The 72,089-nt window shown below is 28.1% G+C and overlaps 6 protein-coding genes across 9 annotated transcripts; 4 read left to right on the forward strand and 2 right to left on the reverse strand.

Annotated features, from left to right (window-relative positions):
- The first annotated feature begins 1,388 nt into the window (after positions 1-1,388).
- LOC127239920 (20 kDa chaperonin, chloroplastic-like) lies at positions 1,389-4,755 on the forward strand. The gene is made up of 6 exons (XM_051258303.1): positions 1,389-1,556; positions 1,647-1,843; positions 2,604-2,783; positions 2,881-3,036; positions 3,445-3,522; positions 4,398-4,755. Exons 2-6 carry the CDS (start codon positions 1,670-1,672, stop codon positions 4,569-4,571), a joined length of 762 nt encoding a protein of 253 aa, XP_051114260.1. The 5' UTR covers positions 1,389-1,556; positions 1,647-1,669; the 3' UTR covers positions 4,572-4,755.
- Positions 4,756-7,561: 2,806 nt separating this feature from the next.
- Positions 7,562-13,924, forward strand: LOC127239802 (uncharacterized). 2 transcript variants are annotated; one of them, XM_051258128.1, is made up of 8 exons: positions 7,562-7,805; positions 10,495-10,780; positions 11,090-11,233; positions 12,070-12,129; positions 12,525-12,614; positions 12,716-12,774; positions 13,435-13,591; positions 13,701-13,924. In XM_051258128.1, exons 2-8 carry the CDS (start codon positions 10,502-10,504, stop codon positions 13,770-13,772), a joined length of 861 nt encoding a protein of 286 aa, XP_051114085.1. In that variant the 5' UTR covers positions 7,562-7,805; positions 10,495-10,501; the 3' UTR covers positions 13,773-13,924. The 2 variants fall into 2 exon arrangements, with proteins under 2 accessions (XP_051114085.1, XP_051114084.1); XM_051258127.1 differs by having other exon boundaries at positions 7,562-7,777.
- A 4,882-nt stretch (positions 13,925-18,806) lies between these two features.
- LOC127239801 (3-oxoacyl-[acyl-carrier-protein] synthase II, chloroplastic-like) lies at positions 18,807-32,225 on the forward strand. Of its 2 annotated transcripts, none has more exons than XM_051258126.1 (13): positions 18,807-18,924; positions 19,790-19,977; positions 20,099-20,302; positions 20,944-21,057; positions 22,510-22,605; positions 24,358-24,403; positions 25,111-25,190; positions 26,480-26,548; positions 27,951-28,035; positions 28,760-28,914; positions 29,035-29,115; positions 30,253-30,312; positions 32,027-32,225. In XM_051258126.1, exons 2-13 carry the CDS (start codon positions 19,819-19,821, stop codon positions 32,147-32,149), a joined length of 1,272 nt encoding a protein of 423 aa, XP_051114083.1. In that variant the 5' UTR covers positions 18,807-18,924; positions 19,790-19,818; the 3' UTR covers positions 32,150-32,225. The 2 variants fall into 2 exon arrangements, with proteins under 2 accessions (XP_051114083.1, XP_051114081.1); XM_051258124.1 differs by lacking the exon at positions 18,807-18,924 and adding an exon at positions 19,660-19,688.
- Positions 32,226-34,062: 1,837 nt separating this feature from the next.
- LOC127239994 (pectinesterase inhibitor 3-like) lies at positions 34,063-34,806 on the reverse strand. Its single transcript, XM_051258407.1, has one exon. The coding sequence runs from the start codon at positions 34,714-34,716 to the stop codon at positions 34,147-34,149; it is 570 nt and encodes a 189-aa protein (XP_051114364.1). The 5' UTR covers positions 34,717-34,806; the 3' UTR covers positions 34,063-34,146.
- Positions 34,807-41,909: 7,103 nt separating this feature from the next.
- LOC127239993 (probable flavin-containing monooxygenase 1) lies at positions 41,910-47,004 on the forward strand. The gene is made up of 5 exons (XM_051258406.1): positions 41,910-42,382; positions 43,291-43,531; positions 44,560-44,738; positions 45,379-45,728; positions 46,612-47,004. The coding sequence occupies exons 1-5, from the start codon at positions 41,966-41,968 to the stop codon at positions 46,961-46,963; spliced, it is 1,539 nt and encodes a 512-aa protein (XP_051114363.1). The 5' UTR covers positions 41,910-41,965; the 3' UTR covers positions 46,964-47,004.
- Positions 47,005-47,766: 762 nt separating this feature from the next.
- LOC127239992 (respiratory burst oxidase homolog protein E) lies at positions 47,767-54,013 on the reverse strand. Of its 2 annotated transcripts, XM_051258404.1 has the most exons (14): positions 53,148-54,013; positions 52,816-52,975; positions 52,184-52,232; positions 51,428-51,541; positions 50,613-51,011; positions 49,852-50,235; positions 49,680-49,775; positions 49,454-49,569; positions 49,213-49,383; positions 48,960-49,116; positions 48,699-48,887; positions 48,475-48,603; positions 48,309-48,387; positions 47,767-48,193 (listed from the first exon to the last, which is right to left on the reverse strand). In XM_051258404.1, the coding sequence occupies exons 1-14, from the start codon at positions 53,749-53,751 to the stop codon at positions 48,084-48,086; spliced, it is 2,757 nt and encodes a 918-aa protein (XP_051114361.1). In that variant the 5' UTR covers positions 53,752-54,013; the 3' UTR covers positions 47,767-48,083. The 2 variants fall into 2 exon arrangements, with proteins under 2 accessions (XP_051114361.1, XP_051114362.1); XM_051258405.1 differs by lacking the exons at positions 47,767-48,193; positions 48,309-48,387; positions 48,475-48,603 and having other exon boundaries at positions 48,812-48,904.
- Between the last annotated feature and the right edge of the window lie 18,076 nt (positions 54,014-72,089).

Below are 72,089 nucleotides of genomic sequence, written 5' to 3' on the forward strand. Positions count from 1 at the left end.
TTGTATTTACATTATGATTGCCAATGTTGCTAGTCAGCAAAAATTGTTATGACACGATAACCTAACACGAAATAATTAGGTTTTAGTAAAGGATTTTAACTCGATTATAAATACGGGTTGACACGAATCTGTTACAATAATAAACAGATCGAGTTAAAATTTAGGCTCTCAACTCAAATATGACACGACAATCCAATTATAATATATTAATTAATTAATTAATATATTTATTAGATATATATAAAATAATTATAATTTAATAACCCACGTATTAATTTAAATTAAGTTAAATTTAAAATAATTCGACCTAATTCATCAAATACATTATACTAGAACTAAAAAAAAACTAACATAGCACGACAACATGACGAAAAATAATTGAATTTAAATAAAAAAAATTTAATTTAATTATGTATACGAGTCAATACGGGTTAACACAAATCCGAAGCGATAATAAATAAGTCAGATTATAATTAAATTATTTAACATGTTTAAGTATTCAATCAAATATGAATTGACCAAATGCCAACTCTATATTATACATAAATCAACGTTACTTAAAATATTAAGGTTATCAATAAAAATATGTTATCATAATCCATATCTCCAAATACTTCGTCCTTCTAGTTAAAAAATATACATATTTATATTTTGGGACATCTAATTACGAAATAACTATTTCATTAAATATCTCATTTCAATGTCTTTACTTTATATTACATCGTTACTTTTATATTAAAAAAAATAAAAGCAAAAATATAATTATATTACTTTTACCTATCTATTATAATTAAAATATTATTATTTATTAAACTCCACCGTAAAAATAAATATATACTTTTTATTTTTATTTGACGGAGGGAGTATTATTTAAGAGTTTGTTTCTTTTGACACTAAAATCAAGTTTTTTATATTTAAATTATGTATTTTATAAAAAAAATTTATAGAAAATATTTTGTTATATATTATTTTAATACAAAAATCAAACCAATTTTTTTTTTTCAAAACATATCAAAGAAACATACCCTTAAATTCCAGAACAAAACAAAATACTCTTTTATAACAAAATATTCAATTTTTTATTTTAGTCTGTCTCATAATAATTTTTTTTTTTTAAGTAATTGTATTATATACATAACATTACAAATATTTTTACAACTTACAATATATTAAACAAATACTTTTACAATTTACAATATATTACACAAATATTATTATTTAGTCATTTATATTTTATTTTTATTACATTCTAATATAATACTAATATTTTTAAAATTTTATACAAACAGTATACATAATTATGGGACATATTTTGTATGCAAAACTTGTGAATGCCAAAATGACCTCAATTGGTGTTCTAGAAGCCTCCATCTTTTGCACAAAACCCCCCTTTCTGTTTCAGGAACCTTCTAGGGTTTCTTTATCCTCTCGTTATCCATCAGCGCACCATTCCAATCCTCCCACACTACCTACACCTCACTTACTCTTCACTGCGCTCCGCTCTACTCTGCTCGCATTCATTGCCTTGCCTATCAACACACGTTCTACGCTTTCAGGTAACGTATTTATCGCTATTCTCTTGCTCAATTCTCTGCAATCGTTGGATTTCATTGATGTGATTTGGTTTTCCGCTTTGGTTTGTACAGATTTCTGAGTTTTAGAGCGAGAAATGGCGACCATAAACCTTGCTTCAGTTTCTGCCAAAGGATTTGCTTCGTTTAATGGACTCAGGGCCACGGATGCTGTGCAGGTTTCGTTTTTCACCCCTGTGAAGCAGAGTGGGGGCTCTCAAAAGACGTTTCGTGGACTTGTTGTTAAAGCTTCCACTACCGTTGCTCCGAAGGTGCGTTTTGTTACAGTCAGTGATGTATTCGTTTCGAAATTCGATTCTGAGCTCGAAGTCGTTCGTTGTTGCATCTATTGTCTGTTTGTGAATGAATTTCGGTACAGCTGAAAATTGGTGTTTAGATTCATTGATTCGTATTCGGTTATTGAAATGCTCTGGTTTCTTTCTTTAGATACCAGTTGTGATGTTTTCGTAGTGATTATCTTAAGGAATAGATCTTTGTTTCTCATTTGAGCAGTTAAAGGATGTTTTTGATTCTTGTTTATTTCGATTTTGATGCGTCAGTGTTCTTGGAGTGAGGGTAATTTCTGATTATGTTGTAGACTTAGCATATGGTAAATTCTAAACCAAAAATCAGGAGTATTTATTATTTATTGAAGATTTGGATTTGGATTTGGATTTGGCGATTGAGAATAGTAAATATTTGAAAGTAAATTTGATTTTATGTGTAACATATTAAATGAAAAGCAGTGTTTGATTCAATAGTATTGGATGAACAAATTTGATACATAGTGCCGCAGCAGATTGAACCTTTAAGAAAAGGACCCCTAATGATTTACTGGGCTCTGAAATCTTATTTCCCACCATGTTTGGACCATTAGTTTCTTAGGCTGTGTTTGTTTGAAGGTTCGTAAAAGAATTGAGTATTTGATTTGATGTTTTTGAAGTAAAATTTTGGAAAAACAGTGAAATCCCATCCTTAATGTTCTATGGAAGTTTTAGCAATTGTTCATCTCATGTAATTTCTTATCTTCAGTACACAACTCTCAAGCCGTTAGCTGATAGAGTGTTGGTCAAGATTAAGACAGCAGAGGAAAAGACATCTGGCGGTATCTTACTACCAGTAACCGCACAATCAAAACCACAAGGGGGTGAGGTTGTTGCTGTTGGCGAGGGTCGCACGGTTGGAAAGAACAAAGTGGACATTTCTGTTAAGGTATTGTCACAATTCACGGCATTTCCATTTCCTGTTTTTATTTAAATGGCAGCAAGTTGACTTTTGTTTGGGGGGGGGGGGGTGTTTGTGTCTATAGACTGGTGCCCAAGTTGTATACTCGAAGTATGCAGGGACAGAAGTCGAATTCAATGGCGCAAATCATCTTATTCTGAAGGAGGACGATGTTATAGGTATTCTTGATACTGACGACGTGAAAGATTTGAAGCCCCTGAATGACAGAGTTCTCATTAAGGTTGGTTATGTGTTTGGGTTTTGAATAGTTGTTTGATGTGATATAAATAAGTATTGATATCATGTGATGCTTTGCATATAAAATTAAATTTTAGTATAATATAAAAAATGAAAAATAACTATCTGATTTGATTCTTTTTAAAGAAAAAAATTTATGAATAGTAAAAAGCTCCAAATTGACAATCGTATGGATTTAATGACGAATATTAAATCCCTTTAGCCTAAGTCTCTGTTACCAAGTGTGGCCTAAAAGCTAATGACGCTATGTTGTAGAATTTGAGTATTTGAAAGCAATACATTTTGTACCTGTGTGGCTTTTGAATATCTGAAATTTTCGATCATTCATAATACATCTTCTAGTCTAGTGCTGTTTGGTGTGAATATCTGGTGAACTACTATTATATCTCAGGTTGCTGAGGTTGAAGAGAAAACAGCCGGTGGTTTGTACCTGACAGACGCAAGCAAGGAGAAGCCTTCAATCGGAACTGTAAGTTACATATATGGGTGTGTTTATTTGTGAGATTTTGATTTTGGGTTTTGGTTTTGAATAGTAAAATTTTGAATTGAAATAGTTGTTTGATGTGATATAAATATGTATTGATGTGATGTTTTGAATAAAAAAATAAATTTTAGTGAAATATAATAAATGAAAAATAGGTGTTTCATTTGATTTTTTTTAGGAAAAAACATATTGGAATAGTAAAATCATAATTAAAGTTTGACAAGTAAACACACCCATAATTTTGTAAAATATATGTAATAGGTCACAATAATATTCCCTCCATCCACAAGTTAATGTCTTACTTTCCTATTTGGAACGTTAACAACTATGGTCTTATTTCATTTTTTGTACACAAAATTTACTTTTTTACTCTTCATTTATTTATCATTTTTAATATCTACTAACAAAGGGTAAATTTATCAATTTGTAACCAAAAAGCAATATATTTATCATTTTTAATATCTATCAACAAAGGGTAAATTTATCAATTCGTAACCAAAAAGCATTTACTTAAAAAAACCATGCAAAAATATTTTAGGACAAAAAAAATTGGACTAAGGGACTATTATATTCCTTCGCGGAAGAAGAGTCATTTTTTTCTTTTGCACGTAAATTTATTAATATCAGTATTATATTAGTTTGTAGTAGAAAAACAAAAATATTCTTATTAGCATTGTGTAATATAAAAGTATTTGTCTAGTTATAAGAATATTTATTATATCAGTTAATGACATCTATGTTTTGGGACGGACATAAATGAAAAATAACGTCCATTTCATGGACGGAGGGAGTATTAATTTTTAAAAAGATTGATTTAAGCACGATGTATGCTAATATTTGCTCGGGATGAATCTATACAGGTGATTGCAGTCGGGCCGGGCCAGCTAGACGAGGAGGGCAACAGAAAGCCACTATCAGTTGCGGCAGGAAACACGGTTTTGTACTCGAAATACGCAGGCAACGACTTCAAGGGCGCTGACGGTACAGAATACATAACACTACGGGCTTCGGACGTCATCGCCATCCTCTCTTAGAAAAAAAAAAAGAAGACATGGCTGGCTGTAAATGGCCGCGGCGCAATCTTGTAACGCTAGACCTTGCGTACATCTCTTCTATCGATCGCTCAACAGGTCAATCTAATTTTCATTCGCAATTATGGGTGGCTTTAGTAGATGATGTTATCGTATGGTCTATTTTAAGAGATTATTCTTGTTATTATTCTTGCTGTCCTTTATGAACATTATGGTGTTATTGTTCCTTGGAAGGGTATGGAGAAGACTTCTATTTTTTTTTTTCTTTTTTTTTTTTTTGGTGTCCCTCGGTATTACTCTTTCCGTCCTCCTCTAAGGATTAAGGGTGAGCATTGGCCGGTTCAAATCGAAAAAATTGATTTTTTTTTTGTTCAGTTTGGATTGTTCATAAATTTCGGTTTTGGTTTGATTATGATTTTTAATTTTTAATTTTGGTTAATCGAAAAAATTGAATTTTTAAAAATAATAAAAAATTATATATTAATAAATAATATATATTATATTTTTGAGTATTTGTATTTGATTGTATATTAAAATATATTAATAAATAAAAGTTCGATTTCTTCGGTTTTAAATCGAACCGAACTAGTTTTGTTCGGTTATTTGGTTTTGAAAAATTTTGGTTTGATTTCGGTTTCAATTTTTATAAACTGAAAGCCGAATAAAATTGAAAGTTCGGTTCGGTTTGAATCGACGGAATGCACACCCTTACTAAGAGTTATATTTACTTTTTGAGTCATTGTATTTAACATCAAAAATATTTTTATATTTGTATAATTTTTGGTACAAATGTTTTTCTACTGTATTATAAGATACTAATTGAAGTATTTTTATAATTTTTTTTTTAATTTATACTATATTTTGATAAATATGATTATTAGTGTCGGACGGATGTAGTATAGATCTGTCGAAACGGATTAGTGGGCGGATTGGCCCACAACTCACCGTAACTCGCAAATAAGCGGGTTGTTTGCGGGCCAACTTGCTGCGGGGCGGATCAAAATTTCATCCGTCCAACCCAACTCACCGGCTGGTGGCGGGCTAGCCCCCGGACTTTTTAAAAATATTAAAAGAATATTAATATTATAATATTTTCGTAATTAATATTTAAAAATAGCTAAAAAAAATAGTTTTATTGTAGAATTTAAATAATAAATATTTTAAAACAAATAACAAATATAAAAATTCTCAATTTTAAATATTATTAATTGGTGTATTTTAAAAAAATAATAATAAGAAATACTTTATTTTAAAAATAAATTATAATTAATTTTATAAATTTGTAAAATTAAAAAATAATAAAATAGAAGACGAACAAAACAAATGATAAAAAATCGGAACAAATAATAATGTCATGAATAGTTAAAGAAGAAAAACAATTTGTAGACAATATTGATAATTTATTTAAGCTAATGATAATATAAATTTTATTTTATTCGTCTTAACTTATTTATAATGGTATGTTTGTAATTTATAAAAAATTAAAATATATTCTTATATTAATATTTGATTAGTTTTATTATAATTTTTTAATATAACAGTAAAAAATGGTATAAAAATACATTTAGTTAGACGAGTGAGTACTAATTACTCTCTCTGTCTGTGGACTACTGGTACTAAATAAGGAAAAGACAATTGTTTTTGGACAGACTAAAATGAAAAAATAAGACAACTCAGTATTATATTTGCTTGACCCGCGGGCTAATCCACTTTCATCCCGCGGCTCATGCGGGTTGGCCCATTTAGGCCTGCATTTTAACGGATTAAAAAAATTACAACCCAACCCTCCTTAAGAGTAAGGTGGGACGGGCCAATTCGACGGGCTCAACTCATTTTGATGCCTCTAATTATATGGTCTCTGAATAATTGTTGGTTTTTGTTTTGATTCCTTTTTAGGCGATACTATAATTTTGGTCCCGTCCAAATTTGGAGGATGATTCTAACTAGTTAGCAAGAAAGCCACATATATTTGAGAAAGTACAAATGAGTAAGCTGTTGAGGACAAAAGTAGTAAGAAATATACTTAGGGTTGTTTGTTTACAAAATGTTTTACTAAAAAATATTATATCAAAATTTTTATTTATTTTTTATTTTTTATATTATATTAAAAAAATAATTTTATATTAAAAATATTATACTCGTTTCGTCATTCAGTTGTCTGCCTATTTGATCGGGTACGAATATTAAAAAAAGGAAGTAAAAATAAAAACTTACTTTTATGGATAAAGAAAAAATAGAAAATATGATATTTTGTTATTTAAAAAAAAAAGAAATAGTAATAAATTTGGGGATGACAATAAGAAATAGAAAATGAGAATAGTTTTGGATGACGGATGAAATATTAATATTTATTTATATCATATTATATAGTTATTTTAATTAAAATATTTTACTATTCAAATATTAATTCAAAATTTAAACTTTGAAACAAACACATCCTTTGGAGAGTATACAATTAAAAATTTTGTTTAAAAAAATAAGGTACAAATTAGAAAATAGTATTATTCCATCTTTAACAAATTATTTATTTTTCTGGTAGTTTCAATTCTCTTTTAGTTTCAATTTTATTTTATTTTTACTGTATATTAATATAAAATTAATAAATTTTAACCTCTATTTAAAAAAAAATAAACAAATAGCTACTTAAGAAATGAAAGGATATTATTAATTAATTGATAAGTCATAATAATTTTTAATAAATATTATTAAAAAATATATTATATACATATATTAACATAATATATATAATTTATTTATTTATAAAAAGTTATATTTATATTTTTTATATTAAATATAAAAAATATATTTATAAAAATTATAAAATAAATACACACAATATTTTTAATAAAAAACAAAGAGCATAAATTCAATAAGAGAGATTATTTAAATAGAAAGTACAAAATTAAAATCAAATACTTCACTTCAAATTAATTCAAAATAAAAATAAAAATAAAAATAAAAATAAAACAAACTACTATATTTAACCCTAAAACTATTCCGACGCCATACCGAACTCCCCTCAATTATTTCCCCCTTTCTTTCAATCTCACAACCGTCGGTCCTTTCTCCACCGCCATGCCCGCCGACGTTGCTATCTTCCTCCACCGCCTTCCTCCACCTCCTCCGTCGCCTTGCCGCATCGCTTCCGCCGCCGCTTTTCTGTGCCGCTTCGTTTCCCTCTACTGAACACCGTCACTGTTTTTTTTGTGGTACACATAATTTGCGTTTATCGTTTTGGTATGCATATTTGGCTAATAACAGAAGCTCTTTCTTCTTCACTGATTCAATTTGAGTGTATTGAAAATTTCATTATTGTCGAGCCTCGTTTTGTTTGTTTGGTTTTAGTTTCAAAGAATATGAGCTCAATATTGTTTAAACAACTAACTCAAACCAAAATCATACAAACAAACAAACCTTCTTGACCTTATGTATACCCATCCCAATCCGTAACTCATGGTGTGATTGTTTGTTTGAGATTTTGATTTGATTTGATTTTTTGTTATTGTTTCTTTAATGGAAAAAAGTTGTGATGAATCTAAGAGACAGTTGTTTGATTTGACGTTTGTGTGGTTTTTGTTTTGGTTTGGGTTTTTAATAGTAAAGTGTGAATTTAAATAGTTATTTGATATATGTAATGTTTTGACATTAAAATTAAATTTTAGTTTAATATAATAAATATAAAATAGGTGTTTGATTTGATGTTGGTGTGGTTTTAGGCTTGAATTTGGATTTTAAATAGTAAAATTTTGAATTTAAATACTTGTTTGGTGTGGTATAATATATTAATGTAATATTTTAAATGGAATAAATTTGTAGTGTAATATAATAAATAAAAAATAAATATTTAATTTGATGGTTTTGAGTAGAAATTTTTTTGGAATAATAAATCTACCAACAACCCACAAACAAACACACCCTTTTGTGTTTGATCTTGAGAATAGTAAAAGCTTGAAGTTATAAATATTGGTGTATGAATGATTCGATAGTATCCAGAGAGAAAAAATTGATTGATAATACTCCATACCAAAATCTACAAACAAACCGACCTTAAGGGTGTGTTTAGTTATGGGTGTTGGAGTTTGATTTTATGTTTTGAATAGTAAAATTTTAAATTTGAAATAATTGTTTGATGTGATATAAATATGTATTGATAGTTGTATGATATATTTTAAATTTAAAAAAAATACTATTGATTTGATGTATTGAGAGAGAAAAAATTGATTGATGAGAGGAAGACTCTAGACCAAAATCTACAAACAAATTGACCCTAAAGGTGTGTTCGGTTGTAGGTTGTGGAGTTGGATTTTATGTTTTGAGTAGTAAAATTTTGAATTGAAATAGAGTTTGATGTGATATAAATGGTTATTGATACGATATTTTAACCAATGAATTCGGAATATAGATGAAAGAAGATGAAATGTAGAATAAAAGATAGTGCATAGAATGTGGATTACCCATCTAATAACCAGCTGCGAGAATAAGTCTTGTACCTAAAATTAAAACCAAAAGATACCAAACTTCCCTCTAAATATAAACCAAACACATTTAGAATAAATAGGTTTGCATTTACTCATCATATTTAGGCTTTGTCATAACATTGTTGACTAGAAAACTTGCGATGCCTATGAACCATAGTGTTCTTGTGTTGCTAATGGAAGTAACCCAAATTAATGATGTACATGAGGTGTTATTATGTCACTAATGGAAGTAGTTCGCTTTTGGTCACCTTGAAAGTTATTTTTGATTTATTGACTCACCGCCTTATACTCTATTGCTCAAATGGTTGGCAACAGCGTTGTTTGCTTCTTTTATCTTTGCATAAGAATGCTTGATATGTATTTTTCTGAAATGATTTTTGTTTTCAACAATGGTGAATTTGATGCTAATACAGGGTTTGTTTCGTTTTGGCTTAAAATTGATTTGAAATAAGATGCTATTTGAATTTTTGTTTAAATAGTATTTTAATGTAATGTTTTGCGATAAAAAATAATATATTTTTATTGAAAACGGTGCAGTGTGAGCTTGAGATCACAAAAGAACAAAGTCACATTATTTTATTTGTACCACTTAGTTTTTATACTCTTTTCATTAGTTAACTTATTTTCATTCTCCTTTTAAGTTTGTCCATTAAATATATCTGTTACTAATTTTGGCAAAGACAAAAAAATTATTATTATTATATATTATTTTCATTGTCTCTATTTATTCTCTATAAATTTCATATATACCCTCATCTTTATAATTTCTTGTTCAAGTAATATTTAGTTTTCTAGTTTCTGTGCCGGCCCCAAAGAGGTAAATTTACCTGACGGAAGGATAATTAATTTATGTTAAGAATATTTATTTATTCAATATGTTAAACATCTATAGAAAATAATATATTATATTCCTATATTATAAAGAAATGGATGAAAAGTCGGATGATGGATGGAATAGAAGTTTATAAGAAATAGGAAGAGAAAAAAAAAACAAATATACAAATTTTCCTGAAAAACCATCATATAATTTATTCAGAACATCATATTTTAACAACTATTTTATTTCAAAAACATCAAAATAAAAAATAATGATAAAAAACAAAAAAAATTACAATTAAGCACACCTATAAAATTGAAACAATCTTGAAGTTTAAACATGGACCTTCCCACTCCAGCTCTATGTTACAATTGTTGAATTTTCACGTCACCGAAAACATATTCTTTGTGTTTTGGAGTTGAAATGAAAATAAGTTTTGCATTGTATGTTTTAAATGAAAATTAGATATTGGATGTGATGTTCTTAATTACCCTAAGTCGTTGGATGATGCGCCACTTTTGGTGTTTTCTATACTTGGTAGTTTACCTTTTTGAGCGAAAATTTTGTCGCAGATCAAGTTTCTCTCTGCTTTCTTACACCTTTCCAAATAACCCGGTTCGTTTTTCTGCAGAATTGTTATGTCATTCAATTCTGGAGATCAGACTGCTACTGAAGACAGCAATAAATTAGGACCGGACTTGTTTGGCTATTATGCACGTGAAGCAGCTGAATTGTTGTCCCAAGATGAACATCTTCCACCTTTCTCTAGTTACAAAGCCAACGGAAATAACGGCATCATCAACCCTGCTTCCTCATTTTCTCATGGACTAGGCGCTCAGCTTTCTGAATTTAAAAAGGAAAGATTGAAAACACTTCTTCGACAGAGTGTTTTCAGTCTTACCGAGGAGATCAATGAGGTAATCATGAGGAATGGGTGTCCCGGGCACAAAAAAATATCAAATAAAATACCTATTTTTCATTTATTATATATATTATATTTAAAATTAATTTTACATTTAAAACAACACACCAACGCATTTATATCATATCAAACTACTATTCCAATTCAAAATTTTAATATTCAAAATCCAAACCCAAGCCCGAGAACCACACATTCTCGACTTGGTAAATAAGTTAGCCTTTTGATTTGTAATTAGCTCTTTCTCTTGCATCGATCCATGATTTATTTGTTTTGATATATATATATATATATTTCCATATTTCAGATGGCAAATCCAGTTTTTTCTGTTTGTCGGATACGCTTATGTTTGAGATACAAAGAAAGCCTTTTAAGCTCAAATACATCAGCTTGCCAAAATGACCAATCACAACATCCCCAGAAGAAACACAAAGCATCGCCTGTGATTTCGGTGAGCATTGGCCTAACTACCTTCTGTACTACACTCACATGGAAAAATTAATTATTGTCATTTTTTACCAATTGTAGGCCTTGAGAGTATTTATCTTCAATATATTAATGATCATATGGACGGCAGTATCTTCCTGTCATAGTTTTTATTTATTATTTATTTTTTTGTCGCGGTTGTGTTTGTTTGTGAATTTGGAAGTTGGTTTTGAATTAAAATAGTTGTTTGATGTGATAGAAATAGATATTGATATAATATTTTAACACTAAAATTAATTTTTAGTATAATATAAAAAAAATAAAAATACGTATTTGATTCGGTGTTTTTTAAAGGAGAAAATTGTATGAATAGTAAAATTCTTGGTCAAAATGCTCAAGCAAAGCTATGTCTATTGACGTAGTGATCTCTTGCATTGGAACCCATGGTCATGGACCCGAATCTGTTAGTAAGCCGCAAAAGAATGTTCCTTGCTTCCATCATGAGTCATTTTTGCAGTCACTTGTGGTTCATAATCTAAGGAGAGAAAACTTGTGTTCTCTCGTTCTGGTTTTATTGTGTACGCTTAGGATGCTTTGACTTTCAATCTAGGAAGAAATTAGTTTAATTCTTGCTTCAACAGAATGGTCTTTAATCTGATTCGAACAATATGTGTATACTTTATGATTTCTGAACACTCCTATTCCAACAAAAATAGCTGATACGTTTCGTAAATTCATATTATTTCATAGTTACTATTTGTCATTTTTATACAAGTTTGATGAATTGAATCCTAATTCCAATATTCTCTAAATTTCTTATTTTCCTGTCTCAATTGCAATGCCGCCTATGGTCTTGGAAAGAATCCCAACAGTGGATCAACGACTATTGCTAATGTTGAAGCCATGAAAGAAAATGCAGAGGTAGCACTAACAGGCTTGTCACTGTTTTTTTTTTTTTTTTTCCCTTCTCTCTCTCTCTCTCTATATATATATGTATCTATATATCGTTTTTTTTTTCCTTCTCTCTCTCTATATATATATATGTATCTATATATCGTGAAATTATATGCATTAATGTGGAGTGTGTTTGTTTAGTATTTTAGTTTAAATTTCTATATATATGTGTGTGAGAAATGAAAGAATCGCGTCGCTAATACAAGAAGTAATATTTTGTATTGAATTTTAATTTTTTGTGAGATAATGGAGTATATATTATATATTGAAGATCGTGTCAGCAAAAAAATTGTTTGGATGAATGAAGCCTTGGTGTTTTATATGATAATCTTACTTAGTGAAGTTGCTCGTCTCCTTTTCAGATTGATGATGACTTGAGGATTATTTTAAATAATGATTCGAGTAAGGTTGAGGAACTGTTAAAGAAGCATTCTGGTGAACTTTCTGATACGGTATATCGCTGTACAAAGAACCTTGATTCTTTGTTCACAAATTGATTGTTTTGAAATTGATCATCTTCGTATGAACCCTTAAGTAATTATATAATGGGCAGTTAGATCACATGGAGCAAAAGCTTGAAGATCTTCTAAATGTTACGATGACCACTTGCAGGTATTTTATTCTCGCAACATACTTCTAATGTGTTTAGTTGAGTATTGCTCATTTTGTAAATGAAGATTTTTTACCTTTTTTTAATTTAGGGTGTTCTATAATACTCCTTGTATGGTAAATTTAGCTACATTCCTTTGTAAAAATACAAGGAAATAGAATTAAATTTTCTGGACGGAGGGATATTATATATATTGTGTTTTTTCTTTTTTTTTTTAATATTAATCGGGAAGTCTGAATGTTGATTTTAGCTGGGTGGAAAATTGGTCAGAATTTGGAGTATGTTTACTTATGCATTTGGATGAATTTTTTTTTTTTTTAATTTTTGTACATTAGGTATGAAAAATTGTAATTTGTATTGGTAATAAAAAAATAATATTTTACGATGAATTGTTAATTTTTTGTAAATGAGTAAAATATATATTATATATTTTGTGGGTATTTGTGTATATATTATATTCTTTTGGTAATATTAATTGAAAATAGCATCATAAAAAAGTATTTGGGGGTGGGGCTAGCGGAGGAGGAAGGGATATAAATGGTACGAAATCAAATTTGAAAACACGGACTCATCCAAAATATTTTTATTTTTAGTGCCAAGAGTCGATTAAAAATTACCTAAACGCAACGCCTAGTTTTAACATCTTCAAATTTCTTCAACAGGCCAATGACTATTACCGAGAAGCAGCATCTTCGTAAAATGATTCAAGGCTTGCCTCCCTCCCATTTAGATGGAATTGTCGACATCATAGAAAAGAATACTCCTCCGAGAAAATCCTCATGTGACGACAATGAGGTGTACGTCAACCTCGATGACCTGGTAAAACATATATATATATATATATGCATATCCTTTTCATATACAAGTTATATATCCAAAGCTACTTTTCGCATACCTAACTATAAATTTGTGTCGCCATTTTGTATAGAACGATCGTACTCTATGGAGATTGTATTTTTACATCCGAACATTCCATGCTACCCTCGAGAACGGAAGTTGATCTCAATAGGTAAGATTTTCTTTCTTTCTTTTTTTTTTTTTTCATCGATTTGTGTTGTATCTCATTTGCGAATAGTTAGCGCAAAGCAACAAATAAGACTTCGAAGGTTTATATATAAACACACATATGGAATTCTTTGTCGACTTTTAGCATATAGTCTGTAGTTTGTGTAATTTTTGTAGGGTTGAGGGAATTGTACAGATGAATTGAGTTCATTAACCCTATGGGGTTTTGTTTGGCGCATTTTGAATTTGAGATTTTTAGAATGCAAAATAGACAAAGTATATGTGATGACTTTTTAATAAGAAATTGTTTTGGATGTCTTTTATTTGAAGAAATAAGGGTGTCTTTATTTAGGACGTGTTTGTTTTGGGGTTTGGATAGTAAAAATTTTGAATTTGAATAGTCGTATGATGTGATATATGTGATGTTTTGAATGTAAAATTGATTTTTAGTATAATATAAAAAATGAAAAATAAGTGTTTGATTTGATATTTTTGGAGAGAGAAAAAATGGGATGAATAGTGTATTTAAAATCCAAACATATTTTTCGGGGTTTGGATTTTGGATTGTGATTTGAATAGTAAAAAATTTGAATGTACAAGTGGGTTGATGTCATGTTTTGTATATAAAATTAATTTTTAGTATAATATAAAAAATAAAAAATAAGTATTTAATTTGATGTTTTTTTGAAAAAAAAAATTGAATTAATAGTAAAGTTTGGGGAAAATCCCCAAACAAATACACCCTTAGTAAAATAGTTTGAAAAAAAAATATATATATTTACCTGAGGTATATTAATTTTTCTTTTAGAAATGTATTTTCGGGGAAATATATATATATAATTTTTTTACAAAAAAGCACTCTTTTTAATACTCACTTTGTTTTACCAATATAGTTTGTCTATTACAAGTGTAGTGATGTTATATTTAGTAAAAAAAATTTGATTTTTCTTTAAATTTTTATTTAAATTTCCAATTATATCAGAATTTTTTTGATGTCGGTTAAATTTAGGTACAATGTAAACAACTTTGTCACCTATAACTTTAATTTAATTTTAATAAATAATAATTAATTTGTTCATTCTTATATTAAAATATTATTATTTTTTATTATATTAAATTTTTATTAATTATTATTCTTTTTATTCAAACAAAGTGGCATAATTATTTTTATTTGTTTACACAATTATCACTAATGAACTTTGTTCGTATTTTTCTTACGCGGTTGCACTATCTACTTTATTCAAAAATTATAATTTTATATAAATTTCAATTTTCACCTGAAATAGAGTAAAAAGTAAAAATAGATTGAAATATTATTTCTATATATTTTGTGTAAAAGACTGTAATATTATGTAAGGTGAAGTAGTATTTTATTTATTTTTTGATAATGTGAAAACCCGCAGCAACTACCTGAAAGTGCGCACTGGGTATATCTCCGACCGAATCTAATACTTAGCAAACTAGGCCTAATAAGGCAAGTTACACTAGATGAACCACGTGTGGTATATAAATCTGGAGGCGTTTGTGGTTTGAATCCATACAAAAGTCACAAAGAAATCCGTAAGGTGAAGTAGTATTTTGATATTTTGATATGATCTAATATTTTATTAGTTTGTTTAGTTATTTGAAATTGATTTGTAACGTAGTGTTTTTTAAATTTTAATTTAAATAATATTTGAATACTATATTTTGTTAAATAAAATAGTATACTTTTATTGAGAATAGTAGAAAGTTGATAATATTATTTTTCATTTAAAATAAAAACCAAACACACCATGTTATATTAGTATTTCTTTCTTCTTTTTTTTTTATAAAAAAAAGGAAGAATACATTTATAATGAGTATTGACAATTGGGCTGATATTTTTTAAATAAAAGAAAAATAGGTCACATAACCTATATTATATATATTTTTTAATATGAAATATAAAAATTTATATTGTTAATATAAAAAATAATATTTGATGTTGAATTATTAATTTTTGTAAGATAATAAAGTAATATATTGTAAGTTGAAAGAATATTTATTATGTTAGGTATGTAGTAAAATTACTAAATTAGGAAATAGTAATCTTGTTTTGAAACGAACGAAAATAGAAAATGATAACCTTTCAATGGGACGAAGGAAGTATTATATTTCATTCATTATTTTTATATTACTTACATCATTTTTTATACTTTAACATAATTTTTTTTTCACTAAACCAAAATACAACAAACATTACCGGACTATTCTCTGTCTTCAAATTTTGATTTTTTTATAAATATAATATTTTATACATTAAAAAGAATTAGATACGAATACCATTATTGATATTTTGCATCTAAAAATATTACAAAAATGTTTTATTATTGGTAAAAAATTAATTTATGTATATTTAGGAGTTTCAATTTAAAAGTTTTTAGAAAAAATTAATATTGATACTATTATTGATATTTTTGCATTTAAAAATATTTTAAAAAGTTATTTATATTCTAATATAGGTAAAAAATATATATAGACTTACATCATTTATATATATTTTGGGACGTTTTATTTTTGTTTTAAGATTTTTTTTTTTGTATTAAAAAGAAAATATGTAGATAAAATTAATATTAATATTATTATTGATATTTTTCATAAAAATGATAATTTCTTTTATTATTTATATTTTATTATAAATAAAAAATATTCCCTCCGTCCACATATAAAATGTACACTTACTTTTGATGCGGTGTTTAAGAAATAATAATATTTTAATTATAGTGGGTGGTTAAAAGTAGTGTAATGACATTTTTGTCTTAGCTTTTTTGGTATAAAAGTAACAATGTGATGTAAAGTAAGAGTATTTATAAAAAAAAAGTGAGGTTTTTAATAAAAAATTTACTTTATAATTGGACATCCGATGAATGATTGAAATGAGTTTTTCCAAAATAAAAATACATATACTTTCTAGCTGAAACGAGGGAATATTATATATATATATATATTTATATATTTAAGTAGTTGTAACTTTTGTTTCACCCAAGCTCTTCAAAAAGTAAAAATCGACCCTACGCTTCATTTACAATTACTTCTCTTATATTTATTGTTTAAAAATTTATTTTATTTCATTAAAGTATAATATTAAATTTTAATATTTTATTTAAAGTAGAAAGGACCATTTAACTGATACATTGGTGCAGCCAGTTTTTAATGTCCATTAATAACTACTGTTTTAGGGTTTTTAGCATTTAATTTCTCCTCCTTAATTCGATACGAAAAATAAATATTTGATCCTAAAAAATAGGTCTGAAATTTTTTTGGATCCAACGGTTGAAAATCCGGAACGTATCTGGTCTGGTATAATTTATCAAATAAAATTTTAATTGAACTATGTTCTAATATATTATAAATATATAATAAAATAAAATATCAATTATATATTTAATATTAAAATTTTTAATTATCAATAAAAAATATTTTTTGTATTGTAATTGTATTTATTTAAATTAATGCAATTTATTTTTAATAAAGAAAATTATGCAAACCAAATTTAAAATAAAAATAAATTAAAATTCAGGCTAGTCTGACCCGGCACAATTTAAACAAGGCCATGGTTGAGCTTAAGCTCTCAGGTTCGATTTAAAACGACTTTTGGCGTCACTTGATGGATCGGGTCTACCCCCACTACAAAAAAATAGTATATTTGTAACGGAATTTCGTTCCTAAAGTTCACGTACCTAACGTAATTCCATCTCTAATTTTGTCTCTAATATCATTAGTAACGGAAAAAATGAATTTAGGAACGAAAAAATATCGCTACAAAATTGATAATTTCTTACAGTGCCCCGACTAATTCTATCTATTAATAACTAACATAAGGATAGAATGCTATCGGATTGGCCAAATCAATCATCATATCGGCTTCTAGCCGCCATTGCTGAAAAGGCTCGGCTAGTCTATTTCATTTCTTCGTGGTATGATAATTAAAAGATAAAGACGAGTTGATCTTCCCCGACTTGTAAGTTGTAAGTGTTATGATTTGACTTGATCGTACGTGACTTATTCGCCCGAAAGATTGCTTTAACATAACTAAGATTTTCGTATTCATTGGCTAGACCATAGGAAAAAAGACAGCACCCCAAGCACGATGAAATAAAGATTTTATATACCGTTCAAAAATCAGGTTGAGTCTGTCCCGTCACAAAACAAAAATACATCAGGTCATTTTTACCGGTTCTTTTATTAGATTTATTTGAGTTTTCGTAGTAGATTAAGAGATAATATTATTTTATTAGTTAATAAAAGTTTGTAAAATAATTTCAACATTTATACTGTTTATATTTTATTTATATGTGTAATAGTATATTTATAACTTAATAAAAAATTATGAGTGTTTAAATATTATGTGATTACTCTAAGTATAATAACAAATAAATACTTTTGAATTGGACAGATAAAAATGATAAAAATAATATTTTTAATTAAAACAAAAATATATATATTATTCTTGTATATATTAGGAACAGTGTATGTAAAACAAACAAACCATTTGTTAAAGGGTGGAATTACTATTATTAGTATCTTCGTCCCACTTTGAAGTGATACAATTTGTAAATATATTAATAAAAAATAATTACAATATAACATAAATAATTATATATTAATATTAAGATAATTAATATTTAAAATTTTTAAAATATAATTAAAATATATAACCTTTTATAAAAATGAAACAAAATATACCTCTACCACTATAATATGTAAAAGTACCTACATGGTTAGCCTAGTGTGACTTGCTTGTCGAGCTTAGTTTGCAGAGTATTAAATTTAGTCGGAGGTTTATCCAGTGCGCACTTTTGGGTAGCCGCTGCAAGTTCTCACGTCAAAAAATAAAAAAAAATAAAAAATAACCTACTGCATGTATGTATAAATATATATAAGACTGCATAATATTCTGTAGCATTTTGTAGAGAGTGGTGTGGTAATGGCGGTCCCGGCATCACCGGAACTCTGCTCTACATTTATGTCGGCGGCGGCGGCGGCCGCCGGAATTTCAGGGGTCGCATATATAAAGGATTCTTCTTCTATTTCATTTCTCAATCACAACTCTGGACGACGTTGTCTCTATAACAATGGCAGGCCGCGGGGAAGAAATTTCCTCCGCCCAGCTTGTCGCCAATCGGGTCAGTTTTTGTTTTCCGTTATATCTTGTTTGTCGACGTATACTAATTTTTTACTATTTTTAAAATTTATAATTTTTAAAACTCGCAAAAGTGTCTAGCGTAAATGATTTAGTTGTGTGTTGCTCGATCGATTTGCCTGAAAAAGACACAAATTTTATTAAAAACGATAATGAATTATATACGCATATAAAATATAAAAATAAATACAATAATTTTTAAAGTACAAAATAAAAAAAATTATGATTATACCCAACAAATAGGAATATCCACTTTAATGAAATAAGGTACAAAAGTTCATGCCTCAATCACCAATAAAGAAAAATATACTTATACAAATTTAAAATTTCTTTTTCCTTTTTTTTTTTTTATGACATTAGTGTGTTTTTTTATACAAAAATTATTTAATATATTTTTCTAAAAAATTAATATATTATATATTTATTATTTTTTTACTCCTTCCGTTTCAATACAATAGTTTTGTTTATCATTTTTTTCCGTCTTAAAACAATAATCTCATTTCCATAAATAATCATATGACTATAAGCAACTATTTTTTACATTAATCTACTTGCAAAGACAAAAAGATCTTTTATCAGTATTTTTTACCCGCTATACCGAACACAACTATACCGAACACAACCGGACTATAATTTTGAAATGGAGATAATATTATTTACACAATTCTTTATATTTTATATATAAAAAAAAAAAAAAAGAAAAATCACTTCAAACCAAAATGCAAAACAAACGTACCTTGCTTTGAAGTGAAGTGATTTTTCTTTTTTTTTCTTTTTTTTTTTCCCTTTTTTTCCATTCTTTTCCGTACGTCAAGTAGAAATTGTGTCGTTATTCTCTGTAATCGCAGATCCAGCGACGGACGGAGTTGCAGAGAGGATGAAAACTCCGGTGGAGCGACGGCGGCGCGTGGTGGTCACAGGTATGGGCGTGGAGACGCCGATCGGAAACGATCCAACCGTCTTCTACAACAACCTTCTAGAAGGCATCAGCGGCGTTAGTCTCATCGAAAATTTCGATTGTTCTCAATTCCCAACCGTACGTATTTCTCTTTCTCTCTGAAGCTTTGTTCTGAGATCTGATCTGATGGCTGTTTAGAACAAAATCTTACTGAGAACTGAGTTGAGTTGAATTTCAAATTGATTTGGATCGGTTGCAGAGAATTGCGGCGGAGATAAAATCGGTTTCGACGGAGGGATTTGTTGAGCCGAAATTGGCGAAACGAACAGACAAATTCATGCTGTACATGCTGCTGGCGGGGAAGAAGGCTCTGGCCGACGGCGGAGTCACCGGAGACGCCATGGATGAATTGAACAAAGCTCGCTGTGGAATTCTGATCGGCTCCGCCATGGGAGGGCTCAAGGTAACTTTAATTTAATTCAACATTTTTCTGAATTTAATTTATCATTAAATATTAAAACAACACTTCCCTCGTCCCGGCCTCATCTATAAGTCATATTTACATTTGGTTTGCATATTATTAACATTCAAAATATTTTTATATTTATATAATTTTCTTTTTTTTTTTATAAATGTTCTTCTATTATAGTATTACAAGACATATGAAAATATTTTTGTAATTTTTTTAATTTATATTATATATTGATATAATAATTAATATCACTCTCTATATTTATTTTTTATTTTAATTCTTCCCATAATAAAGTATCAAATTTTTTTTTTAGTAATTGTATTATCTAAATAACATTACAAATAATCTTGCAATTTACAATATATTACACAAATGTCATTATATTTGTATCACATTATACTAATAAAATTATTTTAGTCATTTATATTTTATTCTTATTATATCATAATATAATATTAATATTTATAAACTACGTGCAAAAACCAAATCGATGAACAGCTAATTATGAGACGAAAAGATTATAAAATTAACCCATAAAAAATAAACGAAACTCAACGGATATATAAGTATTTATTATGCAATTTCACCATCAAAGTGTGGAAATAATTGGAATATGAACAAATACAATACAGCTGTTCGAAGAGGGAAGTGACGTGTTTCGGAGCTCGCCGTACAGAAAGCTGAGTCCGTACAGTGTGCCATTACTGACCACCAACATGGGTTCCGCCATGCTTGCACGCGATCTGGTTCGTTTCATAGAGTTTATTTATCCAATTTTCTTTTTTTTTTTCAATGATTCTTAATATATATATTTTTTATTTTTTATTTTATAGAAATAACATTTAATTTAAAATATTATTATTTTTATATTATTCATATAATTTTTTATATTTCGTGTAAAAATATATTTTTTTCGTTCCATATAGTTTATTCTTATTTTTTATTTTTGTCCGTGACACTACGTAACATGTCTTTTTTTTTTTTGAAAAATATAATTATATATTTTAATTATATTTTAAATTTTAAATTTTATAATTTTTTTAATTTTAATTAAAATATTTATTTATTTTATTTTTAATTTATAGTTATTTTTACTAAATAATAATTATTTCTATTGATACACTTCTTAATTACCTACTATTTATATTTTACTTAAATTCTCGTATGTAAAAAAATACACCAAAAATATATGGAAAAAAAAGTATATTTTATTTTTTATAAATATAACATTCAATTTAAAATATTATTATTTTTTATATTATTTATATAAATTTTTATATTTCTTACAAAAATAATTTCAAATAAAAAACACTCAACAAGCAAATTCCTAATAATAAATACTTTATTGTTTCTTAAAATATTATTTTTTGCAAGCACCATTTTTTTTTATCTCATTTCCTGTTTCTTCCAATATATTTCTTTGAAATTTTTGTAGGAAATTAAATAATAATACTTCCTCCGTCTCATATACCGTGTCTGCTATACTGTAGATAGTATTTTAGGAAGAGTATAATTAGTAGATAATTAAGAATATATTAGTGAAAATAATTATCATATAATATAAATAATTATAAATTAAAATTAAGATAACTAATTAGTTTAATTAAAATTTTTTAAAAAAATTAAAAAGTTTAAAATGAAATTAAAGTGTGTAATCATTTTCCAAAAAATGAAAGTGACATGGTATGTGGGACAGACAGAAACGGCAACGTAGACACGGTATGTGGGACGGAGGGAGTAATATTTTATTAAGATGTCTTGACATTTTTATAATACCTCTGTTAAGCCAGAAAGTAAACATATATTTTTGTGCCATTGTATTTAATTTTAAAAATATTCTTATATTTGTATAGTTTACTCCAAAAATATAATTATATTTGTGTTATAATAGACTAAGAGATGTAATTTTGTCATTTTCTCTTTATTTGTATTATATTTTGATATAATAATTAATATTTAAATATCAACACAAAAAAAACTATTGTATACTTTGTAGCTGGACAGAGATAGTAGTATATATATAATTTAAGTAAACATTAATGATATTTTGATATTTATGATACATACGAAAATAATAAAAATGATAAATTAAATTAGGACGAAGAGAATAATAGACAAATTTGTAATCGTTATTTTTTTAATACGCTCTGATCGTTCTTACTTTGTTATGTTTTTTGTTTTTTTTTTTTTTCCCGAAGGGATGGATGGGGCCGAATTACTCGATATCCACAGCTTGTGCGACCAGCAATTTCTGCATACTCACTGCGGCTAACCATATTCTCAGAGGTGAAGCTGTAAGTTCTCAAAATATTCAAAATTTAAAGATTTTATTCGAATTAATTGCTATACATAAAGACTATTATACCCCTTAATATTTATGGTATTAAGTGGTGTTATTTGATGGCATTTATGTAATATTATATAAAGAATGTGGTAATTTTATATTTTAGTTGAAGGTACATTTACTAAAAAAAAAAAAAAAAATAGATACATTTGTGATGGACAGACTAAAATGACAAAATGAATAGATTGGTGGTGGACGGAGGGAGTACTTCCTCCGTTCCGTAAGAAGAATACCGTTTGCTTTTTGTAGGTAGATTTTTTAATATTAATATTATATTAGGTTGTAGTAAAAAAGACGAAAATGCACCTATTAGTATGGTGTGTAATAAAAGTGATGATATTTGTGTAATATATTATAAATTGTAAAGGTATTTATTATGTTAGATAGGTAGTACAATTACTAAATTAGAAAATGATACATTTGTTTTGGTTCGGACAAAAATAAAAAATTATATATTTCTTATGGGACGAATGGAGTAATAATAAACAAGCATCATGTTAACAAGCATTTCATCAAAGATTTTAAAATAGACATATAAATAAACACATGGGATGAATTTTAATTTTGGGATTTTATTAAATTTATTTTTGAATTTATATTTTGTGACACAAGCAATAATATTTTTTAGATCCGCCGCTAGCTATAAACATGCACCTAGTATATTATATACTCCCTTCCCATCCAAATCTATTTTTGGATTGTAATAAAAAAAAATAAAATGTTATTTTTTAATTAGGGTTAATTATATAATATTCTTTTGTCTTTCAGTAAAAATGTACAAAACATCTGTTTTTATTTATTACATGAAACCCCCCTTGTATTAATGTAAAGTTTGCACAAAAACACCCACTTTGTTCAAAACTGATATCTGGTTCTAAATAAAGATCTAAATTACACAAATTTTATACAAATAAAAAACGTAAAATATTTTAAATAATTTCTTTGAATAAAATAAAAAAATAATAATAATTGATCAATCATTTATATTTATAGTTTTTATAAAAATCAGATAACAATTTGTCTCAAAAAACTATAAAATAAATTATTAATCAATTATTTATTTGTTTATTTTCTTAAAAAAAAATTTATTTAAGATATTTTGCGTTTTTTGTTTATATAAATATTACGTACTTTAGGTCTTTATTTAGAACGATATATCAGTTTTGGACAAAGATGACGTTTCGCACAAACTTTAAATTAACACATGAGGATTTTACACAATAAATAAAACATATGGTGTTTTGTGCATTTTTACTAAAATACAGTAAGCTATTACATAATTTACCGTTTTAATTAAATATATATATTTTGCAATAAAAATTAATAATTATTATGCATTTTTATTAAAAATATTACTCAAATACTCCATCCGTCCCACATAATTTGTCCCCATTTTTTATTTTTGTCCGTCCCACATAACTTGTCCTTTTTATTTTTGGAAATATAATTATGCACTTTAATCGCATTTTAAATTTTAAATTTTATAATTTTCTTAATTTTAATTAAACTATTTACTTATCTTAATCTTAATCTATAATTATTTTTACTAAATAATTATTATTTTTACTAATACACTTCTTAGTTACTTACTAATTATACTTTATCTAAATTTTTGTGTCTACAGTAATACGCCCATGTTATATGGGACGGAGGGAGTATATTTTAACAAGTTCTCCTTTAATATACATGCAAAATTTTGTAGGACATGATGCTATGCGGCGGATCGGATGCAGCAGTTGTACCATTTGGTAAAGTCTACTCTCTTTACGTACCCATATACGCATTGGCTTTATTTATACACATTACTTTTTACACGTAAATTTTTTAATATTAGTATTATAATGGATTATACTAAAAAAGACGAAAATACTCCTATTAGTATTGTGTAATATAAAAGTAATGACATTTGTGTAATATAGTGTAAATTGAAAGGGTATTTATCATGTTAGGTAGGTAGTACAATTACTAAATTATGAAATGATAACCTTGTTTTGAGACGAACGAAAATAGAAAATGACAACCTTTCAGTGGGACGGAGGGAGTATTTGAAAATTTTGATATTATTTATTGATAATAATATTTTCAAAATTAGTTATATTACAAATATTACTACTATTAGTACATTATTTATATTAATTTAATACAAATACAACATATAAACTAACAATACAAAATATAGTCTCACACAAGACATGCAACAGTTGATTTTAGCACATAACATACTCTTATACAACACATGCCATAAATAAATGACATAGTCTCATCCTGTATTTTTTTAACACAAAAATAAAATATAGTAGCGTTATGAATGGTGATTTTATTTTATTTTTTATTTTTATGATGATGTGGGAATTCGCAATTGCTATTTTTCGAGTGTGCTCTCGTGTCCGAACTTAATAAAATTATTATTATTATTATTATTTTTATTTATTTTTTTTTTTTTTATTTTTTTCAGGAGTAGGAGGTTTTGTTGCATGCAGAGCATTATCGCAAAGAAACAATGATCCAACAAAAGCCTCGAGACCTTGGGACACTGTACGTAACTTTTTTAATTTTCTATCTATTTCATATTCTTTTATATTATTTTCTTCATCACAGAGAAATATCTATTTTATTCAATATTTAAAATAAAAAATAAAAGTACAATGAAAATATAATATTAATAAGTAATTAATAAGTGTATTAGTAAAAATAATTATTGTATAGTAAAAATAATTGTAGATTAAGATTAAAATAACTAAATAGTTTAATTAAAATTATAAAATTATAAAATTTAAATTTTTAAAATTGGATTCAAGTGTATAATTATATTTCCAAAAAAGAAAATAACAAATTATGTGAGATTAACGAAAATAGAAAATATAGACAAATTGTGTGAAATGGAATGAGTATATATTTAGGGTAATATTATTTGCTTTTGTAAAATATTATGAGTTTATTTGCCCATAATTTTTTTTTTTTTTTCGATATGATTTTTAATATATATATATATTATTCCTCATAAAAATCAAGATTTAATATAAAAAAAAATTGACAAAATTATTTATAATTCTTCCGTAGTATCGAACCTCAGTATAAATCACTACGTATTTTAAAAATTGCATAATATCCCTTTATATTTTTGTGTTACGAGAAAATTTCTCATGTACGTTTTTATTTTATTTTAATTCAAAATTCAAATTACTAACTTTATGAAATTACAATTCTATCCTTACAGAAACTGGCCCAAATCTCTGTCTGATAATTGGCCTGCTGGGTAGCCGTTGGCTGCCAACTACCCTAGCTAGTATCTAGGACATGAGGACAGCCGTAATTAATTGCCATTAAGGTTTTTTCTAAAAAATAAAATAAAATATAATCGCTTGACTACACTCGTGCTGTAATTAGTAGCCATTAAGGTTAGGCAGAGACTATTTATTCATTTTTAAAATTTAAAATTTATTACTTCCTCCTTCTCCAGAACTGTAGTGTAAGTTGTATTTGACACGTGATTTAAATAATATTGATTTTATATTAGTAGTGGGTAAAAAATACATGTAAAGGTAAATAACTTTTTTGTCCTTGTAATTGTGTTAGTGTAAAAAGTAGTGGCAATTGTGTAATAATAATGAAAAAGTAAGGGTAGTTTTACAGTGATATGATTATTTATGGAAATAAGACTATTGTTTTGGGACGGACAAAAATAGTAAATAAGACTGTTGTATTGTATCGGGAGGGAGAGAATATTAAAGATTATGTGTTTTAATTTAAATTTTAAATATGACATTCTAATTGAAATTAATTGAAAGAATATAAAATAATATTTCAAAATAATATGTTTACAGGATCGCGATGGATTCGTTTTGGGGGAGGGCGCTGGCGTGTTGATCTTGGAGGAATTACAACATGCTAAGGTACATTTATTTATTTATTTATTATCTATCTAAATTAGGATCATCTCGGATTTTTTAAGGATTCTGAGTAAAAAAATAAATTATACATCTTATAAAAAGTAATCAAATTTATATTCACAATGATATTATCCACAAATATAATGATTCCTCCGTCTCGACTATCGTGTCTCTTTTACTGTGGATACGAGAGTTTACGAGAAATATAATTAGTAAATAATTAATAATACAATAGTAAAAATAATTATTGTATAATTAGTCTAACTACAATTTTAAAAAAAAAAATTATAAATTAAAATTTTTTAATTGAAATTAAATTGTAGTGAGACACGTAGAAATAAAAAGATAAACATAATATAGAGGATAGAGTAATCACTACAAAAAAAAATAGTATATTAATAACGAAATTCCGTCTTAAAAGTTCACGTAGTTAACGCAATTCTCTCTCTAATGTCATTAGTAACGGAAAAAGTAAATTTAATAATAAAAAAACCTTATTACAAAATTAATATTTTCTTGTTGTGAATAAATTTCATAAATAAAAATTATTTTAATTATATATCTAATAAATTAATATACATACAAAATGTATTATCAGTAAAAAAATCTTGACTATAAATCAATAATAATATCAATAACAATATGAGCCCTCTTAGCCAAATACAATTATATATATAACAATACAAAAAAATGATTATGATCATGCATGCAGGTAATTTTTAAAAATAATACTCCATCCGTCCCGAAACTAAATATTCATTTGCTTTTTGCACGTAGTTTTAAAAATATTAATATTATATTAGAATATAGTATGAATAAAGTAGAAATGACTAAAATAACTTTATTAGTATGTGTGATATAAAGGTAATGACATTTGTGTAATATATTGTAAGTTGTAAGGGTATTTGTAGTGTTAGGTAGATAGTACAGTTACTAAAAAAATGAAATAGATACTTTGTTATAGGACGAACTAAAATGGAAAAATAGATACTTTGTTATGAGACGGAGGGAGTACAACTATTAATAATAATGAGTTAAATTTTAAAAATATAGGTCCTGATCTAAATACTATTATATTCGTCTCAACTCAATATATCTTTTTATTTTTTACTAAATTTAAAAATAATAATATTTTATTAAATAATGAAAGTGTGTAATATAATTTTGATATTTATGCATTTGAAAGTACAAATGAAGTGAATATTTTTATAAAAAATTAAAGGGATATCTTGATACTTAATTCTGATTATTTTAACTATAATTAAAAATTAATACTTTTAAGTGAGATGAAAGAAAATGATAAAAATAATATTTTTAATTGAGACAGAAAAAAATATATTGAAGTTCATTAAAATTTTCAATGAATTACATAGAGATTCGTAACTATTTATTTAATTATTTGTAGAGGAGAGGTGCAACTATATATGCGGAGTTTCTTGGTGGAAGCTTCACTTGTGATGCTTATCACATGACAGATCCCCATCCAGAAGGTAACGTAGTTTTGTGTTTTAAATACTCTCTTCGTCCCACATATCATATCCACGTTGCCGTTTTTGTCCGTCCCATATACCATATTATTTTTTTTTTTTTTGGAAAATGATTATACATTTTAATCTCATTTTAAACTTTTTAATTTTATTTTTTTAAAAATTTTTAATTAAACTAATTAATTATCTTAGTCTTAATTTATAATTATTTATATTATCGGATAATTATTTTCACTAATACATTCTTAATTATCTACTAATTATACTTCTCCTAAAATACAGTGTCTACAGTACGACGGAGGAAGTAATAAAATTTTAATTAAAATAATTATTTGATATTTTCTCAGTCAACTCACAAAGTATATATATTTCTATTTTAGATTATTTAATTACAAAGTAATCAGTTATTTTTTTAATAACTATTGAGTCTTTTTTTTTTATTATTTTATTACAATTACACATATTTTACTATCGTATTATTATTTTTATATAAAAAAATAAAGGCAAAATTATTTTTACATTATTTTTAACTATTCGCTACAATTAAAAAACTATTGTTTCGTAAACAAAAGTAAATATATACACTTTTTTTTTTATAACCTGAGAATTTGCAGTAACAATTATTCAAATATTTTTTTAGATAAATTTTTAATATAAATTAATAATATGTAAATTAGACTAATTAACAACGTAAATTTCACTAAATTTGAATTAACTAATGAATTAGGAACGGGGATAATCGAATGCATAGAGAAGGCTTTGGCGGAGTCGGGAGTATCGAAAGAGGAGGTGAACTACGTAAACGCGCACGGGACCTCCACTCCCGTCGGCGATCTTAAGGAGTTCCAAGCCGTTGCTCACTGCTTCGGAAAAAATCCAGAGGTTAAATTAATTTAATTTTAATAATCGATATAATTATTATAAATATTTGATGATTATATATTATAGTTGTAACAATTAATTTAATTAATTAGTTTGTGAGTTAATTTTTCGATGGATTAGCTCAAGATGAACTCGACGAAATCAATGGTTGGGCACCTTGTTGGAGCTGCCGGTGCTGTCGAGGCTGTTGCCACTGTACAGGTACTTATTACACGTGATATAATTTTACATAACGCAATATATTATTGATTTCAGTATAATATATATATATATATATATAAATTACACAACATATATTTCTATGTAGTGTATTGTTATGTTGTGCTATATTAAAATATATTCTATTATATGTGCTGATTGAGTCAAATCAGTTCGCTACAAGAAAAAATCAATTTTGTAACAAAATTTTTTTGTCTCTAAATCTACTTTTTTTTCGTTACTAATGACATTAGAGACAAAATTAGGAATAGAATTACGTTAGCTACGTGAATTTTAGGGACGGAATTCCGTTACAAATATATTTTTTTTGTAGTGGTTATTAGCACCCTAATAGTCGCCTACATATTAATATTATACATGCATAGATTTGTTAACCAAAATTTAATTAAGTGGTGTTTTGAAGTTGAAAATTCTTTTGAATAAAGGTGCATTTAAACAAATAATTTTTGAAATTTAAAAAAAAATATATATTAAAATTTACTTCCTCTGTCTTAGGTAAATTGTCATCTTTAGTTTAGACACAAAGTTTTAAGTATTGTGTAATTAGTAGGTAATTTAAAAATATATTAATAAAAATAATTATAAATTAAGATGATTAATTTATGAATTTTAATATGCGGTTAAAATATATAATTATATTTTTTTTAAAAAAAAATATAAATTATGCCGGACAAAGAGAGTGATACTTAATATGACATTTGATGCAATATTTTTTGTAAAAAAAAAAAAACTACATTGATGAATAACATTAAAGCTTTCAAAAGTATCAGGGTAAGCAAATCTTATAATTTTGAAAAACAAATGCTTTTTAGCGAGGGAAAAAAATACTACTATAAAATGATACTCCCTCCGTCCTGAATATTTTGTCCGTGTTATTGTAGACACGAGAATTTAGGAGAGTATAATTAGTAAATAATTAAAAATATATTAATGAAAATAATTATATATTAAGATTAAAATAATTGATTAGTATAATTAACATTAAAAAAATTACAAATTAAAATTTTAAAAATAAGATTAAAGTGTATAATTATTTTCCAAAAAAATAAAACTGACAAAATAAGTGAGACGGAAGGAGTATAATTTACTTTGATCTGACGTTTCATAATCATGTTGTAGGCAATTCAAACGGGTTGGATTCATCCTAATATAAACCTTGAAAATCCAGACAACGGAGTGGTACGTATTCTTACATCCCGCCATTTTATTTATTTATTTACCCCGAGCCTAAAAATCTTATTTCACTTAATATTAATAATTTAGGAATAATTTATTTGTGTTTTTATAATTTAGTTTTTCAACATGACTTTTTCCTCAAAAGAATAACATCAACACAATTTTTACATATACAAAAAATCATGTTGAAAAAATATTATCACCTTAATAAATAAATAAATAACATATGGAGTATTATTTTATTTATTTATTTATTTTAAAGGGTTATAACACAAAATGTGAATACTCAAAATTTTATTTCACTTTATATAGATTTTACAAGTGATTTATATAGTTTTTTTTTTTTTTTTAGTACATCACATCTAAGATTTCATAGTTGTAGAAGTATGAAAATATAAATAAAGTAAAATTACTTATAATCTGGATATTTTATTATTATTGTTTTATAATTTTAAAACTGTACAAGGATTTCTCATTCTTTAAAAAGTACTCCCTCCGTCTATTTACAAGGGTTACATTTACTTTTGGAGCGGTATTTAAGAAATAATAGTATTTTAATTATAGTGAGTAGTTAAAAGTAGTGTAATGATATTTTTGCCCTTACTTTTTTTTTTGTGTAAAAGTAATGATGTGATGTAAAGTAAGGGTATTTATGGAAAAAAGTAGGGTATTTAATGAAATATAAACTTTGTAATTGGATGTCCCAAAATAGAAACATGTAAACTTTGTAAGCGGACGGAGGGATTATTATACAATATTCTTTAGAAACTACACAAAGACTTTTTCGTATTTTTTTTTAAATGTACAAAATTTCTAAATAATGAAAAAAAAAAGAAAAAAAGAAAGAAAAGAGAATGAGGTAAATATTCCAAATTACGTATTAGTTATAAGTAATTTTTCGAAAACGGATTCTCACGTTATAAAAAAAGCATAAATGAGCATCCTAAATAGTACTTCCTCCGTCCCAAACACCCTGCAATATTTCTTTTTTGTATGTCCCAAACACTCTGCAATATTTCCAAAATATGAAATAATTAATTATATTTAATCTCTACCCCACATTTTATCCCCTCACATCATCCAAGTAAAAAAATAAAATATATATTTCTCTCTCTATCACATCACTTAATTTCTAAATTATCCTACTTAATACTACCCACCTAAAAATCCGTGCAAAAAACAAATATTTCACCTTGTTTAAGACGAAGAGAGTATTGCTCTATTCGTAGACTAACAATAGTCATTTTCTTTTTAATAAATCAGATCTCCACAAACAATAAATATATATATATATATTTTATTTAGTACTCCCTCCGTCCACAAACTAATGTCCTACTTTTCTATTTGGGACGTCCAACAACTATTGTCCCATTTCCCTTTTTAAACACAATTTTTACATTTTTACCCTTAATTCATTTATTACTTTTAATCTCTACCATACACTTAAGGGTAAATTTGTCCATTCATAACAAAAAGATAATCACCTAAAAAATCATGTAAATATACTTTAGGAGAATAAAAAATTGACGAGGCAAATATTAATAAAATCTTGTGTGAATTTTATATATAAAATAATGAAATATTTTTTTCTACACATGTTCTTTATTAATATGGGCATTTATAATAATAAAAAAAATATTTTAATATGTATACAATTATATCTATATGATATCTCCACTATTTTTCTTCTTTGTTAATAATAATAATAATAATTCAGGACATAAAGTTGCTGGTGGGACGAAAGAAAGAAAGGATGGACATTAAAGTGGCGTTATCCAATTCTTTTGGCTTCGGTGGCCAAAACTCATCCATTTTATTTGCTCCCTACCTGCACAATTAATTATTTAATTAATTGATATTAACCCCTAAATAAATAAAATAAATAAATAAATAAAATCTAGAATTGCATATTCAAATTATATTTTAATCATTTAAGTACATCTTGTATGGAAATTATTTGTATATTTATATGTAATGTAATACTCACGCATACATTTTGTTTGAATAATAAATTTTGATATAGTATTATTTTAAATATAAAACCAATTTTTAATGTAACATAAAAAAAAACAAAAATATGTATTTAATATATAATATATTTGAAAAGATTTTTATAAATAATAAGGTGCGTTTAATTTGTTTGGGATTTAAATTTTAGGTTTAAATTTGAATAGTAATACTTTAAATTTAAATAATTATTTAATACATTATAAATAAAAATTAATTTATTATTAATATGAAAATTTAAACTAAATATTTGATTTCATTTTTTTCTTTTTAAAAAAAGAAAAATCTTGTGACAATAGAAATATAATAAAATAAAATAAGTCAAACCAATTGCTACATTTAAAATATAAATATATTCAGTTCGTCTAACAATGAAACACAAACATATCTGTATCTTTATTCAAGTTAATTCACCGCTATCATCAAGGTTGTTGGTAATATATTTTTGGATAAAAATAGTACTTCATTCGTTCACTTACAATGTACATATTTACTTTTGACACGATATTTAATAAATAATTGTATTTTAATTATAGTTGGTAGTTAAAAGTAGTATAGTGATATTTTTGTCCTTGCTTTTTGGTGTAAAAGTAATGATGTGATGTAAAGTAAGGGTATTTGCGGAAAAAAATGAAATATTTAATGAAATGTTTACTTTGTAATTTGACGTTCCAAAATATAAATATGTATACTTTCTAACTGGAGATGAAGTATTTTTTAGTCCGTATTTGATATTTTTTTATCATTTTAGAATTTTAAATGAACCACATTTGAAAATAGTTTTACAAGTAAAATATTTTCACTACAATAATTCTTCGGTGCCAGAATTGTCATACTGATCTGCCGTTGCTGATGCAACTGACATGTCATCATCACGTCAGCGACATATGTTTTTTTTTGGTAATTTAAAAATAAATAATTTTTTTAAAAAAATTAAAATTTTATAGTGTGACATTAACATGACAATGACATGTCAACTACGTCAGCGCTACAAGGATGGCCAACGTGGTGAATCCGACACCGAATAACTATTTTAACGAAATTTTTTTACTTATATAACTACTTTCAAATATAATTAATTTAAAGTCATGAAAAAAATTATATACCATACTTAAAAAAAAAAAAAAAAAAAAAAAACAGTTATATATATTCCTTTTTCTTTTCCTAGGTCATTTATCCAATTAACATAAACGTATGATTTTTAAATTGTGTTGGCTTATCATGGCTAAATAAATTCATATTTTCAAGAAGTTGTATGATCTTACACATTCTTCATAAATTGAAATTGTATAAAAATGTTTTAACAATTAATGATCTTGTGATTATTGTAAGAATTTGCTCGAATTAATTATATATATATATTTTTTTGTTTGGGGGATTGAATTTTAAATTTACTATTCGTCCCATTTTTTTCTCGCAAAAATATCAAATCAAACACCTATTTTTTATTTTTTATATTATACTAAAAATCAATTTTACATTCAAAACACCACGTCAATCGTCTATTTATATTGAATCATACATCTATTCAAATTCAAAGTTTTTACTATTCAAGTTCAACTCAAAATCCAAACCCTCAAACAAAACAAAGCCACAACTAAAAACTTTAAATAATTGATGTACAACCCCGCAATTCAAAAATAAAAAATAAAAATCACGTAGACAAAAATATAATTAAAATATATAATATTTTAAAAAAATAAAATATGAGATGTGAGATAGGAACAAAAATATGTTGAAGGAAGGTAGTAAAATATTTAAATTTCATTATATATATATTTTCCTATAATAATAAATAATAAATACAATGGCGTTCATCATGTTCGTGAATCATGGAGAATGTTCTAGAAGATTTATGAGATAAAGAGCGTTGCTTGTAACCCTAGCCACGTTCGTTATCCTCCGCCGGACGTCCGACCGGACTCTGCCGTCGATCTCCTTAAATCCGTCCAGACACGTGTCCTCATTCGCCAGGGCGCCGCTCACCCACGTCTCCGCGTTGCTCATCCGCCACCGGAAATCCGAGCCTCCGCCGCCGGGGCTGAGCAATTCCAGCGCCGACAGTGTTTTCCGCAGATCCTCGACGGAATCCGCCATCTGCTCCAAGCAATCTCGAAGCGCGCCTTCTTCTCCTTTTCCGTTGGCTTTTATTCCGGCGAGGAAGCCGGAGGCTCGGCGCGCGCAGCCGAGGCTGACTCCGACGGCCGATTGGGCGAGCTCGCGCGGCGTTCTGGCGTTGGCGCCGGCGGCGGAGAGCGTGTGGAGGCAGATCTCAGGATAGGTGGCGTTGGCGCAGGACCGCCGCACGAGGTCGAGGTCGGCTAGGGTTTGCTGAATCGACGGTGATAGGGCGGTGGCGGAGAAGATGATGATCAGATGGAAATGGACGGTCCAGATCATTTTGGAAGAACTGTAACTGTTTGCACTGGCCGGAGGAAGTGAGGGCGGTGCCGGGACACGTGGCGGAAGGTGATTGGTAGGAGGATGGGAATTAATATATGGGTGGATGGAGTGGACAGCTTTGGTGTATTTATACTGCTGAAAAAGGTACGTACTTCATTTGCTCTGTTTTAATTTTATTTTTGAAAAATGTGTGTTTCTACTTAGGGTGTGTTTGTTCGGGTTTGAATTTTAAGTTTTATGATGTGATATAAATAAGTGTTAATATAATATTTTGAATGTAAAATTGATTTTCAGTATAATATAAAATATAAAAAATAAATGTTCTATTTGATGTTTGAGGAAGAAAAAAATACGATTAATAGTGTCAGTTGATATGGTTATGCTGAACCAACATTAAATTTGGAAACATTAGACAACCAGATCTATCCCGTGGTCTTGAAAATAATATTCTATATTGGATTTTTTATTTCTTTGCTGTCAAATTACATATTTGGGAGAGAATCCCCAAACAAATACGTAATATTAAAAATATTCATATATTTTTAAAAATGTTCTTATATTAATATTATAAAATACTAGTAGAAGTATTTTTGTGATTTTTTCTTTATTTGTATTACGTTTGATATAATAATTAATATTCAAATATTATAAAAAAATAAATGAAACCTTTGAAACGGATATAGTAGTGTTACTATTTTTTTTATAAAAATATTATTATTACTATTTTCATCGATTCACTTTAAGGTATATCTTTCATTTTATTATAAAAATAATTATATATTAATACCAAAATATAATTATTTTTTATTTAAATTACAAATATATTATCACATATACAATTAATTTTTATATAATGTTAAAAACTCTTACATACTTTTACTAACTAATAAAATAATAGTATTATTTTTTAATCTATTACATAACTCTAAAAACTCATTTCAAATGGGACAAAAAAATATATTATTTAGTATAATAGTATTTAAATAAAATATTCAAATTAAAAAAATAATCAAACAAGTTATACTTCATCCGTTTTGACAAAATGTATCCATTTGTTTTTTTTTTTTAAGTATTTTATAATTATATAAAAAATAATTTTTTTTTAAAAAGTTATACATACAAAACTATTTTATTTAAACTGTTTATATTAATATTTATCTTTTATCTTAAATTAAAAATTTAAAAGTAAAAAGAGTATGAAATAATTCAAAATACAACTAGAATTACCCCCATCAATTTAGTTCAATTATTTAGATGAAGTACACTAATATGTACATGCATAGATAGGGCCTGTACATATTATTGTATTTAAAATTGCATGCATGCATGCATCGGATTAGTAAAATACACGTACGTGTATATATATATATATTATAAATTAAAATTGAGATAACTAAATAGTTTAATTAAAATTTTAAAAAATATAAATTTAAAATATAATTTAATTGTATAATTATATATTTTTTTAAAAAAATAAATAATGTGGGACGAACGAAAATAAAAAATAGAGACAAATTATGTGGGATTAGAGAAATATTAATTAGTAATTTCAATAATTATATTTTTAAAAAATTAAACAATAAATATATTGATTACGAAGAACAGGATAAAGACATCTGAATGCAAAGCAAAAATGAGCATAATAAATTTATTCCTTAAAAACTAACAAATATAATTATATAAAATAATGTTTTCGTTTAGATAAATGTTTTAAATTTGAAGTTATAAAAAAAGTTAATATCTTATGAGATGAATAAAATATTTTATTCCCTCCGTCCCACATATCATGTCCATCCCACATACCATGTTATTTTTCTTTTTTGAAAAATGATTACACACTTCAATTTTATTTTAAACTTTTTAATTTTATTTTTTAAAAAATTTTAATTAAAATAATTAGTTATTTTAATCTTAATTTATAATTATTTATATTATCGGATAATTATTTTCACTAATATATTTTTCATTATCTATTAATTACACCCCTTCTTACATATCGTGTCTACAGTGTAGCAGACGTGGTAATAGAGACGAAGGTAGTATATAATAATATTTTTTTTAATTAAAAATAGAATGAATAAATATGTCTGAATTTTCCAAAGAATAAAAAAATAATAATAATAAAAAAAAAAAAAAAAAAGGTAATGTGAACGAAGCCAATAAAAGAGAATAAAATAAAGATGCATGGGGAAGCATTGCATGTGCAAGTTTGCAGAGATATGAATGTTGATTTCTATTTTTAGTTTAGCATAAATATATAAAATATTTCGTCATTTTAAATTTATGTTCACTTTTCCTTTTCGGGTTATCATCGAAAAATATTCTCATTTTGCTTAAAGTAAAAAATTATTATATTTTTGTAATATTTTTTATTATAAAAAAATTAATAATTAATATTCACTTTATTAAAGAAGGAAGTATTATATATATATATTAATAAATTTATTTTTATGTGTCTTTAAATTATATATATATTTGTATATATATACGTGATAATATATGTATTTAACAGTACATGTGCCGATTATTTATTTATTAATTAACCAGCTTATTATTAATATTAGTATTATTGATATTATTATTTATTAATTAGGGGAGCACGTGCACGTGGCTAATTTTGGCGTGGGCCAACTCCAACACTACACCAGCCTGGCACTGTACTCATTTTTTAAATTATTTATTTAAATAACTTGTACTAGATTTAAATCTACAAGTAATTTTTAATCTTTTTATTTATTGATATTTAATCCAAAATATATTTTAATTTTAAAATATCTTCTTCTTTTTTTTTTAAAAAAAAAAAAATTAATTTAAACATTACTTTAATATAATATTCCATTACAAATAGTGTATATTTTGAATAGTACTAACTTCAAAATAAATTAATTATTTAGCCAATTTGAAATGCATTTAAAAATTTAACCCAAAATGAATCACAACTTTGGCCCATTTAATAATTTCTAAGCCCAATTGGTGTTCCAATGTAAGTGGTAATTAAAGAGCCCAGCCCATTTGACATTTCTATTCAAATATTCCATAACATTTTATTTTATTTTTTTTAAATAAATCTAATTGAACAAAAATTTTAAATGTTTATATTCTTTAATTAACATCTGCGGACAAAATTCGTGTTTATTCGTTAAGCATTCGAGTTTTTTTTTGTATTGTTCGAGTTTGATTCGATTAAACAATTATATTATTCAAACTTATATTCGTGTTCGACGTGAATAAATTTGTTTTTGATATGCATGATATTTTATTTATTTTAGAATTTTTATACTCTCTCTGTCCCGTTAGAAGGATGGCGTTTGCTTTTTACACGTAAATTTTTTAATATTAGTATTATATTAGATTATAGTAAAAAAGATAAAAATATCCCTATTAGTATGGTGTAACATAAAAATAATGACATTTTTGTAATATATTGTAAGTTGAAATGGTATTTATTATGTTAAGTAGGTAGTATAATTACTAGATTAAGAAATGGTAACCTTGTTTTGGAACGAACGAAAATAGACAATAGTAACATTTCAATGAGACAGAGGGAGTATAAAAACTAAATAAAAAATAAAATGATAAAACTTAATAAAATACACTCTAAAGTTATTTAATTTTGAATTTTGAAAAATCGTAATAAAAATAAATTATGTTCTTTTAGAGTTTTTTTTTTTTTTTCTTTTTATCATGCAATCATTGCTAGTGTGTTTGGTTTTGAGATTGTATTTAAATTCTTCAATATTAAAATTTTGATTTGAAATAAATATTAATGTGATATAAATAAATTTTGGTATAGTATATTAAATGAAGAACTAAAATTTAATATAATATTTTAAAATAAAAATTATAGGTTTGATAAGATGGTTTTTTACAATTTTTTTATTAATAATAACAAAATTCTGTCTAGCACTAATATATTTATTTTGCCATCTGGATTAATTGGAAATCAATATATATATATATATATTTCTCATTTTTCTTCTATTTTTTATTCTTAACAACTATGGTCCCAGATTATTTTTTTTATTTTTATTTTTACATTTTAATTATAATATTAACAGTGCTATCAAAGTGCAAACTCAAATTTAATATTTAAAAAAAAAATTAGAAGAAAAAATCTAACAGCTTATAAGTCTCGTGTTTAACCCAATTAATTAATATGAGAACTTTTTAAAAAGTCTAGAAAAAAAATAAAAAAAAATAAAAATCTTACGAACTCAACTTATAGGGAACAATATTTTTCTATTATTGAGTTGGCAAGATCGCAAGATCCTAATATTTATTTACATTTTTTTTTTTCTAAAAACATGAATATTTGTATATATCAATGGTTAATTTTTGTTTTATATTTTAGATAGAATCATAAATTCTTTTAAAAAAATGTTATATATATATATATATAGTAGAGCTGGCAATTGGTCGATTCGTGTCGGGTTGAATACTTTGAACGTGTTAAATTATTTAATTCTAACCCAATCCGTTTATTATCGTGTCGGGTTCGTGTTGACCCGTTTATTATCGTGTCGGGTTCAAGTTGACTCGTGTTGACCCGTATACATAATTAAGTCGAATTTCTTGATTCAAATTAAATAATTTTTTTGTTGTGTTGTCGTGTTATGTTAGTTTTTATTGGTTTGAACATAAATTAGGTTGAACTATTTAAAATTGAACTTAGTTTAAATTAATTTATGAGAAAATTAATAAATTATGATTATTTTACGTATATAATAAATATATTAATCAATATTAATATATTATAATCGGTTTGTCGTGTCGGGTTCGAGTTGAGAGTCTCAATTCTAACCCGACCCGTTTATTATCGTGTTGGGTTCGTGTCAATCCGTATACATAATCAGATTGAAATCTTTGACCCAAATTCAATTATTTCGTGTCGGATCAGTTTTTGCCGGCTCTAATATATAGATATAGATATAGATATATTGTTCATCCTCGATGAAAATTTCAAAGATTGGACTTGCCCTACAACGTCTTATACCAGCCTAAAGGTATATATATATATATATATACACACACACCAATGCAAGCTTGCCTTTTTGTTATATATTAATTTATTAATTTAAAGAATGACTGTGAAACTTCATTGATATTATTTGTAAAATGTTACATTTTATTTAATTATATATATATTTATATATATATATATATATGTATAGATTCATTGAATTAGAACAATAGTAAAACATATTAACATGAATATTTTTGTTACATATGAATGAATTGTTGACACAAATTCATTTCAACATTTGAATTTTGAATTCAATGTGTTCTTTTATGGCCAAGCTCAATTTATTTATTTTATTTATTAAAAAAATAAAATAAAAAAAGAATTGGACTACTAATATCAAATTTTGAAGAAGTAAAATGTTGTTATTATATGCTCCCTAATAGTGGATGCATTTAGTTACTAATATGATATTTAAGGTAATAAAGTTTAGTACTCCGTCGTCCCATAACAAAGTATCAATTTTTTCATTTTAGTCTATCCCATAACAAAGTATCCATTTCATTTTTTTAGTAACTGTATTATCTACCTAACATTACAAATACCCTTACAACTTACAATATATTACACAAATGTCATTACCCTTGTGTCACACATAGTAGATTATGATATTATTATTATGTATATATTATTTGAGTTGTGGTATTGATGTTTTTTTTAATAAAAAATTATATACGATTAATTTTTTTTTTTTAAAAAAATATGTATTTAAATATTCTTAATTTTATATATCAATAAATATAGTATATAATATGGACATTATTTAAAAAAAATAAGAAGTTATAATACAAATAAATAAAATATATGTTTATGATTAACATAAGTTAAATTTTATAAAAAGTGAGAAATTTTAAGTTTGAATAAAAATATATGTGTTGTGAGAAAACGAAAAAGAAAACAAATAAAGAATACAGAGGTTTTACGTAGTTCGGTGACGGTGTGTCAACCTACGTCCACGGGCAGGAACCGGAGAGATTTTATTATACTGATTCAGAGATTTACAATTATGTCATCCGACTAAGAACCATAGCAGTCTATTTATAAACACCCAAAAATACCCTAAACTCTAAGCCTATTTGTTATTAATTAGAATAAGCCCAAAAGGAACTCTGCCAATTGAAACAACCCTTTCGCTTTGGTTTAGGATCGAATAGACCGCTAAATTCAAGTCACGTTTCAACACTATGTTCATTGAAATGAAATGAAAATAAATAAGTTTTGAGTAGTTCTATATGTAAAATTTATAAGAATTTAATTTAATTAATTTATATTTTTTTTAATTATATTTAAAATAGATAAATTTATTTAAAACTAAAAACGCATTAATTTTTTTTAAAAAAAAACATCAAATTAAATACTTATTTTTTATTTTTTTATATTATATTAAAAATCAATTTTACATAACATGATATGAATATCTATTATTCCAAGTTAAAATTTTTACTATTCAAATTTCAATTTGAAATTCAATTGTCCAAACAAACACACCCTATATGTATATATATCAAAAATATTTATTTTAGTCCCGTAAGGATTTACCTATACACGCTTTCGGGTAGCGTTACACGTTATAAAAAAAATAAATATTTATTTTAAAGTTAAATTTAATTGAAAATATACATAATAGAGCTATATATTTTATAAAATATAAAAATATAAAAGTTCCCACATTATAAAAAAAATTATTTATTTTAAAATTACAATTAAATTTAAATGAAAATATATATAATAGGTATATATATTTTATAAAATATAAAAATATAAATTTTATTTAAATAAATAATAACTAGCAGTCTCTCTCCCAAATTGATTACTATTTTTGTTACGACACTACTTTGTACGTTATTTTTTCTTCATCCGCTACCAACATGTCTATTTATTCTTATTGAATAAATAAAATTAGCAAAAATATTTTTGTATATAATTTAACATTTCTTTTATCAAATTCCCCATTCAAACTCTAAACTCATTTAACTAATCTAACAATTGGCCAAAATATATATTCCAATAATCTTGTCAATTTGACTGATCATAAAAAAAAAAAAAAAAAGTGACCTATACATACATATAAATATATCTATATTTTTTTTCCAGTAATATACGTTAAATTTAATCAACCCATCTACAAAAACTTCCCCTATAAATACCCCAAATTTTATTTCATCCCCCATCCTCATTCAAAAAATATAAAAAATAATAATAATTAAAAAATAATAATATTTTATAATGGCCGCTGTCCCCTCGAAAATTGCGATAATCGGCGGCGGCGTCAGCGGCATCGCCGCCGCCAAACAGCTGGCAGAGCACTGTCCAGTGGTGTTCGAGGCTGCCGCGTCGATCGGTGGCGTGTGGCGCCACTGCTCCTACCGCTCCACGAAGCTGCAAACGCCGCGCACCGATTACGAATTTTCCGACTTTCCGTGGCCGGAGAGAGACGACGGTAATTTTCCGTCGTCCTCTGACATTCTCGACTACCTTCATGGCTACGCCGAGCGCTTCGATGTCCTAAAATTTGTTAGGTTTCAATCGAAAGTTGTCGAGCTTCGGTTTGTCGGAGACTCCGGCGACAGCTACCTGGAAGCCTTGCCGGGCCGCCCTGTCTGGGAGGTTGGCGTGCGGACCGGCTCGTCGGAAGAAATCGAGGTTTGATCTTTTGAGTGTTATATTCAAATTTTTTTGGGCGCCTATTTATTGTATTATTATTCTTTTATAAAAAATTATATTAAATATTCATTTAGTCTCAAAATAAATTTTATTTTGTTATTTTTGTCCGTCTCAAAATAATATTTTTATTTTTATTTTTGATAACGAGTTCTACATTTGTTTACAAAATTATCTTCATATTTTCACAATAATTATATAAAATAGGGGCATTTTTGTTTTTTAAAAATACTTTTATATTCACTATTAATATAATAATAATATTTTTTTAATTCTCGTGCTGATCTCAAATGTCTCAATTGTTTTGAGAAAGAGAATATATTTTTTAGATAAAATATTATATTAAAATTTTATTTTCTTAAAATATTAATTCAAAATGTATATTTCAAATCATTAGATGTTTGTTTGGGGGTTTGGATTTTGAATTGTGATTATATGATGTGATATAAACAGGTGTTTATGTGATATTTTGAATGTAAAATTAATTTTTAGTATAATATAAAAATAAAAAATAAATATTTATTTTTTGGCGGCGGGTATGGTGCTGAATTTTATACCAATGTTACTACCGGCAACACACAGTCTGTATTCATATAATACAAATACAACACATGCTATAGTCTTATACAACACAAATACTAATTAATTTCAACACATCACATTTTGTTATACTGCACGCTATAATTATGAAACAACATCACCTGTCATTATTATACATAACATGTGTTGTGTATAATAAGACTTTGTGTTGTTTCTATATATTACGAGTGCTGATTTTTCCAATTCAATACCATAATCGTTCCCTTATTTTTCATATAAACAACTGAAATGATAATAAAATTATCATTCAAGATTTTGACGAAAATTTTTGTAACTTTTTTACGATGAAGTGGTTCGCATTCGAGTTCGTGGTGATTTGCACGGGAAAATATGGGGATATTCCGGTGATCCCAAAATTTCCTCGCGACAAAGGGCCTGAGATTTTCGAGGGAAGAGTGATGCACACTGTCGATTATTGCAAGCTGAGCAACGAGGAGTCGACGCAATTGTTGAGGGACAAGAAGGTCGTCGTGATCGGCTACAAGAAATCCGCCATTGATTTGGCTGTCGAATGTGCCGAAGCCAACCAAGGTAGTAATTATATTCCCTATGTTCCAAATACTCTACAATATATTTTTTTGATCTCTTTCAAACTCTTGCAACATTTCTAAAATAAAAAGCAATTAATATACTAATCTCTACTTTCCATTTTATCTCATTACATCACTCAAATATATATATATATATATATAAACTTCTGTCTATTATATCATCTAATTTCTAAATTATCGTATTTAATACTACCTATATAATTTTTTGTGCCAAAGTCAAATGTTTGACGATGTTTGAGACTGGGGGAGTAATAGATGGTCTCTGTTCTCTTTTAATTTTTTTTTCTTTTTTCTATACAATCTTTAGATTTTCTATAATTATATATATTTTAAAAGATAATAAATCGTACTCTTTAATTTAAAATTTAACATAAAAAACATAAAATCAAATACATTCTAAAATTTTGGTCTCGTAGAGGGATTTCTTAGATATTTCTTCTGTTCCAGCCGATAGTATGCAATTATTTTAGTTTATATTATATTAAAGAATAATAATATTTTATTGGTAAATAGAATGTGTAAATATGTTTTAACAAATTTCTCTTTTGTACGTAATAGTATATTTGTAATTTATGTAAAAATTTAGAGTATTTTGATATTAATATTTAAACTATTTTTATATTAATAAAAATATATATAAATTATTATGCGACAAATAAAAATAGTAAAATATATGCATTTAAGTAGAACGAAAAGAGTAATAAACTTCTCTTTTTATTATTAACGGGAGGATGCAATAAGGGTATTGTTGTAATAGTAGAATTTTATGACTATTTGTGTGTGTGTGTGTGTTTTTTTTTTTTTACAACTTTTTTATTTTGTTATTTCTTGTAAAAATAGTTTATTTTATCTTACAAAATATTACATTAAACGATTATTGAAACAAATAAAAGAAGATAAAATCTTGATCACTAATATATTTATGTTCAATTTTTATTTTTATTTTGTACTTCTTTACGAATTATTTTAAAATTGTAAATTATCGAATGTTCGGGTTTTGGATGTCAGGCGAAAAAGGGGAAAGATGTACAATGGTTGTAAGAACATTGCATTGGACAGTTCCACATTACTCGATATGGGGTTTGCCATTTTACCTATTTTACTCGACAAGGCTTTCACAATTTCTTCATCGAAGACCTAACCAAGGTTTAATAAGAACTCTACTTTGCCACATCCTCACCCCAATGGTTAGTTTTCAATTTTATTTCCGCGCTATATAATTTATATTTAAAATATTTTGGGCGCGTTTATTTTAATTATGAGTTTAAGTTTAAATAGTAATTATATAAAATCAAGAAAATATCGAAGAAATCGTGTGAAAAAATTTAAAGAGTACTGAACCTTGTACATCATTTTTTATTTTTCGTTTCGAACATATCAATTAAAATTTTTGCAAAAGAAGTTTTATACTCATTCCATCTCAATTAAAAGTATTATTATTATTATTATATTTATCCGTTTCACTCAAAGATATTTATTTTTTATTATAGTAAAAATAATCATACAATAATATCAAAATTACTTTTTTAACTTTTATGTACAATTAGTTTAAACATAAAGTACAAAAAGTAAAAATGACAAAACTATTTACACATCTCCACTAATCAATAAAATATTATTATTTTTAATTTCTATTTTTTATATAGAACGGCCTCAATTTCCCGTAGATGAATTTTATTTTTCATCGCATAATATATTATATTCAACACACTATTTAAGTCTTTTTTTTATAAAAAAAAAATCAAACTTAGAAATTGATTTTAAAAAAAAAATTCATCTTTCTTACTGATAAATATTTCGTAATACAATTATGATTCAATGATACAGAGAAAAGCAACATCGAAGATGATAGAGTCGTACTTAACATGGAAGCTTCCATTAAAAAAGTACGGACTAAAACCCGACCACCCGTTTGAAGAAGACTATGCATCGTGCCAAATGGCAATATTGCCGGAGAATTTTTTCCGGGAAGTCGATAAGGGGAAAATTGCCTTCAAGAGAGCTTCAAATTGGTGGTTTTGGGAGGGAGGGGTTGAGTTCGACGACGGGTCCAAATTGGACGCCGACGTCGTAATTTTTGCCACCGGTTTTGATGGAAAACATAAGCTCCGGTCAATCATTCCGGACCCCTTTCGAAGTCTACTCGAATTTCCTTCTGGTATGATGCCCTTATACAGGTATATATTGTTACAAAATAATAATGATACAAGTCGTGTTATTTGACACCAAATATTTTGAAATTGTAGATTCGATCTACTTATTTGTCGATTTTTTTATTTTATTTTATTTTTTACTATGCAGTCTTTATAATTTTATAAAAATATGTTATCTTTAATCTCATAAAACATTACATATATAACCTATTATTCAAACAAAACAATCAAGTAAAGTAAGTGTCTTTGTTCGGGGGTTTGGATTTTGGATTAATATTTAATTAGTAAAAAAATTAAATTGAAATAGTAGTACGATGTGATATAAATAAGTATTTATGTGATATTTTGAATATAAAGTTGATTTTTAATATAATATAAAAAATTAAAAATATGTATTTGATTTGATATTTTTGAATAATTTTTTTTTATAAATAGTGAAAATCTAGCAAAATCCTTCAAACAAATAATTCTATTGATTATTCATTATAATTCTATTTACATACACTTAAAAATTACCTCGATGTTTATCTGCGACCATTTTTTTTTTAAAATATTGCATCAAATGCTCATTCTTTTTTACAAAATATTATATAAAAGCTTCAACATTTTAATATTATCCAAAATTCCCAAATAAGAAGCCATACATATTAGTGGAAAATTTATGTAGATGTAGTAACATAATATACTAGTCGAATAAAAATTTAATCTATCTAAATTCTTAGCAAAATTTATGTATACGTATGTATATACTAACATGGGCCATAATTTGAATGTAATGCTTTGAAGGAAGAAACAATATATTCTTACAAAAAATTATGATACAATATTAAATGATAATATCACCTAAAAGCTCTTACATATTACGACATAAGATCATCTTACATTCTAAAATTTCGAACATATGTAGGGGTACAATCAATCCGTTCATTCCAAACATGGCGTTTGTGGGCTACATCGAGAGCGTGTCGAACCTCCACACAGCCGAGATACGGTGCAAATGGTTGTCCCGGCTAGTGGAGGGTCGCTTCAAGCTTCCGAGCGTGGAGAAAATGCTCGACCAAATAGGGCAAGAAATGGAAATCATGAAGAAGACGACAAGATTCTACAAGAGGAGTTGCATTTCCACTTTTAGCATCAATCATAGCGACGAAATTTGCGAGGAAATGGGGTGGGCGTCGTGGAGGAAAAAAATGTGGGTTGCCGAGGCCTTTAGCCCTTATAATGCCCGAGACTATTGCCAAGATGAAGGCGACGAGTAAAATAAATCCACGGGGGGATGATTAATGAACTATATATGAATGTATGCATTGTTCGATTTATTTCTATTTATCGAAATATCATGAAATAAAGTATGTATGGAGATTTTAAAAATAAATTGTAAGGTCTCTAGGTATTGATTTTATGGAATAAAAGGATGGGGTGGTTTGATTTAGATTTGAGTCTTTGGATATGGTAGACGTAATGCTTTAAATAATAATAATAAAAAATATTTAATTTGATATTTTTTTTTGTCGAAAAAAATGGAGAATAGTGTGAAACTAATTCGATGGTTTAGGATTGGAATTTGAAATAGTAAAAATTTAAATTGAAATTTAAGTATTATATTCATATTTTTGCATGTTGTTTTTTGAATATTAATTATTATATTAAAACGCATTTCAAATTAAGAAAAAATTATAAAAATATTTTAATTAAAAAGACATTTGTAAAAAAAATTATATAATGACGTAAAATATAAATATGACTCTTAGAGAGCAGGGAGTATTTGTTTGTATAAATTAATTTTTGTATAAAATATTTTGTTTTTGTTATTATTATATATCGCAATTTAAAAATGGTGCGGGAGAACACAGCAAACATATAAAACAACATTTATTAACCTTGTTTCAAAATAGAACTTTCCTAAGCACGTTTTCATAGGTTTGATTTAATTCTATATATAAAAATAGAAATATATGTTTTTTTCACAAAAACATTTATATCCAAACCGAAAGCCAAAATAATAAAAATAAAGCAAAACTCCAAGAGAACATACTAGGGCTCAACATTTATTGGTATGAAATTAATTAAGTTAACAAGAATCAAATAAAATGAACAAATGAATGTACCTGTTTTCTCATTGTTTTCTGTTCTTGTTCTTGTTACTAAATCACACCCTCCATCTCCTTCCCCTGCTGCTGTATTTTCCAAGCAAATCTACATTCCATAACACACCTATATATATACTATACGTGTGTGTATATATATATATTTTTTTGTATACTTACATCTTCTTCAAGGAAGAAACGATGCTACATCCTAAAAATGCATACATATATATATGTGTGTATATTTCCTCTTGTACATGTAGTCGTAGCCGAATCGATCGATTTCTCCGATTCAAAAGTATTCCTTATGAAACTCGAATCTTGTCGACGTCTTGTAAGTAAGTTCTTGCGAGAGCTTCTTAAGCTCCTTCGCTAAGTTTGGCATTCCGCAGTAAAAAACACCTTAAACATCGTGTCAAAAAGAAAAACAAAGTTACGTTAGGAGTCTCGACGAAGGTTTTGGGGATTCGATCGTTTCTATACACTTTTTCTTTTTTCTTTTTTAATTTTATTTTACCTACTGTCGAGCACGGGTGCTTTGCAGCTACTTTGTTGAACACTTCGCGCCAATCTGGCCGCGCGAAGTGTGTCCGAACCTAATAAATGCGCCAAAGAATGCAAAAATGTCGTAAAGTATTTGTAGTAGAATGTATATTTGTTTGGTTGGAGGGAATATTACTTACTCGGGTGCCGGATAGGATGTCGACGCCGTGCTTAGCGTGGTTTAGCGCTTGAACCATCGTGATGAGAGTTGATCTTGCGTCGCCCTCTTCGTAAACGCTCGTTAGATAATTGTGCATCTCGATTTGGCCCTATTCGGTTTTAAAATCGCGCGCGCGAAATTGAATGTTTCGAACTTTCGAGTAATAAGTAATGTAGGTAAGTAAGTAATGTAGTAAGTGTGTACCTTGTGATCCATTTCGGCGGTTTCGTTCATCACGCCTTTGAACCATTCGAACGATCCCGGCTCCCTCGTCACCCAATAGAAATGCGCGTTTCTTATCTTTTGCGACTTCTTCTTCCCGCTCAGCGTCTCCCACGAAGAGCTAACGCTGTTCGAGCTGTCGTCGGAGTGGCTCGTTTCGGTGTTCAAGTCCTAAGGTATCGCAACAGCTACACCGTTAAATCACAAAACTGATTTAAAACTGTATATAAATTACAAACATACCATTTGGTCGTCTGGTTTTGTATTGTTTAGCAGATCTTTAAGGATGCTTATGAAAGGCGTCGCCCCAATCCCGAGCCCTACGAGGAGTAATACGTCGTAGTTTTGGTAGTCTTGCGCCGGCGCTCCGTACGGTCCGTCGACGAGCAGTTTAGGCAGGCTGCAAGATTGGTAAAGGCTTAGGAAACGTGAAAGTTTCGACGAATGTAAAACGACGATCTATATATATTATATATATGTATGTATGTATGTATACCCAGTTTGTTGAACATTTCCGAGCGCGCCGAATTTAGCTCGTCCGATAACGCAAGTCGAGCTATTGTCTTCGGTGAATACTCGCTTGAGTTCTTGCGTCCAATCCCCGACCGTGCGGATATGAACGCTCAGATAATCATCACCCGGCGCGGAAGTGAGCGAGAACGGATGCCTGGCGAAAACATGCTGTTGGATTAGCGCGCGAAAATGTGAATCGAGAATCTGTCGATGTTTGCGCTCACCATTCGAATGAGGAGATCGCGGGACATTGCAGAAAGACGTACTGCCCGCTTTTATACTTGAATCCATTCGGCTTCGCCATTACCAGGCTGAAGACGCCTCCCGGGAGCACGGCAACCTGCGAAAATCGACGAAAATTACACACTTTGTGAAGCTATTTCGGCTATGGCTGCAGTTAAAAGTTATCAATTTTTCATCTGTACGGTGAATTTGAGGTTACTGTTTTACCTTCAATATCTTAACTGCATAATGTTCTGACCTTCGAGTTCTTAGACATCTTTCTGCTACATAGAGAAGCAGAGGAGCTGAAATGTACATCCATGTCTGCCATAGCCAAGAACAGGTTGTTAGTATTGGCTAAAATTTGACATTTTTAGTCGGGAGCGAGTTATCGACGTACCGTTTTCTTGTACCATTGGTGAACAAGGAGCAAGAACGTGCCATGGACGACGAGCAAAATGTAGGCGAGGGCAAGGAGGTGATGGGAGTACCAGAATGCATTGAAGCCGGTGAGTCTGTTCAACGGCGGCGGCAGCTTCACTCCATTTTTACGGAAGCTTCGGGTCGCGAGAGTGAAGGCGATCATCATCAGCACGACAATGGCGATCCCGGTGGTGGTGACGACGCTGTTTAAGAGGCTGGTATACGTCGGTTGTTTGTTGTTGAAGTCAGAAGCAATTAGTTTGAAATTATCTGGCGATGATTGCACCACGCGCGGGAAGTCGCACGCTAAATGGCTCCCAGAATGGATCACTACTCCAACGGCAATAGCACAGGCAATAACCTGCAAGACAGAATCGAATTGAATCGAATCGAATCAGATCAAACAACTAATGACATGGAAATGAAATTCTTTCCTATACCGATCGAATTGAATTAGCTCAAGCAACTAATGACATGGAAATGAAATTCTTTCCTATACCTATCAAATTGAATCGAATCGAATTAGCTCAAGCAACTAATGACATGGAAATGGAATTCTTCCTCTACAACATGGGATCAAATTGAATCGAATCGAATCAGCTCAAGCAACTAATGACATGGAAATGGAACTCTTTTCTCTACAATACGTGATCGAAATGAAATGAATCGAATCGAATTGAATCAGATCAAGCAAGTAATGACATGGAAATAAAATTCATCCCTCAAATGTATTCTTACCTTGTGGAAGTTAATGTTGTCGTCGAAAGGGATGAGTAGCCTGGCTCTTGTGGATCTCAGCAGCGTCAGGATGTTGCGGCAGACAGGGAGGAGAATTAAGGCCATGTTGAGTTTGAGAGTCTCGGCGGCACCTTTGGCTGTTGTTAAGCAGTAACCCATGACGTGGAATGCCGGGAGATTCCTGTACTGGAGGAACTTCCAGGTGAAAAGGGCAGCCATGGCTAGAAACCATGTCAGCAGTATCCAGCCTCTCTGCCAATTGTCGAACAGGAAGGACCCTACTTTGTTCACCAAAATGGTGCTCAAATTCTGGCTCCATCCTACACTTACTGCGCTTAGAGGTCTGCTGTAGTTCATGTAATTGTCCCTCTGCAGAAGAAGTGCTTCCAACTGCCATAGCTACAATTCAGGGACAGTTTAGTTGCATCTTTGTTAGAGGATTTCGAAGATTTCTACTCTTTGTTTTTTACATCTTTCCAAAAAAAACCCAAATTAAATGTTTTTATATATTATATTAAAAATCAATTTCCCTTCCAAACATTCCAACAATTAATTATTTCTAGCATCAAGAAGTTTATTTCAAGGAACAGACTGTTTTCTTGATTGGGTTCATATTTCCCTAATGCTGAGAATTGGCTGTCCAACAATTATAGAAGGGTATCATATATATACATATATATATATATGCCAAAGTTATTATATTGAAATTTCGGTACGATATTATTATACAATTTTCAAATATTAATTTCTTACCAGGAATTCTAGCAGTAGCAGGGAACAGAAATAAGAGTAAATTGGCATGTAATGATTGGTACCTCAATGTAGCCGAGGTGGTCAGGGTCAAGCTCTTCCATTATTAAATTGGCATAATCCGTGGCACGTTCTTTCAAATTGGACAGCTTATTAGCAGAAGCACTCAGCATTATTAGCTGTTGAGGTCAAAACATTGCAAACTACATTAGAGAATCCTGAGAAAAGAGAAACAAAGGCACGTCGTTTTGTGTCATGTTCCTTCCAAAGTCTTGCTAAAAAACAACTAAATAATTGTACTGGTTACAGTGACCGTCCAAATTGTTTTATCCTAAAAAATATACTACTAAATATTTTATTTAAAATAAAAACATCTAAAAAATTTATTATTATTTTATTTCGTATCAAATATATTGCTTGATACTGAAGAAAGCAGTAAAAGCATAAACAGAAGTGCAAAGGGCGATGCCCTTTGTCTAATTCTAATTAGGTAAGAAAGATAAAAGACATGATTTAATCAATACGTGTTGATTAACGACGTAATGGTCATTTTTGTATCCCGCCCTATAAAATTTATGCAAGCAAGGTAACATGATGATTAATGAAAATAAATAAATAAAACTACTCCATTGAAAATAAAATATTAAATTTCGGCCCAATAATTTCAGGGTGTTTTTAAAATTTCCAAAATTTTCTACTATTTCTATTTCCTACAAAAACAAAAACCCTATAATAATTGTACCAACAAGTTGATTCGATAGAATCTTGTTTAACCTAATTTCTTTTCATCTCTAGGAAATGGTCACCAAGGATAGCGTTACCTCTTGTACTTCATCTCTTGTAATTTTCCCATCTCCATTAACATCCGCCCTGCAAAATTAGACAATTAATTCATAATTAACAAAAATATCTCATAAATTATGAAATGGAACCCACTTTAGCTAGGGTTTGTAAATAGGAATTAAATAAAGATAAAAGCAACTTCTGCTTCCATTTGGGTATGGTGACTATATATGATTTCAGTATTCACAAATTAAACTCATCTTTATCCAAGTAAGGGAGAACAGTATATAACTTTTCCCTAAAATTGCAAAGTAGATAAAAGAATCGAATTGGCAACAAAGTTCGCACTATACACTAACATTGGGCAGTGATTTCGTGCACATTTAATACCGATGAAAATGATGGAATTAACCTTTAGACTAAAAGTGGCGGCAGGATGAATAATTCAAAAGCTTAGGGGTTAAAAGTAAATTTAACCAAAATACGTATACTTGCTGGCCAGTCCGGGACCAGGGAATTGAGACATTCCGCACTATTGAATGCTTGTGGGGATCCAAATTAATGGTGTCGATTGCCTCTCTAGACGTTGGTCCCGGGACCGACCAAGTAAATATTCCTTTGTAACGAAGCCCTATGCATAACAGAAAAAAAGAGAGTTTCTGATGCTAACATGTCGAAGAAAATTTGGAGACGAGCGTCGAAACTGTTATCGGATATTTGAAGCCAAAAATCACGCAGCTCCGCCTTGGTAATTTTGGTTGATTTCTGCCTCCGCCGCCGCGCCAGAGCGTTGAAAACGCCCACCGCAAACTCCTTGGAATCTCCCATTCCTGAAATCAAAGCGGAAATTAATGTTTGAGTAAAATTGATATGTGAATCGAATTGAAGAAAACATTCACCGTTTACTGTCGTTTTACGGATGATGAATTGGAGAAATGTTGGTGAAAGGGAAAGGATGTGCGTGTGTGATTTTTTGGTTTGGTGATTTGTTTCTTTTTGTACCTATGCATTCGCCGAAGTCTTGCTTGGAAAGCAAGCCATCTTTGGAGAGGACGTCGAACCGAGCTTCGACTTGTTTCCAGAGCAGGTTCGGGTCGGGCTCCGAATCTCCGCCGGTGCTTCGGCTGATGAATCGCAGCCCGCCGAGCGCTCTCTGCGCGCTCGATTTGGTTCTCATCATCTTCGCCTTCATCTTCATCATCTCACGTGCGGAAACCACCGCCGCCTGGTGCTGCTCCTCCGCGTCCGACGTCGACGTCCTCTCCGACGGAGTCCGCCGCCACGAGAACATCCTCCGTAGCCTCGACGCCGCCGACGCGCTCCGAGCAAGGAAACTATTCGTCGCTTCTTCTTCTGTCGCGTTATTCTGCGCACCGTTCGCCGGAGCGACGCTGCACAGGACGACGGAATCATCCTCGTCGAGCTCGAGAGTGACTTCCACCATCTCTTCTCCACCGCCATTAATATTCCTCCTCAAATCATTAAGGTAAACCGGAAGCATTGCACCTCCAATTCCAACTCCTCCATACCTCGGCGACTCCTCCTGCAATTCCATCGAACGGAGGCTGTTCCTCGACGAACCGCTACCGAACGACGACGACCTCATCACAATCGCCGAACAATTAACAACCTCCAAACCAAAAAACAACTTCCTCCCAATCAATCGCGATAAATTCAAAAAATTAAACCAAAGACAAAACAAAAAAAACCAAAAAACCAAAATTGCAATGCAAATCAACGCTCTACAGGATCGTCGTCACACGCCTCGTCCCTGCATATCAAAAGAGGCACCTCTCAACCGAACACATCTCTGCATCCGCCACACAATTTCAACGCGCACTGATCTGCCCAGTCGAGCCTACGCAGAGTAGTTGGCGCTTCAGAATTTCTTCGGCTATATAACTCTTCCATGTATATATATATAAAATAAAAATAAAAATAAAAATATATAATGTAAAAACATATATACACGTGTGGGAAGAGAAGGGCATAAAAGTAAAATCAGCACCAGACGACGTCGTAACGTGGTGGTGTTTTGAAAAGTGCGGGATCTGTCGCTATAGCTACGAACGTTTTAGGTGATGTGATTGGCACGTGCAGGTGGGTGGGGGTTTCCTACGGGGGCGTATTGGCTATTTATTGTTTCGATTTTTTAATTATTACTTTGATCTGTTAATGTTTTTTTTGAGGGTAACAGGATAGTAAAGATGTGATATAAAATAAAAATATTTATAAAAAAATAATAAAATATTTATTTTATAATTGAATATTTCAAAATAAAAATATATATAATTTTTAATTGAACTGAGGCAGTATATTTTTTTATTAAAAAAAGTAAAAGTAAATTTAAATGATAATAAAAATAAAAATAAATTTAAACGACATAATTTTTTTATTTTTATTTTTTGTATTGGCTATTTATTGTTGTGGTTTTGATGATTAGTATTACACAGTGCACTCAGACAAGACACAGACACAGACAGAGTCAGGTTCCAGAAACTGTGTAATAAATTTCATAAGGAATGGTACTTATCAATTCACCTTGCTGCTAACCTACCTGAAATTTTACTATAGATCTCGATGATATATACATTTTCCAACAGTATAATTATTTAGTATGAAGTGACAATATATATACATTTATGTACGGAATTAAATGTATTTATTTTTTATTTTAATTTGTTTTAACTTAGTTTTTTTTAGTTATACTTGCTCACTAATCTTTTAAAAAAAAAATAATTCTTGTAATTTAGGCATTATTATTTTCTTCCAATTTGAAAGTATGGTATTTACTTTATAAGGCTGAGTTTAAAAAATAATAGTATTTTCCCCTACTCCAGAATAAGAGTATTATTTGCTTTCTTTATGTAGATTTTTTAATATTTATATTATAATATTAGTTGGTAGTATAATAGACAAAAATATCATATTAGTATTGTATAATATAAAAATAATGATATTTGTGTAATATTATATTGTGAATTATATAAATATTTATTATGTTAAGTAAGTAATACAATTACTAAACTATTAAACATAATTCCTGTTTTAGGACAAAGGAAAATAAAAAATAATATTCTTTTTATGGGATAACGGGGTTATTTTAATTCTAGTAAATAGTTAAAAGTAATACTCCATCCGACCTATAAAAGATGTCTTGTTGGGAGTCGGCACTAAAATTAAAGAATAATAGTATTTAATGTGTGAGTATAAAGTATAACGTAAAAGGCTAAATTACTCTTACTTTTTGAAAGGTTTTAAAAAGTAGGTTAAAATAATAATTAGAGGGCAGTTGCAGAAAAGTAAGAATAATTTTGTTGTAAATTGAGAAGCACGGTTATTAAATAAGGAAATAAGACAATTATTTTTTATAGATGAAAATGGAAAAATAAAACAACTCTTTTGGAACAAGGGAAGTATAAAGACAATGTTGTCATTATTTTTTTGTGTAAAGGAAATAATATATAATGGTAAAATATATATTTTTATAGAAAAAAAATGAAATATTTTTAAAATAATTATTTTGTAATTTGACAATTCAAAATAAATACATATACATATATTGTGAGTTGTCGGATGAAGTATTATAAAAATATCATTATTATTTAGTAACTTGTCATTTTTAGGGGTAAAATTTATCTGATCAAGTTAATATGGTTTTGATTTGACCAAGTCAACATATACTATATGGATGAACATAATATACTTATATATATCTCAATATATTTATAATACAATATATACTACCTCATTTACTTTTTGTGTGTTGATATTTGAATATTAATTATTATATCAAAATGTAATACAAATTAGTAGAAATTATAAAAATATTTCAACTAGTGTCTTATAATACTAATGGAATGACGTTTGTACAAAAAATTTATACAAATATAAAGATATTTTTAATGTTAAGTAAAATTATACAAAAAGTATATGCGACTCTTAGAAATAGACAAAGTGAATATTATATTATAACTCATCATATGCTATCTTATAATATAACATATGCTGAAATATGTATAACATATCGTGGTCACTCTTATAACATATGCTGAGCTGTCTAGCCTGGATTGGTATCCTTAGAGTAGTTTCTTACAATCGAACTAGATAAACAGAGTCGTACATTTACATTCTAGGCAAATTATTATACACTATAAAATAATTTTTTTTTTTAAATTTTTAGTATAAAAAAAAATAATAAAAATTAAGAAAATTATTGTATAAAGTAAAATGCATACGTAGAAAATTGAACTACGCGTTTGAATGTTGTCTTGGTGTTACAAACTATCTTATCCATTGAAAATTTATTTATTTATTTTAGTCATTGGAAGATTTTTGGCCAATAATTTAATTATTTTTGGTGAGGAATGATCCTTTGACTTAGGAATCTCAGTCATTATTTAAATAAATATATATATAAACTATTTATATAAAAAATTAAATAAAACTATGCAATCGAATATGTGACAGTGACAAAAGAAATCATTATTCTTATTATCATTTTATTAAATAGAATGACAGATGTGAGTTTATTTAATATATAAAATTTAGTAACAAAATGGTCAAGGTTCGATTATGTTTATATTCTTTTTAATTGTTTTTCAATTGTTGCATAATCATTGGGATAAGTTGTTGTAGTGTGAGTATTATTTAATTTATGAATTTTAATAAATTTGGTTTAATTTATTGAAGCTGGATAGAATCTAATTATAAAAATATATATATATAAATATAATGATTACAAGTAAAATAAAATAATAATAATAATAATAATAATATCAATTAATAAAATAGATTTTTTTTATTTGGATGTAGAATATTGCAAATTCGTGAAGGCCACTTTGGTGTAATGAATGAACTGCCAAAATCTGGACAAAAAGTGGTTGGTTGTCTCCTTTTTGTCATGATATACGAATAATTTAATCAATGTACTTTTAAAAAAATATATAATAAAAAAATTGTACTATTTTAAAAATATATAATAATAATAATAATAATATTCACTTTATCCGTTATTATATAATCCCCGTTTCGTCTGACAATGATTTTTGAATTTTGTACTAAATTAAAAAAATAATACTCCGTCTGTTCCTTAATAGTCTATTTATTTTTTTATTTTGGTCCGTCCTATAATAGAGTATCAATTACTTCTTCTTTTTTCAAGTAATTGTACTATCTACCTAACATTACAAATACCCTTCAAATTTACAATATATTAGATAAATGTCATTACCTTTATATCATACAATATTAATAGGGTTAATTTAATCTTTTTACTTTTATATATACTTTATAATACTAATATTTCTAAAACTCCGTGCAAAAAGCAAATTGATATATAGATATGGGACGGAGGGAGTACTAATTTCGTTTCACTTAATTTGTTTAATATTTCTATATCCGTCTGTTCCACGTAATTTATCATTTTATTTTTTAAAATTATAACTATACATTTTAATCACATTTTACAATTCATAATTTATAATTTTTTTAATTAAATTATTTAGTTATCTTAATTTTAATTTATAATTTTTTATTAAATTATAATTATTTTACTAATATACTTTTTAATTACTTACTAATTACTCAATACCTAAAACTCTGTACCTAAGCTAAAGTTGCCAAATTAAGTGGGACGAGAGAGTATAATAATAGAAAAAAAAAAATCAATTTTGGTTCCAGTATAATTAAAATTTATCAATTTTGGCCTCAATATAAAAAACTTATCAATTTTGGTCTCAATATAAAAAAATTCATCAATTTTGGTCTCATTATAAACAATTTTAATCAATTTTGGTTCACCGTTTCAAAACTGATGAAAATTGCTGTCGTGGACGAAACTGGGTTGACGTGACAGTTGACCTAGAAACTACACTGCTATGTCCAATTATACACAGATATGTTCTCATACGGCTGTGTAAAATTATACATAGTCATGTTATTATATGGCCATGTTTAATTCTATACGGCCGTATACCTTTCTGATTTTGTCTAAAATTTTGTTTTATTTTTTGTTATATATAATATATTTTTTTTTGGTCTCATAACTAAAATTTTTTATTATTTTAATCCCGTAACTGAAGAATATTTTACAATAATAAAAAAAAAACATATATTGAATTAAGACGGAGAGAATATCAAAATTTATTAAATATGTATTTAAATTACCATAGCCTAAATTATTTGTAATAATTTTTTTAGTTAGGTTACATTGCTGATTTAGGAAAATAAGCACCTGATTTTTCAAAAAAGAACATATTAAAAAATTAGATACTCCTCCGTTCTAATACAATACTCTTATTTACTTCATCTCAGATCAATAGTCTTATTTTCATAAATAACCATATCACCATAAAACTACTTCTATTTTTTTTTTTATTACACTAATACACTTACAAGGGCAAAAAAGTCTTTTATTCATACTTTTTTACTGACTACCAATATAATATTAATATTCCTTAAATCTCGTACCCAACTCAATTAAAACTATATTTATGTAAGGAAGGAAGTAGTATTTATCATTACTTCAGGTATGCTATTTGTTCATATTTAAAATATATATTTTATAGAAATATCTTCTGCTATGTAGAGTATTTCACGTGCTTTTAGTTTTTATAATGTATTTGTATTATATTAATATAAATAATATATTTTCTATAATAATATCGAATAATTTCTTATAATTTATCGCGTGCAATGTCTAGTTTTTATATTGTCATTTTTATTTTTTTTAATTAAATTTACTGTCCAATAAAATGAAGTTAGTATTTGTATTTTATATTTAAATACTTAGTTGCACGTGATATTTTATAAAATAATAATAATATATTATTTCACAGTAAATCACAGGATTTGTATATCGAAAAAAAACAGTCTATATATAAATGGCAATAATTTGATTATGGGGTTGTTTATTTATTTTAAAGATTTGAGTATTTGTATGTATTTAATTTTTTAAAAAATTTTACTTTTGAAATGTAACTTTTAATTTTGATTTAAATAATAATTTGAATGCATTTATTAATAATTATAAATGCATAACATTAATTTAAGGAAATTCAAGTTTTTTTTTTAAAAAAATTTAATCATTCATGATAACTCACACCAGATCAATTTAATTTAAATTTTTAAAACCTTACAACTTTCTTAAATACAGTTTTTATATAAAAAAAAACTCAAATATATCCCAGTTACTATAGTTTTATTTTTTTTTGATAAAAGTTTAAAAATTTTTGCAATTTTAAAATAGTAAAAAATTGAATAAAAAATAATTAAAGTATTTAATATGTCTTATAGATAAATATTAGATATGATGTTATATATATATTTAAAAATATAAATATGTATTTTTTAAAAAATTATCCATATTGAATAATTCAATTTATACATAACCTATATATATATATAATTATGACTCAAATCATTTGAAAACTGACCCAACACGACAACCCGATACGAAATAATTGAGTTGGGGTTAATAATTTCAACTCGATTATGTATACGGGTTGACATGAACCCGACACGATAATAAACGGGTTGGGTTAGAGTTGAGACTTTCAACTTGAACCCGACAACCCAATTATAATATATTGATATTGATTAATATATTTATTATATATGTAAAATAATCATAATTTATTAATTTTCTCGTAAATTAATTTAAACTAAGTTCAATTTTAAATAATTCAACCTAATTTACGTTCAAACCAACAATAATTAACATAACACGACATAACAACAAAAAATTATTTAATTTGAATCAAGAAATTCGACTTAATTATGTATACGGGTCAACACGAGTCAACCCAAACCCGACACGATAATAAACGAGTCAACACGAACCCGATACGATAATAAACGAATTGTGTTAGGGTTGAGTAATTTAACCCGTTTAAAGTATTCAACCCGACACGAATCAACCCATTGCCAGCTCTATTTTTATTTTTATTTTTTATTTTTTATTTTTTATTTTTGCATATAATTGGGTGAGAATCTCATGACACGAAAATTTGGTAGGATGTCAATATTTTATTTTAATTAATATTTAGAAGCATAAAGTAGTTTCTGCTTGTTTTTTTATTTATTTAAATATATAATAAAAACAATGAATTATATAATATATATATAATTGTTAGTTAGAGTGTAGATGTCGATTGATTGGTAGTTGGTTAATTACAATTATATGTTCCATTAAGTCAAACTTTTGTTATTAATTTATTTTTCCTTAAATATTAATGAGTTAGTGAATTAATTAGTATATAGAATTTTAATATATATGGAAATATTTTTGCTTTTTTAAAAAAAGGAAATTACTGAAATGCACAATAATTTGAAAAGTATAAAAAAGTATAGCCAAAATTTCATGATATCCTTACAATTTATGATGTGTTCTCTTTTTGGTTTTTAAATTTATTTTGGGTTTAATTTTTAATTTAAATAATATAAAAATATAATGTTTTATAAAATTCATAATATATTTTTATTAAAAATAAAAATTAAATATAAAACATTAAAATGAAAATAGTCACATTGAAAAAGAGCAAAATCAGTTATTTAATGAAGATAGGATACTATAAAAAATTATTATTTTATTTTAAAAATAATTAAAGCTACTCATTCAAAAAAATTCATAATTTTTAATAATTTAATTTTTTTTAAAAAAAAAAAAGAAAAAAAAGGCCGAAAAATTTAAGTGAAACACAGTGGTATATTTAGGGTGTGTTTGTTTTGGGGATTGGATTTTTAATACACTATTCATCCGATTTTTTTCCCCAAAAACATCAAATCAAACACTTATTTTTTATTTTTAATATTATACTAAAAATTAATTTTACATTCAAAACATCACATCAACACCTATTTATATCAAATCGTACTACTATTTTCATAATTTTTACTATTCAAATCCCAACTCAAAATTCAAACCCCGAACAAATACAATTTTAAGTGGTCCTAAATTGGTTTTAAATGAATGAGCCCATATGAGACTCATATTAAAGCCCAAAGCCTAAATATGTATTAAACTGTTACATAAATATACTAACACGATAATACTCTTTCCATCCAGGTTAATTATACCATTTTATTTAGACTTTGAAGACTAAGAATAATGATATTTTAATATAAATGTGAAATATGTAAAAATTAATATGAGTTTATTATAAAAATATATTAAAAAATTGATAAGAATATGATGTGATAAATCAAAAAATATATCAAATTTATTACTTAATCCCATACAGTTAGAAAATATATATATTTCTATTTTGGGACGTCTAATTACAAAGTAAACATTATATTAAATACCTCATTTTTTTTTTCACAAATACGTTTGCTTTACATCACATCATTACTTTTACACCAAAAAGCAAGGGCAAAAATGCCATTACACTACTTTTAACTACTCATTATAATTAAAATACTATTATTTCTTGAACACCGCGAGAAAAGTAATTGTATATTTTATGTGTGATATAAATAGGTGTTGATGTGATGTTTTGAATGTAAAATTGAATTTTAGTATAATATAAAAAATGAAAAATAGGTGTTTGATTTGATATTTTTGGGGAAAAAAATTAGATGAATAATATAAATACTCTATTGTGTATAATATAACTATAATTACTATTTTCATCAATAATTAATGTATTCATTTTATTATTTTATCATCCACAATCAATACATCTATTTTCCTTACTTAAAACTTTAGGGTTTTAATTCAATTAATTTTTTATATAATTTTTAATATATATATATATATAATATTTGTACTTTTTTCTCTCATAAAAAGTTAATAATTCAATGCAAAATATTACTTTCTATGTCAGAATTATATGTATTCATTTGATTTTTACATATAAATTTAAGTATATTAATAGTATTTTACAGATATATACGAATAAAGTTTTTTACTCTAAAATTAAAACACGGGTATGATTTGTTTGTTTAGGGTATGTTTCTTTAGATATATGGATATGATTTGTTTGGTTAGGGTACATTTTATTAGATGGGTTTGAAAAAAAATTGGTTTGAGTTTAATATTAAAATAATGTATGATATGATGTTTTGTAAGAGACAAAATATTTTCGAAAAACGTATAATTCAAACAGTAAAATTGGGAGTTTGAGTTAAAAGAAATATATCCTAAACAAACAAATCCTATCCAATAATAAAACTTGGCATGTTTGTTTGAGAATTTGAATTTTTTAATTTTAAAAGTTTAAATTTGAATAATTATTGTGTAATATAAATAGATGTTGATATGATGTTGTAGATGTAAAATTATCTTTTAAACCAATGTAAAAGTATTTAAAAATAGTTATTTAATTTAATATTTTTAGAGAGAAAATTAAATAAATAATAAAAATCTTTTGAGAAATTCATAAGAAACACAACAAAATTATATTTTACTTAAAATTACTCTATTTTATTTTACAATTATACAATTATATTTTCAAAAATGGTTTAATATATTGGTTTTGTTTGGATGTGGTTTGGAATTGATTTGAAATAGAATGTTAATTTGAATTTATATTTAAATAGTATTTTTGGTGTAATCTTTCATAAAAAATAATAAATTTTAATTGAAAACTTTGAAAAAAAATTATTTTAATTTCAATTTGAATTATAAAATATCAAGCTAACATTTGTTAGTGGTACTACTTTACTACATGCAAAATACTAAATAAATGTATAAAACATAAAAGTTTGGTATGAATTTTAAATTTAAATCAATATTATCCATTCGACTATTTTTAAATAAAAAATAGTACATTATTTTTTTTTCATAAAATATCAAATCAATATATAATTTAAACAAAAATTCAAAATCAAAATTTCAAACTCAAATTAAAATCAAAAAAATTTTAAATGGCATAAGATATATAGTTCTTTTTGGCATAAAATTTAATAACTATTTGTATATTTTTAATTGTAGTCGATAGGTACTCTTATATTTAAAAGTGATTTTCTTATTAAGATTAATTAATGTAAAATTATTGATAAAAATGTAAATTTAAAAATATTTATAATGTATATTAATATTTATATTTTCCAAAAACAAAAATTGATATCGGTGTTTTGGTATTGAAAAATAACAAAAGAAATACTTTATACACAGACGAAAAAGCATCACATTGATGTACAAAGTGAGGATTGATAATTACATAGTTGAAGCAAAATTTTAAAATATTTATAATATGTAATAATATCTATATTTTTAATAATAAAATTGATATCTGTGTTTTGACATTGAAAATAACAAAAATCACACTTGATGCACAGATGGAAGAAATCACATCAATGTACACGTGGCGAATGATAATTGGAGGGTTGAAGTAAACTGTAGACCCCTGGATTTGAAAAGAATCGTGTGGGCGGGTGATTGATAATTAGATAGTTGAAGTTGTTTGGATTTGACAACTCAACATTAGTATGATATTGTCTGTTTTGGGCTGACCCCGCACAGATTTGTTTTTTGGATATTCTCCAAAAGGCCTCATACTAATGGGGTTCACTTGGGACTTATAAGGTGTGTAATTTTCTTCACAACTTCCAATGTAGGACTTGGATTTGTACCCCAACAATCATGCCCTCAAACAAAGGGCCAACCAATGGGTCTTCTCTGCCAACCTTGTACCGCCTATCACAAAGGGACCCGCTGCCTGACCACCTCAATCGGGACCGACCCAACACCGTCAGGAGTCTTTCGACACAAGGCACATCTGCAGGTCACAAGGGCGAGCCCACCACCACAACCAATGCCCAATGCCACCTAGTCCACTTCACCATCTGACCGGGCTCTGATACCACTTTTGGGACTGGACCAACTCAACTGAGCCCACACAGATTTATTTTTGGATATTCTCCCGAAGTCCTCGTACTAATGAATTTCATTTGAGACTTATAATGTGTATAATTTTCTTCACAACGTCTAATTTGGGAGTTGAGTTTGCACCACAACATAAGTAAATTTAAAAATATTTATAATATATAATAATAGTATTTTATAGATATATAGGAATAAAGTTTTTTACTCTGAAACTAAAACACGGGTATGTTTCTTTAGATAAGTTTGGAAAAAAATTGATTTGAGTTTAGTATTAAAATAATGTATGATGTGATGTTTTGTGAAAATCAAAAGTATATATTTTCGGGAAACATATAATTCAAAATAGCAAAAATTGGGAGTTTGGGGTAAAAGAGGCATGCCCTAGACAAACAAATCCTATCTAATAATAAAACTTGGAATGTTTGTTTTAGAATTTGAATATTCGAATTATAAAAGTTTAAAGTTGAATAATTACATGATGTGTGATATAAATAGATGTTGATATAATATTATAAATGTAAAATTACCTTTTATACAATTATATTTTACAATTATACAATTATATTTTCAAAAATGGTTTAATATATTGGTTTTGTTTGGATGTGGTTTGTAATTGATTTGAAATAGAATGTTAATATGAATTTATATTTAAATAGTATTTTTGGTGTAATCTTTCATAAAAAATAATAAATTTTAATTGAAAACTTTGAAAAAAAATTATTTTAATTTCAATTTGAATTATAAAATATCAAGCTAACATTTGTTAGTTGTACTACTTTACTACATGCAAAATAGTAAATAAATGTCTCAAACATAGTAGTTTGGTATGAATTTTAAATTTAAATCAATACGATCCATTCGACTATTTTTAAATAAAAAATAGTACATTGTTGTTTTTCATAAAATATCAAATCAAAATATAATTTAAACAAAAATACAAATAAAAAATTCAAACTAAAATTAAAATCAAACAAATTTTAAATAGCATAAGATATGTAGTTATTTTTGGCATAAAATTTAATAATTATTTGTATATTTTAAATGTAGTGGATAGGTACTTTTATATATAAAAGTGATTTTGTTATTAAGATGTAATTAATGTAAAATTAATGATAAAAATGTAAATTTAAAAATATTTATAATGTGTAATGATATTTATACTTTTCAAAAACAAAAATTGATATCTTTGTTTTGGTATTGGAAAATAACAAAAGGAATATTTTATGCACTGACGAAAAAGCGTCACATTGATGTACAAAGTGGTGATTGATAATTAGATAGTTGAAGCAAAATTTTAAAATATTTATAATATGTAATAATATCTATATTTTTAATAATAAAATTGATATATGTGTTTTGACATTGAAAATAACAAAAAACACATTTGATGCATAGATGGAAGAACATCACATTAATGTACACGTGGCGAATGATAATTGGAGGGTTGAAGTAAATTGTAAACCCCTAAATTTGGAGAGAATCGTGTGGGCGGGTGATTGATAATTAGATAGTTGAAGTTGTTGGGATTGGGCCAACTCAACTATAGTATAATATTGTCCGTTTTGGGCAGACCCCGCACGGATTTATTTTTTGGATATTGTACAAAAGGCCTTATATTAATTGAGTTCACTTGGGACTTATAAGATATGTAATTTTTTCTTCACAACTTTCAATGTGGGACTTGGGTTTGCACCCCGACAATTATCCACTCAAACCAATGACCAACCAATGTGCCTTCTCTGCCCACCTTGTACCGCCTATCACAAAGGGACCCGCTGTCTGACCACCTCAATCGGGACCGACCCAACACCGTCAGGAGACTTTCGACACAAGGGACATCCGTAGGTCACGAGGGCGAGCCCACCACCTCAACCAATGCCCAATGCCACCCAGTCCACTTCACCATCTAACCGGGCTCTGATACCACTTTTGGGAATGCACCAACTCAATAGTAGTATGATTTTGTCCGCTTTGGGCGGAGCCCGCACGGATTTGTTTTTTGGATATTCTCCAAAAGGCCTCATATTAATGGAGTTCATTTGGGATTTATAAAATATAAAATATTTCTTCACAACTTTTAATGTGGGACTTGGATTTGCACCCCAACAATTACCCACTCAAACCAATGACTAATCAATGGGCCTTCTCTGCCCACCTTGTACCGCCTATCACAAAGGGATCCGCTGTCTGACCACCTCAATTGGGATCGATCCAACATCGCCAGGATACTTTCGACACAAGGCACATCCATAGGTCACGAGGGCGAGCCCACCACCACAACCAATGTCCAATGCCACCCATTCCACTTCACCATCTAACCGGACTCTAATACCACTTTTGGGAATGCACCAAGTCAACAGTAGTATGATATTGTCCGCTTTGGGCTGAGCCCGCACGGATTTGTTTTTTGGATATTCTCCAAAAAGCCTCATACTAATAGAGTTCATTTGGGACTTATAAGGTGTGTAATTTTCTTCACAACTTCCAATATGGGACTTGGGTTGGCATTCCAACAATCATCCCCTCAAACAAAGGACCAACCAATGGGCATTCCCTGCCAACCTTGTACCGCCTATCACAAAGGGACCCGCTGCCTGACCACCTCAATCGGGACCGACCCAACACCGTCAGGAGACTTTCGACACAAGGCACATCCGCTAGTCACGAGGCGAGCCCACCACCACAACCAATGCCCAATGCCACCCAGTCCACTTCACCATCTAACCGGGCTCTGATACCACTTTTGGGAATGCACCAACTCAACAGTAGTATGATATTGTCCGCTTTGGGCTGAGCCCGCACGAATTTGTTTTTTGGATATTCTCCAAAAGGCTTCATATTAATGGAGTTCACTTGGGATTTATAAGATATGGAATTTTTTCTTCACAACTTTCAATGTGGGACTTGGGTTTGCACCCCAACAATTACCCACTCAAACCAATGACCAACCAATGGGCCTTCTCTGCCCACCTTGTACCGCCTTTCACAAAGGGACCCGCTGTCTGACCACCTCAATCGGGACCGATCCAACATCGCCATGAGACTTTTGAAACAAGGCACATCCGTAGGTCACGAGGGCGAGCCCACCACCACAACCAATGTCCAATGCCACCCATTCCACTTCACAATCTAACCGGGCTCTGATACCACTTTTGGGAATGCACCAAGTCAACAGTAGTAGGATATTGTCTGCTTTGGGCTGAGCCCGCACGGATTTGTTTTTTGGATATTCTCCAAAAAGCCTCATACTAATGGAGTTCACTTGGGACTTATAAGGTGTGTAATTTTCTTACTTGGGTTGGCATTCCAACAATCATCCCCTCAAACAAAGGACCAACCAATGGGCCTTCCCTGCTGCCTGACCACCTCAATCGGGACCGACGCAACACCATCTAGAGACTTTCGACACAAGGCACATCCGCTGGTCACGAGGCGAACCCACCACCACAACCAATGCCCAATGCCCAATGCCACCCTGTCCACTTCACCATCTAAGTGGGCTCTTATACCACTTTTGGGACAGGGCTATCTAAACATTAGTATGATATTGTCTGCTTTGGGCTGTGAACCCGCATGGATTTGTTTTTGCATATTCACCAAAAGGCCTCTTACTAATGGAGTTCATTTGGGACTTATAAAGTGTGTAATTTTCTTCACAACTTCCAATGTGGGACTTGGGTTTGTGCCCAAACAAAAGTAAATTTAAAAATATTTAGAATATATAATAATTTTATATATATAGGAATAAAGTTTTTTACTCTAAAACTAAAGCACGGGTACGTTTCTTTAGATGAGTTTGGAAAAAAATCAATTTGAATTTTGTATTAAAATAATGTATGATGTGATATTTTGTGAGAGGCAAAAGTGTATTTTTTCGGGAAACATATAATTCAAATAGCAAAAATTGGGAGTTTGGGGTAAAAGAAGCATGTCCTAAACAAACAAATCCTATCCAATAATAAAACTTGGCATGGTTGTTTGAGAATTTGAATATTGAATTTGGATTTTTGAATTATAAATTTAAATTTGAATAATTACTTAATGTGTTATATAAATAAATGTTTATATAATATTGTAGATGTAAAATTACCTTTTAAAGTAATGTAAAAGTATTTAAAAATAGTTTTTTAATTTAATATTTTTAGAGAGAAAATTAAATAAATAATAAAAATATTTTGAGAAACTCATAAGAAACACAACAAAATTATATTTTACTTAATGTTACTCTATTTTATTTTACAATTATACAATTATATCTTAAAAAATGGTTTAATATATTGGTGTTGTTTGGATATGGTTTGTAATTGATTTGAAATAGAATGTTAATTTCAATTTATATTTAAATAGTATTTTTGCTGTAATATTTAATAAAAAATAATAAATTGAAAATTGAAAATTGTGAAAAATAAATAATTTGAATTATAAAATATCAAATTAATATTGTTCACAAGTGCTACCTTAATGCATGCAAAATAGTAAATAAATGTCTCAAACATAGTAGTTTGGTATGAATTTTAAATTTAAATCAATACGATCCATTCGAGTATTTTTAAATAAAAAATAGTACATTATTGTTTTTCATAAAATATCAAATCAAAAATATAATTTAAACAAAAATACAAATAAAAAATTCAAACTCAAATTAAAATCAAACAAATTTTAAATAGCATAAGATATGTAGTTATTTTTGGCATAAAATTTAATAATTATTTGTATATTTTAAATGTAGTGGATAGGTACTTTTATATGTAAAAGTGATTTTGTTATTAAGATGTAATTAATGTAAAATTAATGATAAAAATGTAAATTTAAAAATATTTATAATGTGTAATAATATTTTTACTTTCCAAAAACAAAAATTGATATATATGTTTTAGTATTGGAAAATAACAAAAGGAATATTTTATGCACTGACGAAAAAGCGTCACATTGATGTACAAAGTGGTGATTGATAATTAGATAGTTGAAGCAAAATTTTAAAATATTTATAATATGTAATAATATCTATATCTGTAATAATAAAATTGATATCTGTGTTTTGACATTGAAAATAACAAAAAACACATTTGATGCACAGATGGAAGAACATCACATTAATGTACACGTGGCGAATGATAATTGGAGGGTTGATATAAATTGTAGACCCCTGGATTTGGAGAGAATCGTGTGGGCGGGTGATTGATAATTAGATAGTTGAAGTTGTTTGGATTGGGCAACTCAACATTAGTATGATATTGTCTGTTTTGGGCTGACCCCGCACAGATTTGTTTTTTGGATATACTCCAAAAGGCCTCATACTAATGGGGTTCACTTTGGACTTATAAGGTGTGTAATTTTTTTTTTCACAACTACCAATGTGGGACTTGGGTTTGCACCCCAACAATCATGCCCTCAAACAAAAAACCAACCAATGGGCCTTCCCTGCGCACTTTATACCGCCCATCACAAAGGGACCCGCTGCCTGACCATCTCAATCGAGACCGACCCAATACCACTAGAATACTTTCGACACAAGGCACATCCGCAGGTCACGAGGGCGAGCCCACCACCACAACTAATGCCCAATGTCACCCAGTCCACTTCACCATCTAACCGGGCTCTGATACCACTTTTGGAATTGGGCCAACTCAACATTAGTATGATATTGTCTGCTTTGGGCTGAGCCTGCACGAATTTGTTTTTGAATATTCTCCAAAAGGCCTCTTACTAATGGAGTTCATTTGGAATTTATAAGATATGTAATTTTATTCACAATTTACAATGTGGGACTTTGGTTTGCACCCCAACAATCCTCCCCTCAAACCAATGACCAACCAATGGGCCTTCCTTCCCCACCTTTTACCACTTATCACAAAGGGACCCGCTGCCTGACAACCTCAATCGGGACCGACCCAACACCGCGATGAGACTTTCGACACAAGGCACATGTGCAAGTCACGAGGGCGAGCCCACCACCACAACCAATGCCCAATGCCACCCAGTCCACACTACCATCTAAAATGCTCTGATACTCAACAGTAGTATGATATTGTCCGATTTGGGCTGAGCCCGCACTGATTTCTTTTCGGATATTCTCCAAAAGACCTCATACTAATGGAGTTCACTAGAGAGTTATAATGTGTGTAATTTTCTTCACAACCTTCAATGTGAGACTTGGGTTTGCACCCCAACAATGCTCCCCTCCAACCAAGGACCAACCAATGGGTCTTCCCTGCCCACCTTGTACCGTCTATCACAAAGGGACCCGCTTCCTGACCACCTCAATCGGGACCGACCCAATACCGCTAGGATACTTTCGACACAAGGCACATCCGCAGGTCACGAGGGCGAGCCCACCACCACAGCTAATGCCCAATGCCACCCAGTCCACTTCACCATCTAACTGGGCTCTGATACCACTTTTGGGACTGGGCCAACTCAACATTAGTATGGTATTGTCTGCTTTGGGCTGAGCCCGCACGAATTTGTTTTTGGATATTCTCCAAAAGGCCTCTCACTAATGGAATTCATTTGGAACTATTAAGATATGTAATTTTATTCACAACTTCCAATGTGGAACTTTGGTTTGCACCCCAACAATCCTCCCCTCAAACCAATGACCAACCAATGGGCCTTCCTTCCCCACCTTTTACCGCTTATCACAAAGGGACCCGCTGCCTGACAACCTCAATCGGGACCGACCCAACACCGCGGGGAGACTTTCGACACAAGGCACATCCGCAAGTCACGAGGGCGAGCCCACCACCACAACCAATGCCCAATGCCACCCAGTCCACACTATCATCTAACTGGGCTCTGATACTCAACAGTAGTATGATATTGTCCGATTTGGGGTGAGCCCGCACGGGTTTCTTTCTGGATATTCTCCAAAAGACCTTATACTAATGGAGTTCACTTGGGACTTATAATGTGTATAATTTTCTTCACAACTCTCAATGTGAGATTTGGGTTTGCACCCCAACAATCCTCCCCTCAAACCAAGGACCAACCAATGGGTCTTCCCTGCCCACCTTGTACCGTCTATCACAAAGGGACCCGCTGCCTGACCACCTCAATCGGGACCGACCCAATACCGCTATGATATTTTCGACACAAGACACATCCGCAGGTCACGAGGGCGAGCCCACTACCACAACCAATGGCCAATGCCACCCAATCCACTTCACCATCTAACCGGGCTCTGATACCACTTTTGGGACTGGACCAACTCAACTGAGCCCGCACATATTTATTTTTGGATATTATCCCGAAGGCCTTATGCTAATGAATTTCATTTGGGACTTATAGGGTGTGTAATTTTCTTCATAACTTCTAATTTGGGAGTTGGGTTTGCACCACAACATAAGTAAATTTAAAAATATTTATAATATATAATAATAGTATTTTATAGATATATAGGAATAAAGTTTTTTTACTCTAAAACTAAAACACGGGTATGTTTCTTTAGATAAATTTGAAAAAAAAATTGATTTGAGTTTAATGTTAAGATAATGTATAATGTGATGTTTTGTGAGAGGCAAAAGTGTATATTTTCGGGAAACACATAATTCAAAATATCAAAAATTGGGAGTTTGGGGTAAAAGAGGCATGTCCTAGACAAACAAATCCTATCCAATAATAAAACTTGGAATGTTTGTTTGAGAATTTGAATATTTGAATTATGAAAGTTTAAATTTGAATAACTATATGATGTGTGATATAAATAGATGTAGTTTGGTTTGAATTTTAAATTTAAATCAATATTATCCATTCGACTATTTTTAAATAAAAAACAGTACATTGTTGTTTTTTATAAAATATAAAATCAAAATATAATTTAAACAAAAATACAAAGAAAAAAATTCAAACTCAAATTAAAATCAAACAAATTTTAAATTGCATAAGATATGTAGTTATTTTTTTGCATAAAATTTAATAATTATTTGTATATTTTAATTGTAGTGGACAGGTACTTTTATATGTAAAAGTAATTTTCTTATTAATATGTAATTAATGTAAAATTATTGATAAAAATGTAAATTTAAAAATATTTATAATGTGTAATAATATTTATACTTTCCAAAAACAAAAATTGATATCTGTGTTTTGGTATTGGAAAATAACAAAAGAAATAC

This window comes from Andrographis paniculata, unplaced genomic scaffold (assembly GCF_009805555.1).
Source record: "Andrographis paniculata isolate CXL003 unplaced genomic scaffold, ASM980555v1 Contig78END, whole genome shotgun sequence".
NCBI classification, from domain to species: domain Eukaryota; kingdom Viridiplantae; phylum Streptophyta; class Magnoliopsida; order Lamiales; family Acanthaceae; genus Andrographis; species Andrographis paniculata.

Bases quoted from the DNA above. Each gene is read 5' to 3' on its own strand.
- LOC127239920 (XM_051258303.1), top strand. From the start codon at position 1,670: ATGGCGACCATAAACCTTGCTTCAGTTTCTGCCAAAGGATTTGCTTCG. The intron at 2,784-2,880 runs GTATTGTCACAA...TTGTGTCTATAG, and splicing joins AAGTGGACATTTCTGTTAAG to ACTGGTGCCCAAGTTGTATA. The intron at 3,523-4,397 runs GTAAGTTACATA...GAATCTATACAG, and splicing joins AGAAGCCTTCAATCGGAACT to GTGATTGCAGTCGGGCCGGG.
- LOC127239802 (XM_051258128.1), top strand. From the start codon at position 10,502: ATGTCATTCAATTCTGGAGATCAGACTGCTACTGAAGACAGCAATAAA. The intron at 10,781-11,089 runs GTAATCATGAGG...TCCATATTTCAG, and splicing joins TTACCGAGGAGATCAATGAG to ATGGCAAATCCAGTTTTTTC. The intron at 13,592-13,700 runs GTAAAACATATA...CATTTTGTATAG, and splicing joins ACGTCAACCTCGATGACCTG to AACGATCGTACTCTATGGAG.
- LOC127239801 (XM_051258126.1), top strand. From the start codon at position 19,819: ATGAAAACTCCGGTGGAGCGACGGCGGCGCGTGGTGGTCACAGGTATG. The intron at 22,606-24,357 runs GTAAGTTCTCAA...AAAATTTTGTAG, and splicing joins ATATTCTCAGAGGTGAAGCT to GACATGATGCTATGCGGCGG. The intron at 29,116-30,252 runs GTACTTATTACA...ATCATGTTGTAG, and splicing joins AGGCTGTTGCCACTGTACAG to GCAATTCAAACGGGTTGGAT.
- LOC127239994 (XM_051258407.1), bottom strand. From the start codon at position 34,716: ATGATCTGGACCGTCCATTTCCATCTGATCATCATCTTCTCCGCCACC.
- LOC127239993 (XM_051258406.1), top strand. From the start codon at position 41,966: ATGGCCGCTGTCCCCTCGAAAATTGCGATAATCGGCGGCGGCGTCAGC. The intron at 42,383-43,290 runs GTTTGATCTTTT...TTTACGATGAAG, and splicing joins GCTCGTCGGAAGAAATCGAG to TGGTTCGCATTCGAGTTCGT. The intron at 45,729-46,611 runs GTATATATTGTT...GAACATATGTAG, and splicing joins GGTATGATGCCCTTATACAG to GGGTACAATCAATCCGTTCA.
- LOC127239992 (XM_051258404.1), bottom strand. From the start codon at position 53,751: ATGAGGTCGTCGTCGTTCGGTAGCGGTTCGTCGAGGAACAGCCTCCGT. The intron at 52,976-53,147 runs GTACAAAAAGAA...CTTTGATTTCAG, and splicing joins AGACTTCGGCGAATGCATAG to GAATGGGAGATTCCAAGGAG. The intron at 49,117-49,212 runs GTATACATACAT...CCAATCTTGCAG, and splicing joins GGAAATGTTCAACAAACTGG to CCTGCCTAAACTGCTCGTCG.